Here is a 72,089-nt window from a genome sequence, read left to right as displayed (position 1 = left end):
GGGGTATAAAGACAAATCATATGAAGGCTGTATCTGGACTACAAAGAAATATCTCCTGCCCACAAGGAACTTATAATATTAAATCAAAGTGACAATATCCCTAAGGTGTAACAGACAAGATTATATTTTGTCACATGATATAGGATAACTTATTAAAGTATTAAAGAGGTGTACAACTGTACATCATCAACAGTGTACTTCATGGTATCATTACAAACTGAATGTGAAACGATAAAAGTATTTCATAAGTTGAATAACATGTTATTTTATATATTTTTATTTCAGGTATATAAATAGTACCAACCAAATCAAGACTAATACCAGTTAACAATGGCAATCAGTAATTAATAGTAAAACTAATCATTCTGGACATAGTGGCACACACCTTTATGTAATCAGACATTTCCTGTCCCAACTGCTCAGTCTCAAATAACCAATTCAAAGGCTGAATATGATTTACAAATACTCAATCATTAAATTAACCCATTTCTATTAATCTATGTATTGCCACGTAACTTGTGGCTTTACCTGACCTCTAACATGTCTTGCTTCCTGGGTTGGTACCTGGCATCTCTTCTGATTCTGCCCTCCTTCTTTTCATTCGCCAGTTTTGCTTTCTACCTAACTTCCTGTCCAGCTACTGACCTGTCAGCTTTATTAACCAATGAGAGTAATACATATTCATAGAGTAGAAAAGGATTGTTTCCACAGTATTTCCCCTTTTTGTATAACTAAAAAGGAGCTTTTTTTCATTGTTTTAAAATATACATATTTTTATTTCATCTTACATTCCATTCACAGTTCTCCCCTCACACCTCTCCTTGTGTCCCTCCTCAACTGCCCGCAAGCCTACCCCACAACTACTTTCCTCCCAATAATAAGGGGCTCCCATAAGGAGTCAAACAGTCTGGCACATTAGTTGGGGAAAAACCAAGCCCTTCCCCCCCTGTATTCATGGTGACCATGGTATTCCACCATAAGGAATGGGCTCTAATAAGCTAACTCATGCACACCAGGGATAGATCCTGATCCTACTGCCAGAGGCCCCTCAGATAATCCAAAACTTCACCACTGTCCTCCCATATATGGAAGACCTAGCTTGATTTTCATAGAAGCTCCACAACTGTATATCTAGAATTCATGAGTTTCTAAGGCTTGGTTCAGCTATCTATATATATTTCTCCTTCATGGTTTTGACCTTCCTGTTCATATATTCTCCCTCTTTTCCATCTTGACTGGATAAGCTTATATAGTAAAAGTATATACAAAAAGACATTAAGTAATAATTACCATAGCCCGGCGGTGGTGGCGCACGCCTTTAATCCCAGCACTTCGGGAGGCAGAGGCAGGCGGATCTCTGTGAGTTCGAGACCAGCCTGGTCTACAAGAGCTAGTTCCAGGACAGGCTCCAAAGCCACAGAGAAAGCCCTGTCTCAAAAGACCAAAAAAAAAAATACCATAAACAATATCCAATCCATTTGTATTCATCAAATTAGAGAAAATACTTAAATTTCTCTTTTATCTTAATGAGTCTAAAATTTTGTATCTATTTATCTTTAATCAAAACTAAGGGATACTATAACTATCTAGTCTTCATTCTTTCAACACTTCCAGAAGAGTAAAATGTTACCTAATAGTAGGGACATCTCACTACCTAAACAGTCACCCACTATTAGTCTCTAATGTTGGGGTATCCATCTTTGGCACATAGACCCAGAATATCTGACAGACATTTTTTTAGTAGCAGGAAAATTTTTGGAGGACTGTCATACCTTGTTTGGTATAGTTTGACAGTTGCCTTTCCTGCATCTGTGGTTCAGTTTGACAGTATATTGTCAGCAATTGAGGCAAGGGGCAGTTTCTTTGACCACATGGATAGCTTTTTCCATAAAGAAAAGCAAATTCCATATGGAGTATCTTTGACAGCTATCATCCTCTTTGAAACAATTGGTGCTGTCTCACTGTTGAGAAAAGTCTAAGTTCTTAAAATATTTTAAATGCCATATTCTATAGGTGTTTAAAGTATTTGAAGAGCCTAGTCTGTTTGGATGCTCACCTTCCTAAACCAGGATGGAGGGGTGAGGACCTTGGACTTCCCACAGGGCAGGAAACCCTGACTGTTTTTAGGACTGGAGAGGGAGGGAGGAGGGGGAGGAGGAAGTGGGAGGGAAATGGGAGGAGGGGAGGAGGTGGAAATTTTTAATAAATAAATAAATAATTCGTGGAAAAAAAGATTACCTTTCTATCTGAAATATGTATTTGTATACCTAGTAAATCTAACTAACATGACTACAAGTTTGATTGATATGGGTGACTATTATTATAGATGACTAATTATTAATCAGAATTTCTTAATTTTACCTTAAATTTTTAATTGAGCTGCATAAACACAATACCTTAAACAAGAATAAAAATATGCATGCAGTATACAAAATTAACTTTAAATTTGTATCAATAAACTAAAATCTATACCAATGTAGAATATTTTGAAATTAACTGTTATTTTTTAGATCAAAGTAGATTAAAATAATCTACCATTTCTTCCCCCATAGTTGATATATCATATCACCCTCATACATTTTGCCATCTATGTCTCGGCTAGAGCAGGAAGAGTACTTGTTTACTATCATATTTAAGCTAGCTTATATATCTTCAGCAATGATATAACTATGAATTTTAACTTTGACAAAGAATCCTTATTTATAAATATTTTTCTTTTCACTTTAGAAATCCTAATAGATTATTCTTATAATTATTAAATATATTTATTCATCAAGTAGTTTTGAATGAATAGTCTCAAAAGCAAATGAATGCTGCCTCTTGAGTAACCAGCATGCCCACCAGCCCCATTGAATTGGAATCCCTGTGGGCTGGAAGGGTTCTCAGCACTTATACTGAATTGCTATTGTAGTAATGGTGCCTAAAATTTCTGACAGAAACAGAACATGATAGAGAAGGGAGCTTTTTGCTTCATGGTAGAAAGAAAACTGATATGGGATATAAAGTAATAAGTATTACAGGAAAAAGCCAGCACGAATAGAATTCAGTAGTATGTTTGGAAATTTTGTTGTCTCATGTTTGGTCTGTGCATTTTTTAACCTTACAGGTCTTTTGCTTATAAATAACACTTCCCAATTTTGTGTGTTTGGGGAATCTCTCTCTCTCTCTCTCTCTTCTCTCCTCTCTCTCTCTCTCCTCTCTCCTCCTCTCTCCTCTCTCTCTCTCTCTCTCTCTCTCTCTCCTCTATCTCTCTCCTCTCTCTGTGTGTGTGTGTGTGTGTATGTGTGTGTGTGAATGTGTGTATCTATATGTATTTCTAGTGTTTTTTTCTTTGGCACATTTTTTCAGTTTGTTAGTTTGTTAGGCCATATTCTGTTTTGATATTATTATTATTATTATTATTATTATTATTATTACATGCCTGTTTGCTTTCTAATAGACTTCTCATGAGTCTCTCAGATGTTTTCTGTTGCAAATTTCAATAACATTGGCAAATACACAAAACTGTATTTGTAAATTTTTCCCTATTATTCAACTGTGAAAACAAAGTTGAAATTTTCTACCTTAAGACTGTCTTGCACAACCAAAAGAGACAGGAATAGACAGACAGAAAGAGACATTATAATATACAGTGTTTATTTTGTTTTATATTAGCAAGACAGATTATGCACTATGATAAAGACAAATATGGACCTTCAGATGTATTATATGATTCCCTAAGGAACAGTAATAGATTTCTTTTTGTAGAAATTCATATATTCAGATCAATTATTATAAAGAGAAGTATTTTATGTAATTTACTTTTATGCTATGACAATATATTATACTTATGTTTTATCAAAAATGAAAAGAAACTATTATAGAAATTATCTTTAAATTCATTATAAAAAGAAAATTTGGCACATTAGATTACATAAAACTACAAAATGTCTTATGAACAAGGGAGACAGTAGAGCACAGAGACAGCCTAAGAACAGAAGGGATCCAATTTCATTATTATAGAAAAAATGTGAGAATAAAATGGAGAAATGGCTAGCAGTTTGTGCTAGTACACAAATCACTACAGAATCAGCCATTCAGTTAACATGATGAATCCTTTCATCAGGCTGATACTCTCTGAGTATCTCACTATAGAGAAGGGAGATACTACTTCCTAGATCACAGACAGTAGAAAACATCTAAACACACAGAGTGTAATAGCTCATTAAATAATAAAGTACACGAACAAAGAACTCAGGGATCATAGTAGGCAGATCAGACAGCATTACCAAAGGGGGTTATAGGAGTTTTTATTGAACTGAGATGTAAATGATACTGGAGAATAAATACACTTTCAGAAAGGCATGTATGTCTCTTGATAGTCATGTCATATTCAATATTTCTGAACCTTTCATAAAACATAAAGAAACTAGAGCTGTAGAAACTGAGAACTAAAAATTAAAGAGAAAAAATCTTGTAGAGTCAAAATTGCATAGTGTGAAATGTGTAAGAAATATAAAACTCACATTTATATGTGACATTTATTTAGAAATCATTTGGAAAAAGTCTATGTATGAGTGGTTGGAAGAACCAGCAGAATGCTGTCACCTGAGGCTGGGAAGAACACACATTACTCCTGTTCTGGATTTCACTCATGATAGGCCCTCACAAAATATTTTCCTAAATAACACCATACAGCTCTCAAACAAACCCCTGCTTACAGCTTATTCTGTTCAGCAAACCTAACAGCATTTTGCCTTCTTGATTTAATGACAAATTCATATATTGCAGTTTGGGTCCTTTAGTATCATCAAGGAACTTTTATTATCTACCCTTATACCCAAGATTAAATTATGCCATTATTCTTCTTAATAAAACTGCTTAAAGAAAATATTACTTTGCAGGCCTTCAGAATGGTCAGACATGTGAAGAAACAATACTGATTGATCTTCAAGTAAATGCACCAAAAACTCTAAAGCTCTGGGAGAAATAAAACCAATGTGGTAAACATTGTTTCTGTGACTGATCAAAATTCTGATCAAATTCATTTCCTTTGCCACCCACTTTTGCTGAATCATTTTTAAAGCTATAATTAATGTGGCAACACTTCCTTAATATCTTGACAAAGCTTTTAAAAGGAAATCAAATGTCAGTTGCAAGATGAACTATATTGGAAAAGCAGCATTTCTTGTCACGCTACTTAAAGCAGTTGAAGAATGATATTTCCAAGGAAAGCATGTGTTAAGGTTTGTATGAATTCTATCCTGCAAGGCCTGCAGTGAGAAGTCACTGGAGCCATGTAATTTTCCTCAAGGCATTTTCAGAGTGATTTCAGTGTCTCTGGTCAGTAAGCAACAGGGAAGTCATCAGCAGGGTTCTTCTGAACAGATGCTATCAGAGGAGAACACAGTCCAGTTTTGGATGGTTGTCCGTTTCACAGTAAAGATTCAGTATGCCTGAAATAATGAAAAAAAAAGTACCAGTTAAGAATTTCCACAAATCTTTAAGGTTATTTTCAATAGAGGTGATGAATATATTATAAAATTATATCATAGGGTAGTTGGGGGGAGAGAAGTAGTTTCAGATCACTGCAAAGGTTAAAAATAATGATAAATATTGATCATTCAACAAACATTGACAGTAGAAATGGTTCTTAAGAGAAATCAAAATGGAAGCACTGAAACATGTAAAAGAAAATATGTCATTTCTATTCATTGTAATGTTGATAGAAATGACATATTTTCCTTTACATGTTTAAGTGCTTCCATTTTGATTTATTGCATTCCAAGTAGTGGGTTTATAAAATAAAGATGTAGGCATTCACAGTTATTTAGCGAATTACCTTGTTTCTTTTGGAAAGCCTCCTGATTTGCTTTCAATGGGCTATCCAAAGAGTCAGTGTCAAAAACAATATCAAGGGGTTTCCCCTGGTGCTCTGGAGTGGTTTCACAGTTTCTGTCTTTCTTTGAGTTTTGTGATGTGAAATATGTGTGCTAAGGGTCCTTTTGTTCCTTTTCAGGGTAAGTCCAGTTTCCCCAGCACCATTCATTGAGGAATTCATACACTCCACTGGGTCCTCTTAGTTCCCTTGTGAAACTACTTGATTTAGTTGGTATTTGGTGAATCTATGCCTTTTTGTTATTCTAAATTCCTAATTCATGGTATGACTATACTATTCTTTCCAATCCACCTTTATGAACCCATTTCAACAGGATTTAGGCCACCTCAAAGTTTGCTTTCCTTCTCATTATTGCTTTGGCTGCTGGAACTTTGCTTTTTTGCTTTGCTTGGTTTTGTCTTGAGGTTACTTACAGCTTCTGTCTCAGTAAAGAATGCTTTGAAAGTTTAGTGGGATTTGCCCTACATCTGAATAATACTTTTCACATCTAGAAATAAGTTAAGGCCGGGCGGTGGTGGCGCACGCCTTTAATCCCAGCACTCGGGAGGCAGAGGCAGGCGGATCTCTGAGTTCGAGGCCAGCCTGGTCTACAAGAGCTAGTTCCAGGACAGGCTCTAGAAACTACAGGGAAACTCTGTCTCGAAAAAACAAGAAACAAAAACAAAAAAAAGTTAAAAATATATACAGAAACTTATATAATGGAAACCAGAATGCCTTCTCTTTAAGTAAAAAAAACGCTAGAACTGATAAAATAAAGTTATAAAATTGATGCGTAAATGTCAGTAGCAGTCATGATGGCAAGAGTTCATGGGTGTGGTTTCTGACATTTCTAGGAGACACAACATCACAGCAAACTTGCTGTTGCTTTGGTTCTTATAGACTTTCTGTCCTCTCCTCCTTCATGGTCTATGAACCTTGGGTGCAGGGGTTGTATTGTAGATGCATTTGGTATAACAGGGCTCCATAACTGTATTTTGAATATCGTGGTTTTCTGTAGTGGTCTCCATCTGCTGCAAAGAGAATTTTTCTTAATGAGGAACAAAGGTTAAACTTACATGTGGATGAAAGAACGAATATTTTGAATGTAGTTATGGATTATGCTGAGTTAGCAAAGTGGTGTTTGCAAATTCTCCTCCAAGATCCATGACTTTCCTAGCCTTAGTAGGTAATTGGCTCAGTTTCTGGTACCAGATATGGTTTCCTTCTTGTTGAGTGAGATTTAACTACAATTAGAGAACCACCAAGATAAGCATGCCATTGTTGCACCCCTAGGGTTATTGTGCCATGCTGACCATTATTATAGTTCATAGTCATTACAATTTGGTAGGAATGCTGCTTGCTTCTCCATTTTGGAAGCTTGCATGATGCCTTCTGGTATTATGAAAGCTAGTCTTCAGGGAGGAGGCTTTCAGGTCAAACCTAGATTAGGGCCTTGAAGTCCTGTCTCTGATGTGCATAGTGTCTTCATCAACAGGGACTTAAACTTTCCACCCTTAGTGGGCAACAAAGAGCAATATCAATAAGCTATAATAGCAATAGACATACTAAGATGGAAAAGGGAAAGCTTCCTAGGACCTCAACCCTAAACTAAGAACTACAGGCAGCTAAGGAAATATAAGAGAAAGAGAAAGAATCTTCTTCAGGGAAGATGTATCAATTGGTTACCCAATAACAAGTGGTGAACCCTAAGAGCATTTATATACAAGTAACATTATACAAAGTGTTATATGTCTGTCTGTCTCTCTGTCTCTGTCTCTGTCTCTGTTTCTCTCTCTCTCTCTCTCTCTCTCTCTGTGTGTGTGTGTGTGTGTTTGTGTGTGTGTGTGTGTGTATGTGTGTGTAACGATAATTAAAAATGCTGCAGAAAGATAGTATAGGGTGATACATGGAAGCATTTGGAGGAATAAAATTGAATGTGAAAATTGTATAACACAATCTAAAAAACTAAGCAATTATAAAAGAGTCATTAGGTTTTAGTCCAGGTCACACTTTGATTAGTAGAATTCTAAAGTGCATTCCTAACTGACATACATTTATGTTGTCAAATCAAGGTATAATAAATACCCAAGTTATTTTAGGGTTTTTTTTTGTGGCTACAGGTAAGCAGCAAAATTCCTTTACTAAGGAAATAAATCTTATTGTTTCCTTGTTTGTATGACAAAATAGTCCTTAGTATTTTTACCAAAATAAAACCTGCTTTTATTTCTACACATTCAATTAACTTATATACAAATGAGAATTAGAATAAGGAGTTTATACAATATTTTATGTATTGCTGTAGTGATGAGCTGCAGGCTGCATTCCCACCGCCCTGCTCCCGGCCGCCTGGCTAGCTTATGCCCCAAAATAACAACACACAATCTGTATTCATTTAAACACTACTTGGCCCATTAGCTTCAGCCTCTTACTGGCTAACTCTCACATTTTGATTAACCCATATTTTGTAATGTGTGTAGCACCACAAAGGGTGGCTTACCGGGAAGATTCTAGCCTACGTCCATCTTGGGTCGGAGCTTCATTTCATCTGCCTCACTTCCCTTCTTCCCAGCATTCTACTCCACCCACCTATGTTCTGACCTATCAGGCCAAGCAGTTTCTTTATTAATTAACCAATGAAATCAACAGCTAGATAGAAGACACACCTACATCATATTGATTAAAATGAAACTGCAATTCCATAATCACTATAAAATAAAATTCTTTCCTATTATGTCTTATTAAATGTCTATCCAAAAATTAAAAGTAGAGATACAATATAAACTAGCTATTCTACTCTTTGGCAAATAAAAGACTCATTGTCCTACTACATCAATAAGTGCTCAGCCCTATTATAACATAATATAATAACTGGGAAACCGAAACAAATGAAATGTGTTTCAAGTGATTAATGGATAATAAAAATATAGTACTAATAACAAAGGAATTCTATTCAAATGTAAGGAAAAGTGAGCTCATGAAATTTACAGGTAATTAGGAATAACTGGAAAATAATATACTGATGGAATATTCCAGCGCCAGAAAAGTTACTTGGGGATTCTGGATCCGAACCTTTAGATTTGAGTATATAATATGAAGAAAGTGAAGAAACAATGGAAGTTGATGGGAAATGTAGGGGATGATGGGGAGGAAGAACTCTAGAAAGGCAGATAGTAGGATGCTCTAAAATAGGAAATAGGAAAAAGGGAGTGAACTTTAAATTGAGAAGGGTAAAGAGGGTAATACAGAGGGAGAGGAGGAACTGGGAGCTAATTAACACTGAGGAAGAGATGGAGAGAGGAGCAGGTAAGGAGGAGAGAAAGAGAGGAAGAGGGAGAGAGAATGAGAAAAAGAGAAAAGAGATAATTCCTCAAGTTTCATAGATTATGTAACAAAAGCCCCAGTGCTAGAATTGGAAACTTTCTGAGGGGTAGGGTCTCCTAGAAATATATGTTATTTCCATTGCCCTTGGTTGTCTCTCAAAACTCCAAATTAAGTCTTATTGCTGAAGGCACAACACAGGGCTCAGCAGAAACTGACCTGGGCCTTCTTCCTGAGGATAGGCTCTCCTAATATCTGTAGATTCTGTGCCAGGCACCAAAGAAGAAGAGCAATCAAGAGTTATACTCAAATTTAAAGCCTATGAACCACAATTATGAATAGTCTGACAAAATTTCTAAGTATTTAGTAGTGGTGCTTTTATTTCAGACAAAAGCAACAGCTGTCTAATTGAACATAAGGGAAAAACAGAAGGTAATTCATGGGTGGCATTGTGAATCAAGCCAAATACCTGTGGTTGAAAAGGTCATAAACCCTAATTGTGAACTTACTGATGGCAATGAATTAAATAGATATCATTTCTAACTTTATTCTTTTATAATTTAATAAACTTTAAAAAATGCAAGCAAATAAAAAATATACAAAATTAACCAGATCCAGTGTTTATACTATTAATTGAAAATCTATACAGCTAAAATATGCATTAGGAACAGAAGTTGTGGAGATTAACATTAACTTTACACTTTTAATATTGATTTTTATGCACTTATCCATCAACCAAAATCAATGATTAATCCATGACATATGGAGAACTAGAAAGATCATTGTATCTTTTTCATAGCCTATGCCCATTACCTTATTCATTCCTGCCTCATCCACTGATATATACACTTTCTTTTTCTCCGTTCTTCATGTTATACTGCACACATTTATACATTTGTTTCCATGTATTTATATAATGCTGAATAGACTCCATATGTGTTCATACATGGATTTTTACTGATTTCTTCAGCTTATTTTACCTCATCTGTGGCTGTGATTGCCATTATAAAACTGGTGCATTTCATGATACCCAGAAGCATTTTTTCTGTTGTACTTGGATGTTGTAGCATCTTGGCATCTTCTGAGAAAGATGAGAAAGCTTGCTAAGCACACAATCATCTGCCTCAATTAAATAATTTTATAAACCAAATTGTCCACATTTGTAAAACTGCCAAACTACACCATGAGGCTCTGCTGTCCTTGATCCTCAGGATACTTGTTCTCCTAGCTACAGAAGTGAAGAATGATTTTAGGGAGCCTCAGTGCCTGGAATTAAGGTCATAAACAAATGTATCGTTTGAGAAATACTCTGGGAGTGTCTTGAACTTTTAGACACAGTGGTTCTTTGGGTATTTATTTCTTAGCATCAATTTTTAGTTGCCAATCTCTCCAGTTTTGATCCTCCCAGAAACAGCAGCCACAACAATAATCCTAAATTTGGCAAGAACTTATTGCAATGAGACTGATTTCTCTCAGTGAAACTATACGCTGGCATTACTTACAAACACCTACAGTCAGGTGATGGTGCTCATCAGCTCTCAAAGTGGATTTATGACTGTCATCTTATTTCCATCTTTGAATCTGGGTAAAGTTTGATCAAGTTTATTCTTTATGTAGTTAACATCCTAATGTTGGAAAACAGCTATCATGCCAAGCTTATTCATTCTCAGCAACTGTTTACTCTTATTTCCAAATTACATACATTTTCAGTGTGCCCAACTATTTTATGTAGGTCCACTTTACCCTCTATAACCTAACACAATATAGTGCTTGAGTGCCAATCTGAAGTTAGAATCTAAAATATTTCCAAAGGATTTGTAGCATTAATCATTGAACACAGTATTCCAGCTGTGTCCTACATGAGCTAGCAAGTACTGCTGCAGGATTATTTTACTGCTGTTTCAGCTATCACAGGTGGGAAGACATTTGTATTAGGTGGCATGCAATACACTTAGTTTATACTTACATAGGACATGTAGCCATTTCCTCTATCCAGGGTTTTATACCCTGATCTTGACTCGGAGCCTAATGAATGCATTTGAAAAATTCTGGATATCATAAGGACAGAATAACAAGGTCCTTAACCCGAACTCTCCCAAATTAATGTCTAATTTTTTTAAACCACCAAGTTTAATTTGTACTTCCCATGTAATTATGAATCTGGGATCATCCACTGAAGTATGACTAACCTTATAGATATTATACCCTTAAAAATGGATTCCCCTTGTTCAGAAGCTATCAAATATCAATAGCTCCTCAACTAGGAGTAAAGATAAATTTGAGAGGGTTTATGAGGATGGGATGAATGTAATCAAAATAGATCACATGTGTACATGAAATTCATAAAAGACTAGTAAAATATTATATTTTAAATGAAGAACCAAGAAAGATGAAGAAACATGGATAAATGCAGTAACAATAACTATAAATTGTACCTTGTGAGAGTCCACTCCCAGATAACAGACTCCCAAATAACTCTAGTTGACTGTTTGAAATGTATAGTTTCAGTTTACACAGTACAAAGGGGGCTACTTAAAATTTCATCTGCCTTGAGACCCACGTCAGAGCACTAGACTGAGCTCAAAAAGTTAGTTGATGAGTGGGAGGAAAGAAAGCATGAACAAAGGGTTCAAGACCATGAAGGGTACACCCACTGGAATAGTTTACTTGAGCTAATGTGAGCTTACCAACTCCAGCTGGACCTGGAAAGAAGCAGCATAGGACCAAACTAGTACCTCTGAATGTTGTTGACAGTTGCATGGTTGGGGCAGACTGCAGGGCCGCTGGCAGTGGCACCAGGATTTATCCCTACTGCTTGTACTGGCTTTTGGGGAACCCATTCTCTTTGGATATTTAACTTGCTCAGCCCAGATATAGTAGGGAGGGCCTTGGACCTTTGCCAAAGCAATGTGCCTTACCCTCTTTGAAGATTGGATGGGGTGGGGTAGAAGGGTATATGGAGGGAATGGGAGAAGGGGAGATAATAGGAACTTGAATTGGTATATATAATAAAAAATAGTTTGTTTTATTTTAAAAAACAAAACAAGTAAAAAAAAAATCATCTGCCTCAGGATACGTCATTGAGGATTAAGTCAGCAGAGATTTGTAAAAAGCACACAGAATGATCTGGCTTGTCATAATTGATCAACAGGTATGTGCTAAAATGAGCAAAAAAAATCTATTAGTTAACATTATGATGGAGAAAATCCCAAATAAATCCAACTTTTCTCAACGCATTTCATTAATAAAATACATATCCCTTTTGTATACGTAGAAGCAAAGAGGATTTGGATATAAAAAGTGCATTAAGATTATAGTATTATAAAAACTTATGAATAATATTTACCTTTCTCTATTTTGACAGTGATAACCATGTGCTGTAAAAGTGGCATAAATCTTTGAGTCTTAAGAATTGAATGTGTGTGGTTTTTCAAAAATGTTTCCATTTACAGCTAAGAAGCCTGAAAATGGTGAGATCTCCCCACTATTGAAATTGTATATTTGTCCAATACTAGAGCTCCAGCTATTAACCTAACCATTTATTTGTCAGACCTTTCAGGTATATATATTCATTGACAGGTTATCTATATTAACAGTTCTTATTTGACTCACTTATATAATAGTACTCAGAAAGAAAATTCCTGATAATGTGAATTATATAATCTTGGGTTGGGGGTGACTGCCCATTGTCTGGGAAGACTTTGTAACAAGCAGTGAAAATCATTTCTTATTCTGCAAATTGAAACACAGCTAAGGCTTTACCAATCCTCAGAGCGAATGATGCTCTATGCTGTGCAGAGAATAGAAGATTCCTCATGACCCTAACAGCAGTGATCAGAAGTTGACAGGCAAAGACTAGGCACTGCTTACTGCTCCTCCCTAGCTCACCTTCCCATCTGAAGCCTGGCTAAATTGCCTTTTCATTCATTCCGTCATCATATTTTTTTTTTTTAGTCTTGACTGCTGCTGCTTTATTTGGACAATATTCATAGTCTATCATCTCGTCACTTAAGTATCTGTGTCATATGTTATAACACCCTAGCATGACGGGCAATGTAAAAAGTGTTGGTGGTACTTTATTTAGAAAGTAGATAGTTGAAAATGCATTTCACAAATTTGTTTAGCCGTGACATAGGATGTCCAACACCAGGTAATTTTATTTCTGAAATGCTGTGGGAGTATTTTGGAAAGTCATGCATTTGGATCCATGTAATGAAGAAGGCAGTTTGCGCTCCCCAGAGTGTGTGGTCATCCTCGTTCCACCATTGAAACAGACCAAACAAACGGAGTAAGTGTGGAAGTTTAAGGCGGATCTTAGACTTCACTGTATTTGGACTGGGAGTTACCAGCCTCGGTGCTTCTCGTTCACAGGCTTCAGACTCAACTCAACTATAACAAGCTTCCTGATGTTGTATAGGGCGATGATGAGACTTCTAAACTTCCATAAGATGACACACAATGCTCTGCAATAAATCTCTTCACACACACACTGACATACAACACACTCTCTTTCACACACACACACACACACACACACTCACACAAACACATTTTGGACTTTTACATAATATCATTCTCATGCTGATGAGAATGAAAGTTCTTTCTGCCCTCTGTGAGCAGTTTAAATTCAAGTTATAACTCAAGTACTTTTACATTGAGAATGTTCTCATTGAATTTAAGTAGGCATATGAATGCTCAGATCATTTACTCATTTATAAGTAAGGATATTAGAATTTCTCCTCTCCCTTCAAAACTTTCCCCAATGTGTCTTCACAGCAATTACAGAAATCAAAGTGGCAATAGGATAGTTTTTTGACACGTTCTTGTCCGGAGATTTTGATACAGTCTGATTTTCCAAGGCTTTATCACCACAAATAAATTAAGCTTTATGCTTTGAGAAAGTAAAATTCCTTTAAATTTATTTATCACAGACTTCATTTCCCTTGGTGGAGTTAAGGAGAGAGTTTTGGAAATTTTGTTGTTATTAAGAAACTGAATTAATTATTTGGGTCATGAAAAGTCACAAGGCAAATTTCTATGCTAATGTATTCCTGTTCAATGTCATTCAAAAGTTAAGAATCTTGGTTTAGAAAATAAACATCATAGATTTGAACATGTTCTTAAGTATATCATTTAATATACTATTTATTGTACGATTTGCTAATTGCAAGCTTCTTAGTATTTGTCCTAAATATATGCAAGCATTTTCAAATTTAGAAGTCTTAGGATGAAATTGTGGTCTAAAGGGAAACCATGGAGTCAGTTACTAAACATCAAAGCAAAGTTTCAGGATGGCAAACAAACAAACATATAGAAACCCAGAGAAAATGGCATTTGAAAAGAAATTTGAAAGCATTCAAAGTATCAATTTCTTTCAACCAGAGAATGAATGGAGAAAAGTTAATTTTGAAAATCTTCTATCAAATCCGGAATCATTCTTCTGGGGATACTGAGTACTCTTGTTGTTTCACACAATATTCCTATCTATGTACTCTCATTTCTATACAGATATGTGAATGCATGTGATATACATGTACACGTAAAACTGACATGAATATCAAGTACTTCTTGATACCAGTAATTTTGTGACCCTCCACCCATTTTCTTTTAACTAGCATACAAATGTTTGAATGTGAGAATTTTGTTTACTAATAGATTACTTATTCTTTGTAGAATGATGTACGATGCTTACTGGAGGACATTAAACAACACACACCTGTACATTGTCACTCACAAAAATCCTCAAGAAGACATGTTGTTATAAAGCATCATAACCTTGGTAGCTAATGGATAGGGACATAAGGTTCACTTGTTAGCCTTGCTTCAGTTTACCTGCGTAATTGCTGACCTCTTTGGCACCAAGAGTTCAAACCTTTTAGGTACTCGTTTTTTTATGTGTGTTTTTTCAAGACAAGGTTTTTCTGTAACAGTCCTGGATGTCATGGAACTAGCTCTTGTAGACTAGGCTGATCTTGAACTCACAAAGATCCACAGTCCTCTGACTCCTGAGTGCTGGGTTTAAAGGCATGTGCCACCACTGCCCAGCTCCTTTAGGGGCTCTGAATCACACAGGATTTTAGTTATTTTTTTTTTTTTTGGTTGTTTTTTGTTTTGTTTTGTTTTGTTTTTGTTTGTTTGTTTTTGTTTTTGTTTTTCGAGACAGGGTTTCTCTGTGGCTTTGGAGCCTGTCCTGGAACTAGCTCTTGTAGACCAGGCTGGTCTCGAACTCACAGAGATCCGCCTGCCTCTCACACAGGATTTTAAAGCATATTGAACTGTCTTCCTTCTAATTGAAGACTTCTACAACACTCTATGACTTGAGCAGTGTGTTCTACAAAATTTAAGTGGCTCTTGAAATGTTCAAATCTCTTTGTGTCTCCTTCAAACTTCAGGCTGTTTTGTTCTATCACAATGTCTTCAAAGGGCATTTGTGACATTATTTTTCATTGCCCTATTGACAATATACTAAACTTTACTTGGCGACATGCTGCTTTCAGGAACCACCTGAACATACATCTCACTAAACTACCCCTAGAACATTCTTAAAATTTTGTGAGCTTTCCCCACACCAAGTGAAAAGAGGCCTTGTAGTTTGGAACAGTCTTCAGATGTGTATCCTATCTGGACATCCTTTAAATATTTTATCCCTTTGTTTTGCTACAAAATGATTTCAGTTCTTCTCTAACTCTGAGCTTGTTTGTACTCTTCTGCTTTTGCTGTGACATCTTGACCTTTTTCCAGCAATGGATGCTCTGTTCTGACAATTAATTGCTATGGTTGGTGGCCTTTGGTTAATTGTCTCAATTGCTTTTTGCATTGTATCAACCCAACTGCTGACATGGTCAATATGCATAATGACTATTTCATTTAGAATTAATTTCTGAGTTTGGATCAAAAGCTTGCCAATTACGTTCACTGAATATATTTCACATATGCTATCTCAGCCAATTAATTCACTCTAAGAATTGTTGATTGTATTTATTATAACCATTAAGTATCTACTTATTTGAGATGTTTCATAAATGAGTACTATTGATCAAAAGAATGATGATTCAATTTCCAAAGTAATTTTAAGATAAAACAATATATGCAATGATCAAGACATAATATACTTTTATTTATGTTTTATTTACTGATAATATGCCAAGAGTTTAATTGAAATGAAGATTTTTGTTTTTATCCTGTCTTTGGCTCTACAAGAATCTTCATTTCTTTATTTCCTTTTTATTATGATACAAAGAATCAATATGAAAACCAGGTTTGCTTAAGACTTATAATTCTCCTGCCTCGGTTATTTAAGTACTGACAATATAGGCGTTTACCACCAAGCTGTTACAGCATGTTAAGAATTAGAAAATATGATTTAATAAAGCTTAAAGTTGGTTAGACCGTTCTTGTTCACCCTCCAATGTTCTACTTGAATTTCCATATAAATTTCACAATTGACTATAGTTATAAAAATCTTTCCTGTGATTTGATAAGAATTGTTTTGAATATGTTTATAAATTTGAGAATATTGCCCTATTTATAGTGAATTTTATAATCTCTGAATGTTGTGTGTCTTTCTAGTTATTTACAATATTTAGCTTCCTTGACTTTCTAGGAATCTCTCCAGATTTAACTATCTCTATGTGCCAATGTTAAGGTTACACGTATGTGAAGCCGTGCTTAGTTTCCATTTGTGTGAGTTTTGGGGACTAATGCCCATGTACTCTTGCCTTCAAAGCAAGCATTTTTACCACCTGAGCAATTCCTTTGGATCCTTGACATGATATTTATAACAATAGTCATTCCTAAAATGAATTACTTTCATATTGTTATTGGAAATCAATCAGCTGTGAGAGTCTGAGTTCATTTTTGAGTCCGAATCCCAAATCTATTCCTTAGGCAATTATGCCTATCCCTAAGTCAGGATAAAATAATTTGATTGTAGTGACTTCATAATAAACTTTGAAATCGGGAATGTGAGAAGCTCAATTTTGTCGTGAAGTAAAGGTTGGCTTGATATTTGCAGTATTTGCATTTCTTTATGAATTTTAGACTCAGCTGTCAGTTTCAGAGGTAAAGTGCTAAAAATTTCAATAGGGTCTTTGTTGATTCTTTAGAACAGCTAAAGAAAACAGCACTTCTGACTCACAGGAATGAAGTACCAGACTTTATAGTTACACATTTTTATTTCATTAGCATTAGAGGGTTCTGATGCTCAATCCTTGTCCTCAGTTCACATACATTATGTCACTTTGGTACATTTGCAAATGAGTTGTTTTCTTAATTTCCTTTTCAGTTATTCATTGCTAATGTTTAGAAATATAATTGACTTTTTTGTATTGATCTTTGACCAATGATCTTAGTGAAATGCTTATTAGTTTTAAACATTTTTTGTGGATTATGTGGGTTTTTCACATAAATAATACATCTGTGGACATAGAAAAATAATATATTTTCTTTTAAATAATTCAAAATTTTCCTAATCAGTTACCCAAACTCCAGTTTTCAATATGGTATTAAAGAGAAGTGGTGAAAATATATGGACTGACTATCTTCCTTATCAAAGGGAGAAATCATACTTTGTGTTTTACCATTAAGTGAGAGCTTCTCACAAATAGGTTTAACAGGAAAACTGTTTCCTCCCACTTTTAAGACGTTGCAGTGAAGGCATCAAAGTCTCTTGTGGTACTCTCAGGTTTGACTTCACCACCATTGTGACCTTCTGGAAGAAGAGGAGGGGGAGAATGAGGAGGAGGAGGAGGCGAAGAAGAAGAAGAAGAAGAAGAAGAAGAAGAAGAAGAAGAAGAAGAAGAAGAAGAAGAAGAAGAAGAAGAAGAAGAAGAAGAAGAAGAAGAAGAAGAAGAAGGTCATCTAATTTGTGTTGCCCATATACTTACTGAAGCATGGTCAAACTCCCAGTGGCCAGCCCTTTAAAGAAAACTGAGTCCTTCACCACCCAAAACTTCATCAGAAGCCATCAGTTATTGCAAGGTACATCTTAGTATCTTTATCACAATTTTTTAAGAGTTCTCTTCTAATGATTTCTGTCTAGATTGTTTCTTTTCTTTGGGAGAGGGGGATTGGAGTTAGAGATTGTCACAGAAGCCTTCTATGTCCCTCTTTGTAACCGTGAGTCTATAGTCATGGATGTCACAGCAAAATAATTTTATTGCCCCTTATAGTCAGTGGTAGCATGAATCATGAAAATCCAAATGGTTTCTGGCAAACAGCATGGACGACCCACCTTCATATGGTCCTTGGAGTCTCACCATGTTTCACCAATCTCAGCAAGCGTGGTCTCTGGTGGCAGTACAGAACATGGCCATCAATATGATACCCAGTTGCAGTGCAACCATAGACCCAGACACGTCCCTTGGCATCAAGCGGTATATACTATGTACCTCAGCATTGCCTCAGGAGGCTGAAAAGGCCACTCATATAAACCTGGTCCATGGTGGCAGCAGGGTCCACGAACATCACCATAATTTCAGGCTGCAGCAGCACGGCCCTCGGACATAGAAATAGGCTTTAGTGGTAATGTGGCTGACAGACATCAGCACAGCCCCCTGGCTGCTCTGTATTTGCAGCATATCAATGTCATACTTTTGTCAGTATTTGGACATGATACTCCTTATTGTCAAGAATTTAATGACATTTAGTTAAATGTCTATTTCAAACAGTTCTACCATCTTGACATCCTTAGATACAAACCCTATTAGCTCCTTCTTAATCTAAGTATAAGTAATACAATTTTCCTACTCAATTGCTTGCTTCATAGTTTTGAGGTGCAAAGCAGACATTCAAATTATACTGTATTATTTCTGGAACTCATAATCCTCCTCCAAGAACCAATATTGATTATGTATGTTTATTGTCGCAGTTTTTGCTGCTTTAGTTTATTTTCATAATGGCTTCTTGATTCTGGGAAGAACCGATTATTTTTTGTAACTAACGCTGAAGACTTACTTGTGGTTAGTTCAGTGGTAGGCTAGATATTGAACAAATAAATATTTTTTTATGCTTGAAAACAGGTTCCTTTATTGGAGGAGCCTCCTATGAGTGTGTTGCAGTGGCCTCTCTATATTCTAACAGGTAGTTTGAAACCCTGCTTCTGTTTGTACTAAGACTTAAGGATAATGTGAGTAAGCAAAACCTTCCATGTCTTTCATAAACATATACACAGCCATGGTTACACACATAATTTTCTAGGCTTCCAATAATATTTCAAAACCTTTTAAAATCCATTTTAGACATCTCTTTATCAAATATTTGCTTTTAGTTGATTAAAAGTAAATCTTACTAGTTTCAGTGGAACTGTAGGGGCTGCAAATTTTAGCAGTTTCCTCTTACTGTTCTCAGTGAACACTGCTGGGTAGACTCTGTTTGCACAAAGTGTTTTAAATCATATCAAATAACCCCTGAGAGTGAACATTTAATCAAGCTTCCAGACAGACACAATAGTGACAGCTTTCTGTGGATCAGGCTTTCGTGGCTCCTAAATTCATTCAGCTCCTGTAATGCCTACTAGACAGCTGAGCTTGACAGCTACAGTATTTATAAGGTTGTAGGTTTTCAAGGCATTGAAAAGTAGTGAGCAAACAAAGGGAGTTAAAGCAGCACAAACCTACAGTCTTTTTCTGAATCATTATCTCTCTGATTTTTGCAACATTTGGACCGGCTTATTCTTCATTTTTTAATTGTATTATAAAAATGCTAATTATGGTAGGTTTTCCTAATGCCCTATTTTTTTCAAAGAAGGACTAATTTAAAACATCTTTTTCTTATTTTTTGTGCTTTTGTCTCCAGATTATTTTTGTCTAGAATCATATTCTAATGATATTGTACTTCTATAAAACCTATGTCAACTAATGAAATTGGCTTATTAAATAGAGCCAAATAATTTATTTAAATGTCTCAATATTCTGATCCCCTACCAATCACTTAACTTTTTCTATAAACACTTAAATTATATCCTTCAACTTTTACAATCTGTTATGTTCTTAGACTTACTTCAAATGTTTAAAATTATATATGTTTTCAAAACTAAATGTAAATATGCCTGGAATGCTAGAGAGAGAGAGTATCTATAACAAAAATATTTAATGAATCAGACATGAATAATATCTATAAATAATATCCATTGATAAAATATTATATGGAAATATATCAGTCAATACTTATTGTTTCATGAATCATTTAATTATTATATTAATGAAGTAATACAGAAATTATACATAAATAAATACTAGTCTCTTATAGAGAAATAGCTATTTCTAACTTTTACTATTAAGCAATAGTTCTTAATCTGGTCCTTTGTATATGATAAAAATATATTAAATTACTAAATGATGAAAGAAAATATTGAGACTCAAATGGAAAGTTTCACTAAGCAATTACTGTATATTTAGGTGATGGAGGAGGGTCATCTGTCTATGTGTTACTTTCATTGGTTAATAAAGAAACTGCCTTGGCCCTTTAATAGGACAGAAAATTAGGTAGGCGGAGTAGACAGAACAGAATTGTTGGAGAAAGAAAGCAGAGTTAGGCAGACACCATGCCTCTCCTCTCTGAGAAAGACACAGCTTAAGATCTTTCCTGGTAAGCCACACCTCATGGTGATACACAGATTACTAAATATGGATTAAAGCAAGATGTGAGAATTAGCCAATAAGAGGCTAGAGCTAATGGGCCAAGCAGTGTTTAAAAAGAAAACAATTTGTGTGTTGTTATTTTCAGGCATAAGCTAGCCAGGCGACTGGGAAGCAGCCCTCTGCTCCAACTACATTTAGGCATTTTACTTTATCAAGACACAACTAGGCAATCATTAACACTGAAATAATTTTAGAAAAATAATTTTCTGATATAAGATATTTATCTTTTGAATACAATAGTTAGTGAACCAAATACTTTCACTTTAAAGTATTAAAATTAAAATATTAATTAATATTAACCACAGTCAAAATTGTTGTCAGCTAATAGTCTGTATTCTACAACTTTGAATAAAGTAGTAATTTGATTTTTTATTTGTAAATATGTATAAAGATGACTATGTCAATACAAATTTAAATATGGGAAAATAAAAACATTTGAATTGACAACAATCTATGTCCATATGGCATAACAAAGACTCTTGATTCTGATTTTAAGGATACTGTATTTAATTTATTAATGGAATTGTAGAGGCCCAAAAATGTGAGCTTATTTCCACCTTGTCTGATGGTCAAAGAGTTGGAGGCTGTTCAAAGTGGCTGATGAGCATAGTTGCAAGTCACAACTCAGAATGTAATTATTTAGTTCTTTTGACATTAAGATAACTCATACAAGTAGGTCCATTGAATCCTGACAGATGGTCAGGATACGCAAATGTAGTTCTGCTCCTTCTTTTGTAACTCTGAGGTCACCTGGGGAGTGGCTGCCTTCAGGATATGTGGTCTAGGACAGCTTTACTACCTAAACAACAGAATGATAATGATTTGATATCTCAATGTGTTAAAGCAATTAACTGTTTGAGTTGTCCTTTTTATCATACTAATAAAGTCTTTTGTTACATTCCCCTCCATTTGTATTTGGGTATAAAAACATGGAAAAATAAACATGGGTAATTTCAGTATTCACTGGAATGCCCTCCAAGTACATTCCATGGTTTCTTTTCTGATTATTTTTAAGCATCTTCATATTCTTTACATATATTTCTAAATTCCCATGCCCCTACCCTGATAAGAGGTATTTTTGTTGAGGCTGATCTACAACATATGGCAGCCGAATGTGGCATAGTTACTGACATGGAAAAAAAACTATCTTTTAAAATATTGGACATTTTTCTAAGTTAAGACAGAGTAATTTAAATAATAGAAAGGCTATAGTCTAAAATTTCACCCCCATTTTATTGCAAAATTGGGGTATATAGACTCAATTTTAACTGTAGTAGTGATAAAATAATCTAAGTTAGTGTTTGAGAATGACTAATCTTATCAAGTTGAAATTGTTTAGAGACATTTGCAATGAGAATTATAGCTAAGACCATTCAGCTTCTTTTGACAAATCTCCTTTTGTAAAATTTTGTTTTGAATGCAAAATGAGGGAGGTTAGGCCCTAGTTTCACTTATCTGTCCTCAAGATGGGCATTCTTCAGAAAGTTCTTTACAAAGGCAGTTCTGCAGAAGTATTTGTCTGAGTAGCCAGTTTCCAAATTAGGACAAAAAAAAGTCTCCTGCATTTGTTATTTGTGGATACTAAAATTGAGCAGAGCATACATTGAAGACTAGGTTTCCCATTATTAACTTTTCATTTCTTTCTCTTCATTTCTTGGTAAAATTTGTCATTGTTTGTAACCCAAGACTGGAAGTAGAAATGTTGCTGCAGAACCAATTCTACAAGGTACCCAAACAAGTGAAAAGTTCAGTCAAAACTAATGATGGATGAGCCACAGTGCAAAGATACATAAACTCCACCACAGAGAAAAAAATGTGAATGCAAGCATCATGAAGTGCACCATCCACATTTCCAAAGCAAATGATTATGTGAAATCTACTTTTAAAGCATAACATATTTTAAATGATAGGTCATATTGATAATGATGTATTAACTTGTTAAAATGTCATATATACATATTAAGATTAGATGACTTATATGCCAAGGACTGTTAAGAATTATTTCTGAAATCTCATTGTATGTATATTTCAAAATGACACAACATATACACACTAATACTGTATGTTACAGTGTATATAATAACAGTACTAATTTAAGCAGGTCATGATATTGAGAAGTAGTAAGATATATATGGAACAATTGAAGGAAAGAGAAGGATAAGTGGAAATATGTAAATTTAGTACCTATGTTTAAAATTCTCAAAAATATAAATAAAAGTAATCAAAAAGAAAATAAAGACAATTAAAAACAAGTTCAGAAATCTAACAGGGACAAACTTACCTCGTGTGATCTTGAAATAAGTTACTTTTAGAAATTCCCTGGAAACTAAAACAAAATCTTCAAAGGTTTAATGCCATATCTTTGGATAATAGTGTCTAAAGGGGGCGGTAGTGTTATTTCCTATTTGCTGTAATTTTCTCAGTGGCATGATTTACCACTTCTACACCCATGAGTTCTCTGTCTCTGTTTCCAATGGACCAATGGTTGTAGCTGGCTCAAAGTTTATATGTTGAACTATAGCTGTGATTGGGTTAGTGGTGGAGGGTAGTTGTCTTTAAGAGGTAATGTGGTTCATATACTATCATGAGTCAAGGTATGTTATGGTGAGAGTCCTGTTCTTAATGAAAGCAAGTCAGAATCAAAAGAACAGTTAGACAACAGCTACTAGCAAGAAAAAAATTGATTGGCTACAGTAAGAACCAAATCTTTAGCTTTCTTTTTTATATATAATTTATTTTATTTTATTAATTTTTAAAAAGAAAGCAAACTATCTTTTCTTCATTTTACATAGCAACCACAGATCCTACTCCCTCCCTTCCTCCCATTTTCTCTACCTACACCCCAACCCACCCCCATATACTCCTTAAAAGGGTAAGGGACATTGTTATGCAGAAGGTCCAAGACCTCCCCTATAATATCTAGGCTGAGAAATATCCAAAGAAAATAGTTTCCAAAAAAGTCAGTATAAGCAGTAAGGATAAATCCTGGTGCCACTGCCAGTGGCCTCGAAGTCTTCCCCAGACATACAACTGTCATCCACATTCAGAGAAACTCGTTTGGACCTATGATAGTTCCTTCCCTGTGTAACTAGTGCTGGTAAGCTACCATTAACTCAGGTAAACTGTTTCAGTGGGTGTCCACATAATGGTCTTGACCTCTGCAAACTTATGCAACTACTCTGGAAATCAGTATGGCAGTTTCTCTGAAAACTGGAAATCAACCTACCTCAGAACCCGCAATACCACTCTTGGGTATATGCCCAAAAGATGCTCAATCATACTACAAAGACATTTGTTCAACTATGTTCATAGCAGCATTATTTGTAATAGCCAGAACCTGGAAACAACCTAGATGCCCCTCAACCAAGGAATGGATAAAGAAAATGTGGCATGTTTACACATTGTAGTACTACTCAGCGGTAACAAAAACAATCTTTGGCTTTCTAAATCCACTATTCTGAAAGGTAAATGCTTAGCATTCAAGCCACTAATTTCATGATGATTTAAATAGTAACCATTCTGACTAAAGTGACCATGAATTTACACTGAAGTTGCCAATAATCAGAACACAGCTAAAATGAAAGTTGTATTAAGTTTAAAGCATAGAACTCTAGAACTTTGCTTTCTAACTCCAGGATTTTCAATTTTCAAGATTCTTCTACCCAGAAATGCATGCTGAACTATGGAAATAAAAGGATGTGTGGACTGTGTGTTCTGGATCCACACAAACAGTTGACCGCCTATCACACAATGATATCTCTTAATGATAGAGTCAGTTGAGCCTTCAAACAACTTCAACCCATATCTACTTGCAACTACCTAAAAGTCTTAAAGCAACAAAACACTTATATGAACCCATTAAACTCAAAGAAGGATATGATATCATATCCCAGGAAGGATAGGATAGGGCAGTTATTGGGGAAATTTTGTTACAGAGATGAGATTTGTAACCCATGTATTTTGTCATTGTCATTGGTATGTTAGAACAGTTACCTAATCTCTTTCAAATTTTCTGATTTTATGACAATGGGACTTACTTGTAGAAGCTAACTCACAATCCTGCTGGGATAAAACTCTTAGAAGTCCCACTGTGCCACATCTAATCAGGATATTGCTATAGAATAAACGAGGAAAAGATGATGTGTGTTAGGGTGCCTAGGGAAATCTGCTAGTCAGAGCTGGTGAGATGGTTCAGTAGTTAAGAGCAGGTATTGTTTTTGCAGAGGAACCAAGTTCAAGGCCTAGCACCAATACTGAGTGGATTGGAACCACCTTTAACTACAGTTCCACAAGAATCTCTGGCCTCCATAGGCACCTGCACACACAAACACACACACACACACACACACACACACACACACACACACGCTAAAAATTAAAATGTAAACAAATCTCTAAAAAATAAAATATGATAGTTATGCAATTAATGGAGCTTTAAAAACGAAGCAATTAATACTAGGAAAATGAGTAGAGCACCCAAACACAACACAAGATCTAACATCAGCATGAGCATCATTTTGTAACTGGCTACTCACAAATAGTGAACTACAAAGGCCGTAGGTAGGTTATATGATTTAAAACTGAATGAGCAGCTTGACCAGAAATTTAGAGAATCAAAGATGAAGCAAAGCCAGATGGATCACCCCTTCTGTCTCTAGAAGCCACTTTCTTGATTCGAATATGTTAATTTGAAATGAGGCAATTAAATAAAAGGAAAAGCACAGCTGGGTTTAGTTATCATCTTTTTATAAAGAATCATGTCTTAACCAGCATATAAAATCACAAAGTGGCAATTATGGTTTCTGAAAAGTTAAACTCATTCAAGCAGCAAAGTAAAAATCTAGAAATATTCCTTTAAAGAATGAGAAACTAGAAAAGTATGTGCTGATATATGGCAGGCTATTTTTCCTAACTTAAAATGTACATATGCAAATTAATATGAAAAACCAAAAACACACAAGTCAATAGAAAAAATAGGATGTTAAAAGAACGTTTTCACAAATAGGAAGTGGAAATGAAACATAAGGAAAATTCTTCTCAGTTTATCTTATAAATAAAAATAATATGAAGGGACTTTCATATAATTTCTGCTAGAGCAGCTTTAATTATGAAAACAAACAGCAAATAGTTTCTTCCACTGAGATCACTATACATCCAAAATACATGCCCTACTTTAAACCAGGCTTGTGTTGTCCTGACACTTGGTATATACATCTCATTTACCTTTCTCATCATCTAGTACAAGAAAATTGATCATCAATAAATTATCAATCCCCTTCTAGTGTAAATTTCAGGGTTTGTCCACAGAACTATTAACATACCTTGAAATGAACATCGTTTTTAATTATTTATATAACTTATCAAAATATTAATATGTCATGAAGTATTTTATATTACAGAAATACTACACATGTCTTCCTGGTAGTTTCTCCTTAGGCTTCAATTTTTCAGTAAAATGGAGGAAAAGAGGAAACAGTTGTTTCTTTGAATACACAGTAGATGTTAAAGGCAAGAACTGCCTATAGGACCTTAGATTTAGTCACCAGGCTCCCTCAAAAAGCTTAAATTCCTACTCCAGTTTCCTTGCTGCTGACCTAGACCTCTATAGAGAGCACACTTTGGAGGCATTTCTGGAAGAACTGGCTTTTACAGTTTTGGTTGCTAGAAACTAGGATTCCTGTTTTAAAATGCTCAAAGCATTTTCATTGATTACAACTCTGCATATACTTGTAATTCTTCTAAAATAACTCCTAAAATACTATTAAGTTGGATCTTGCTCATATTTTATCCTCTTATTCCCACTAGGTTTATTTTCTCTAGAACAAACAAATGATCTCTTCGGTCTTAACTATCTAAACAAAGGATTGTTCCAGAAACTTGTATATAATTAAAGAGGTGAAATTTTCATTTATTTTCTTCTTTACTGAAGTGTTCTAGTTTGTGTTCTGTTGCTGTGATAAACAGCTAACCAAAAGAAAGTTGGGTTTGTTTAGTTTGTGCTGTGGGACAATGGTCTTATATTCTATAAAAGTTTGTCAGTTTTACTGGTTTAATAAAACACTAATTGGGTGTGGGACAATGGTCTTCTACCCTCTGTCATCAAATTGCACCCAATGTGGGTCAGCTAAATCCACCTAAAACCTGAGAGAGTTTGGGAAGGAATTCTAGACACACAAAGCACATAGGTAAGTATGGCTTCTTGATAGCAGCATTTTCTCAGGTGGGCCCTGTTTGCTAGAGAAAAGCACACCTCATTTAAGAGAGGCTTCCTGATTCAGCTTTAGTTGCAAAAAAAAACTTGCCGCTCTTTTAAAAGGCCCAACCACCAAACACTTAAATGGTGTTGATGTTTAGCCAATAGCATGATTCTTGGTGGTGGCAGGGACCTTGAAATGCCATAGAGTTGTAGCAATAAACATGGCTCCAGCCAGTACCTCCACCATGAGGCAGACTCTCAGAAAGCTAAGGAATGGGGTGAATCTAGCTATCAAAGCCATGGCTTTAATCCTAGCAACATTGCTTAGCCAATTAAAGACTCATGTGGTCAGAAAAAGAGAGATATACAGTAAAGATAGATTCAGATGAAGAAATCCCCTAAATGGTTTATAGTGTGTTTAAAAATATATAAATACTTGAGAGAAAAAATAAGAATGATAAGGTCCTTTAAAAAGAAGACAGAAAAAGAGCAGTTGGGTGTAGTGACACACACCTTTAATAGCAACTCTTGAGAAGCAGAGGCAGGCAGATCTCTGACTTCAGGGTGTTATAGCATGTACCTTTAATCCCAACACTTGTGAATCAGAGGCAGGCAGATCTCTGCGAGTTCAAGGACATCTTGGTCTGCAGAGTAAGTTCCAGGGCAGACTAAGATACACAGAGAAACCCTGTCTCAAAAATTCAAAAATTAAAAATAAAAGAAATAGAGTTTAAAATAAAGCCATGTAAAGATGGAAAATACACAGAGAATCTGGATACTGTATGTCATTGTGTTGTCTTTGAATTGCTTGATGGTTGAGGAAGGAGCAACAACTGCTAAAAGACATTTGACTATAAAGGCTGATGAATTAATCCAACATATATATTTTGAAAATGCTTTGGCTTTGAAATTTAAGTTAAAGAAGTATTTTACATTTGGGAAGAACTTTTGCTTTTATTTCCACAGGAAATGTGAAGCTGTGGAATCATTGCAAGTTAAGAAAAATCATGTTTAATCAAAAAAGATTCCCTGAAGAGTCCTTGATTGGAGCAGATGGCCCAGGTGATCCAAAATTTCAATAGACCTCTGTTGGAGTTTTCTCTGAGTTCTAGTTTTAATACTGCAGACTGAGATGATCAAACCTCACAGAATATTCCAGTCAGGACTTAATCACAATTCTAAGTTTTCTTTAGGTCCCCATAAGATTAGCACTGCCCCCAATCAGCAAGAAGTATCCTAGAAAACTATGCCCACATTCCCAAAAATGGATTATGGATGCTTGTCTTTGTTTAGAATTACAAGTTATTATGGATATTGGGCAGGATAAAAGCTATAAAAAGGATATTTAATTCAAAGTTCCTTTTTTAAAAAAAGGAGGGGGGAAGTGCTGTGGGACAATGGTCTTGTCACTTGTATTTTAATAAAATTTTGATTGGCCAGTAGCCAGGCAGGAGGTATAGGCTGGGTCACCAGGCAGGAAGTAGAGGCAGAGTGATGAGAACAGGAGAATTCTGGGAAAAGAAAAGGTTCAGTCTGCAATTGTCAACCAGACACAGAGGATACAAGATGAGAATGCCTCACTGATAAAAGGTACCAAACCATGGGGCTAACACAGACAAGAATTATGGGTTAATGTAAGTCATAAGTGTTAAGAAGAAACTTGAGCTGCTAGGCTAACCAGTTTATGTAAGGCTCTGTGTGTTTCTTTGGGACTGAACAGCTGCAGGACTTGGTGGGACAGAAACCTGTCAACAGTCTTATCAAAGAGTAAAGTCAGGGCAGGAAAGGAAGAAAGAATCTGAAAGCAGGAACTGATGCAGAGGGCAAGGCCTGCTCTTCATGACTTACTCAACTTGCTTTCTGATACCACCCAGAAGCATCTGCCCAAGGGTAGCACCACCCACAGTGAAGCAGACCATTCCAAGAAAAGACATGTTCTCAGGCCAGTCCAATGAAGTTGTTTATATTTATAAATTATTTTAATGTATAGAACTAGAACTTTATTTCACTAATCCTAGACTTTATGTTCACATTTAAGATGAGGTCAGGCCTGATGTCTTTTCTGGTAAGAGCTTTATTTTCTCTTGGAATGTATTTTCTATTCTTCCCTTGTGTCATGGATCTCCTCTGCTTTTATGTTCTCAGCATAACTTTGGAAAAGACATTCTTTGTGAGCCACGCATTGGCTTCCAGTACCTGAATGAACTACTCATGCTTTACCTACTATTACAGTTCAGTCCTGAGGACTTCTAGAATAAATTGGAAGAGGTTCTGCTTCACATGTCTCTAAATTTTCTAGAAAACTGGAAAAAAACAAATAAAATATGAAATTAGTATGTTAAACATTATGACTGCCTATACTTAAATTTAAAAGAAAACAATACCTCAAATTCCAATAACATTATACATATATCCACATCAACAGCAGACTTGTAACAATGAGTGGCAGGACAGGCAGAGAGCTATGGAGAAGTGGAAAGGAGAAGCTAGAAAGAGGGCTTAAGGTGACCTAAGACACCTGCTAGACACCTGTTGCTTTCTCTTGTGGTAAAACAAGTTATCCAAAAGCAACTTGTGTAAGAAACTATTTGTTTTTGCAAATGATACCAAAAGAGTTGTAGCAACCGAATTAAATTCATGTTAACTTATTTCCTTTTCAATTCTGCATTTGTTCATCTTTTCTATTTTCACTGAATTTTCTATATCTTGATTTTACATTTTCTCCCCTAATTGTATTTTTATTTCTACATTCACTATTTTAATGCTTTTTTATTTTTAAATTTTCTTTACAACATTTTTATTCATATGTGCGGAAAAACCCTTAGCTTTGTCTTTACCTTTAGGTCTTTATCAAGTAGGATGAGTGGCTTAGAAAATTTGACCTTGATAACTCATATTATAACTCTACTATGTTAAAAATTTTGCTGTAGTACTATTTTAATGATAAATTTATTATTACTATCATTATCCAATATCTGCTTAAATTGACTTACATATTGATAAATACTATTTTTTCGACACTTCTGTTCCTTTGTCTGGGCTCAGGTTAGTCAATATAAAGTAAGTGCACCCAAGGTTTCTGTGAAGCTGTGTTCTGCAGTAGACATCTGCAGCTCTAATGCCCTGGAACACTTCTTGATTTCACTCATCTCTTAACAGTTGCCTGTGCTGTGTAGTTATGGACTGACTTTTCTAACCTTCAGATTTTGATAATGTTCCTACTTCTCCTAGCTTTCAAATTTTCTTGGAGTTATATGCATCTAAATGTTGTTTCCTTTATAACAAATACATGACCCTTTTCTGTTTGTACTTTAAAATAACTTTTTTTGTCATTTTTGAAATTATGTTCTGTCAAATGTGCACATGGATTTCTACTGACCTCTCTGGACATAGTAAGCTCATAGGTCCTGTGGTGGGAGCAGGACTCATTACTAAAACACAGTTTTTACCTATTCCTCTATTCTATTCCAAGAATGAGAAAACCATGTGTTAATATTGCATATTACTTTCTTCACCCATCTCCATGTTCTAGGATGACTTACAATTTGTTGCCTTCAAGAATTTTCCTGTCAATACAGAGTAGTTACCTCAGAGCACTTCCTTCTCTGAGTTTTTGTAGGCTGTGATCTGTAACTCTCTATACATCTTAAAGACCTATAAATCTATACAATCTATAAGTTAGTGAATCAATTTTGATAAGTTTAGAGTGAGAAGGAGTGGAAAATGGCACTCTGTGTTAAGAGACGAAAGGTGGCAGTGAGAAAAAGTAAAAATTGACAAATTTCTATCCTTGCCTCTCTCTAGAGATGTTTTGAGGTAACCACTGCATGTTCATTGCATATTTTAACCCATTAGTATGTAGACAAAATCTTAAATTTTCCCATATACTGCCATGTAAATTTTAATTCATTTTAAACCATTTAAATGTCTGTAGGACTAAAGCTTATGATTTTATGTAATGAATTTTGGCTAGAAGGACTTTTGCAATACTTTGGGAATAATTTTCCAATATTATAAATTTAAAATTATATTTAATTAAATTAAAATTTAATTTAATTTTTTGTTTTTTATTTTTTATATGTTTTTTTTTATATTTAAAAATTTCCATCTTCTCCCCTCCTCCTTCCCCTTCCCTCCCCTCCCCTCCACCTATACACCCCCTTCTCCAGGCCAAGGAGCCATCGGGGTTCCCTACTCTATGTTAAGACCAAGGTCCTCCCAACTCCCCCCAGGTCCAGGAAGGTGACCAACCAAGCTGAGAAGGCTCCCACAGAGCCCGTCCATGCAGAAGAATCAAAGCCCAGCGCCTTTGTCCTTGGCTTCTCAGTCAGCCTCCACCGTTGGCCACATTCAGAGAGTCCGGTTTGGTCTCATGTTCCATCAGTCCCATTCCAACTGGAGTTGGTGGTCTCCCATTAGTTCTGTTCCACCGTCTCCATGAGTGAACGCACCCCTCATGGTCCTGACTTTCTTTCTCATGTTCTTCCTCCTTCTGCTCCTCATCAGGACCTTGGGAGCTCAGTCCGGCGCTCCAATGTGGGGCTCAGTCATTTTCTTCATCTATCGCCAGGTGGAGGTTCTATGGTGATATGCAAGAAATTCATCAGTATGGCTATAGGAACTGGCCTTTTCAGGCTCCCTTTCCTCAGCTGCCCAAGGAACTAGCTGGGGGTGTCTCCCTGGAAACCCAGGAACCCCTCTAGAGTCAAGTCTCTTGACAACCCTCAGATGGCTCCCTAAATTAAGATATATGCTTCCCTGCTCCCATATCCACCCTTCCTGTATCCCAAGCATCCCAAACTTATTTTATTACTTGAATATTCCATATTTTTCTGTAAAATTTATGGAGAGAAGATGAATAAAAAATATCTTTTGTTAAGACACAGTGATGAATATGTATCTATCAGATTTACTATACACTTATTTTCTCTTTCTCTGTTTTTGTTCACTTGATGTGTTTGGGGACAGAAAAGAAATGCCTTTCATAATATTCTTGTTACTCTTCAATTATATGTTCTTTTTATTATATCACCTATTAGAAAGGTATTTGTAAATGCTATATTGTTATGAATCATTCTGCCTTTGTTAAGATAATTTTTGCTTCTTTTTAGTGGTTACTATGTGCTTAATTTTTCTCCTATATCTACCACCAATGTTCTTTAATAGTGCTTTCAGTCTGTAAAATTAAGCTATTCTTTTATTATCAAGTTTAACTAATAATGTCTGACACTCAGCTATTGTATATTGGCTGTACTATTTGTCTTAGCCTCTTCCCCTTTATTTCCCACTTTTCATGGTTTCTTCTTTGTAAGAACATATACAATTCACACTCAATTCTAACACTCTTATTATACCTTTAATCTTTTTTAAATCCTAAATATTTTGTCATCTACCTTTCATTGTAACTATTCCCCCTTTTGTTTTGTTTGTTTTCAACTTTTTCTAAATTGTACAAATGTGTCCTGAATCCTTCCTTCCCACCACCTCTGAGCTTTGTAATTTGAAGAACATCAGGTATGGCTCACATTAGATATTTCCAGTGGGAAAGGACTGGAAAGAAGAGCCATTAAACTGATACTATGCATAAGGATGTGGTGAAGAATTAGCTGACAAGAAGCCCTTCAAGATAGAAATGGTTCTTGTAAACTGAGGTGATATAGTCTATTGTGGTGGGGAAGGTGTTGTGGTAGGAATGAGGCAGTTGGTCACACTTTATCCACACTCTGTAAGCAGTGGCAGATACATGCTGGAGCTCCATTTTCTTTCTCTTTTGCATCCAGTCCAAATCCATAGCCCAGATAATGGTCCACACACACTCAAAATGACTCTCTCCTCCTCAGTTAAACCTTTCTGGAAATACTTAAATGAATCTAAATCCAGTTACACTGACAGTGAAGATTAACACTCACACGGACCTACAGAGATGCGATGACACTAGCTGCAGCTTAAACAAGGGTACGTGCAACCCAAGATGAATACCTAATGTTGGTCCTGACATGCATACCCATACAAATAACATCATTCTAGGCAATTAACCTTTACAAATCCAAGGATGAAGTAAATTGTGCTTTAATGTTTTTTAAACGACACTACTCTGTGCCCTGTAATTACTGGGTACTTAGGCACTCAGAACTGGATTTATTGTGCATCCTCTCAAGCCAAGCGTGGATGCTGTGCAAAGATCCAGCAGGACCAGGAGTCATGACAATCCTGCCCTCCTGAATGGGCAGTCATTAGTTTTGCTTCTTCTGCTGCCTTTCTTTGAATTTTCAAGTTTTCTGTTCTAACAATATTTGTTTATTTTTTGAAACATCTAATGTTATAGCAAGTGTAAAAGTCATCCACTTGACTCACTGTGTTATGTTCAAGCAGAATAATAGTATCAATTTAGGGGGAGGTACCATGTAATACATCAGTCAATAAGAAAAATATCATATTTGAAAAATTAAAATGTCTGACAAGCATATATATGGTGACAACTTGCCTGAATTAGACAATTTAACTAATTACAATCCATTATTGTTTCTCCTCATTTTATTAAGTACAATGTGCCTTTGCTTGGAAAAGGAAGCAGTGGAATATATACTGATCTTAAATGGAATTAGTACAAGGAGTTTGCTTTACATAAAAACATTAATATTCTGCCTGAGATTCAACTCATTTGGTAGAATGCTTGACTAACATTCAGAAAACCCTGTTTGAGTCCCAGCACTGCATAAAATGAACACTACAGAACATGCCTGCAATCCTAGCACTTAGGAGATAGAAACAGCAGGACCAGAAATTCAAAGTCATCAGCTATGGATTGAGTTAGCACTAGTCTGCCAAACAGGAGATCTGTTTTCGAAAAAAAATTAATAAAAGAAAGAGAACAAAAATGTTCAAATTCTTTTTCTATAACTGTGGACAGAATATTTTGCAAACCTGTCTTTCTTGGCTATACTCTATGAAACTGAAACTCTGAGAAAGTCTGAGAACTTGAACTACTCCTTGCTCAGTGTGATAGAACTCAGATGGTGGTAGATTTGTCATTGGGATGTTTATATAAATAATAGAGTTCCTCCTGTCTACGTTAGCCTCAGTGTTTACCCTCAAGCACAGCAGAGCACTTTGATTCTACTTCCAGACATAGGTGGCCAGCCCTCTGTACTGAAGGAGTAACTAGGTCACAGAGACATGGAGGACTGCATCTCCATTCTGTGAAGTGTTTCCCCACAGTTAGTGGCTTTCCAGGATGCTGCACTCTGGGTATGGGTTTGACAGTTGTTCAACCCAGATTGGTGATTGCTTTCCCCTAATTTTTTTCTGCTATGTCAACTTTATAGCTTCCTTAAATTCTCTCCCTTGAGCTTCTTACAACATAGTCATGTCCTAAATAACTAAGAAGTGGAAAGTGTCTACAGGGTGATCTACCAGGCCACTGGAAACAATCAAGATGTGAAATACATTGTGTCAATAATGAGAAATGTGGGAGGGGAGAGGTCAAGGGAAGAGCCAGTCCACCCATACTCCCTGCTTTGAACACCAGAGAATACTCAAGAGTGGAAGAGCAAACTTTAAGTGTCAACCAGTGACTTCTAGCACCCATATGTGCACCCTTCTGATGGGCAAATTCAAGGACAGTACAGGCTATTTAAGAAAATATTCACTGAAAGAAGAAGAGATAGGTTTTGGTGTCTCTGATCCAGTACACGACTCTGGAAACTGTTCATAAATGAGAATCAGGAGATAAAGGGTGTAACATTTGGAGGCAGGAAAATCGATTGGTAATATTCAGAGAAAATGTAATTATTAACTAAATGAGTGGACTAATTAAATCAAAATGCACTGCTTTGTCTGAAATAAATAAATGACGTTATGTCTTGCATTATGCTTCCCTTCTGGATTTTCTAAAACACATCAAAAATAAAAACAGTTTATTACTTCTAAAATACAATCTTGACTTTCATAGTTAAAAAAAAAAAAAAACAAACCAAAGCAGAACACTGACACACAATAAGAAATGCATTTTGATCGGATTTCAGTACAAATGTATGTGCATTCATACTCCTCAAAATAAAGGCCCCACAGAAAAAAACTGACACAGTTATGCAACCTGATGATTTCTATTACATACTTTCTAACCTGCATTTCTGTTATTCTAAGAAATTACCAAAACTGTAATTTTTGCCAACTCTGAAGCACATTCTACATTGACTGTGCCTATGCCACACAGCATGAAAAAGCCTCTACCTAGAACTTTTTCCTTCCTTGAGACACAGAAAACTAAAAGACCAGAGACAGCCCTTGCTGATACACAAATACCTAAATAAATAGAATGGAATTGTAAATATAAAACCTCTATTAAAACAATTAGTGTTTTCACAGATATTGCTTTCCTGCATTTTTATTAAAAGATGAATTTAATGATATTAACTTTCAATTCCTTTTTGGAGAAATTGCAGTGGGCAATAACCCATTATAAATACATTATTTTTATGGCAGGGCAATTATTATCACTGACTGACAAACAGGAGAAAAAAGAGAAGATTAAGTGATATGTTGATGGTGAATTAGCAGAGTAGCAGAGCTAAAATCATAGCCAAGACCACCAACTTTAAGGAATATGCTTTTGTAAGCCTTGATAATATATAAAACAACATAAAATTTAGGTCTGTAATCATTTTAACTTCACAAAAAGTGGAATTAAATACATTTTCTATGAATCCATCACTACCAGTCGCCCACAAAGAAGTCTTTCTCAACTTCCTACAGGAATCTCTGTATCCCGTTAGAAAATCACTCCTCTGTCGCTGGCTATCATATTCTCCTCTGTCTTTGAATTGAATATTGTTCATGTGTGAAATCATACAGAACTTATCCCTTATGATAGGCTCACCTGACTTAACTGGCTTAGCATCCGGCATCAGTAAAATTCATGAATATTGTAGCTAGCCCTTTTTATCTTTTCAGATTTGCCTTTTTTTAACAGACTTAATAACTTCATATATAGCTTTATAAGTAAATACATATACATGAAAACATTTACTCTTTTGATAAATAGTAAGGTTGTTTTTCTTTTGTCTTCTATGCATACTTTTTTGAGCATAGATCTACAGAAGCCCTGTCACTCACTCGAGTCGTCTGGATATATACTCGAAAGCAGAATCAGTGAAGCATATGTCAATTCCATGCTTGATTTTTCAAAAGCAGTTGGATCATTTTACATTCCCACTAGCAATAAACAAAGGTGTCACTTCTTTTTTAGCCATATCAAAGCTTATACTTTTCTGTTTCTGTTCATATTAGCAGTCACCTTAAGGAATGTAGCATAGTGTCTCATTGTAGTTTTGATGGAAATTCTTTTCTGGAGCATCTGACATGCCTGTGCATTCCTTCCTGGAGCTACTTGTACATTATTTGTCATCAGTGTATCATCTTCAGAAGATGCTCAGTCAATTTCTTGCTTCTCTTTTGGATCAGTGAATTTTGTGGTTGCTGAGGTTGAGGACTCCCTTATATTCTAGGTAATGATACTTTATGAAATACATGATGTGAGAATATTTCTTCATTAGGTAAGTTGTCATTTTTTGTTCAATATCCTTTGATACAGAAATATTAATTTAGATAAAATCCACTTTTTCTTTTACAGCCTGTGCCTTAGAACTCAGATATGAGAAAGCTCTCTTAGATCCATTGTTATGAACCTTTTCCTTATGACTTCCCTCAAATCTTCCTTCTGATATTTTTATTCATTTAGATCTTACATTTAGGTCTTTGATCAATTTTTAGCCAATTTTTGCAAATGATGTTATGTAAGGGATCAACCTACTTACTTTTAAGTGAAAATTCAATTTCCACAAATAGCAGCTTTTATAGACTGGTCTTTGTAATTTACTCCATAGATCTATAAATCGTTTTTAACACAATACAACAAAATACTACATTCACTTTGGAGCAATTGTGAAATTAAAAAAAAAACAGAAATTTTCAGTTGTATTCCACTTTCTTAATATTTTTGTCTGATTGAATTTCCTTAAAATTCTATGTAATCTTAGGAAGGTTATCTTTCGTATTTCTTTAAAAAGCAATTCTAGGAATACGATTGGGATTAAATTAAATCTGTAGAAAATGTAGGTAACTGGGACCTTAGAGGAAATTTGAAGCACAGGCTGTGACTGGACAGAGAGGACCAAGAGGTGAGTGAGTGATCACCACCCAGCTGGATACCTCACTCTCTAGACACTTGGTCCTGGGATAAAACTCTGGGCCTCTCCCCCACCTGGCTCAGCTGTTCTAGCCAGCCAACAGGCAAGCTTCATGCAGGTAGTTTGTTCCAATGCTCCTGCCCCATCAATAAGACCCTATAAGCTAGAAGTCCCACTCTGCCCCCAAACTCTTTAACCCCCAACGACCTCAGAGGAACTCTGCAACTGCACAGATTGAACCAAAACTGTGTACCAAGACTGCAGACCAAGAGAGTACAAGAGAGGGGGCCAAGTGAGACCTCAGTGACTCCCTGAGACACAAACAGTGACAGTAAAGAGCAGACCAAGAACAGCTCCCAAAGACACAGAGAGCAACAGCAAGGATTGGACCAAGAGGCAAAGACACTGCCATCACCAATTGGAGGAAGAGATAGGTAGCACAAATGCAAGAATTCATTAAACAACCTAAAAAGCAACATGGGAACACCAGAACACAATGGTAATACCTCAGGAAGATTTGATCATGCTAACCTAGAAGTAAAAGAAAATAATTTCAAATGTAACTTTATGGGGATAATGGAGACCATTAAAGAGGAAATTAAAATTTTCCTTAAAGAAATGGAGGAAAAGACAAACAAAAAATGGAAGAAATCAGTAAATCACTTAAAGAAACCCAAGAAAAAAAGTCAAACAGGTGAAGCAAACAGTTCAAAACTTGTAAAATGAAATAGAGGCAATAAAGAAAACACAAACTGACGAAATTCTGGAAATGGAAAATCTGTGTAAATGAACAGGAGCTACAGATGCAAGCATAACCAACAGAATACAAAGAGATGGAAGAGAGAACCTCAGGTGTTGAAGATACTATAGAGGAAATAGCATTCATCTGTTGAAGAAAATGTTAAATCTTAAAATTTTTAACACAAAATATCTAGTAAATCTGGGAAACCATGAAAAGACCAAACCTAGGAATAATATGGACAGAAGGAGGAGAAGTTCAGCTCAAAGGATGGGAAGTATATTCAACAAAATCACAGAAAAAAACCTTTTTCCAACCTAAAGAAGGATTTCCCTATGAAGGTACAAAACTTTACAAATACTAGCTCTAAAGCAAAGGATAACAAACCTATAGTCCACAAACCCAGAGGGGCTAAGTAACAAAGAGAACCCTGAGAGAAACACATATAGATCCCCTGGAAGGGGAAACAGACAAGATTGCCTAAGGAAATTAAGAGCATGGTGGAAGGGGGGGAGGAGGGGAGAGGGGAAACGGGGAGAAAAGCATGAGGGAATGGGATAGTTAAGATGTGGGGAAGACAGAGATAGAGACCAAGGAAAGAGATATCTCCAATTGAGGAAGCCATCATGGGGCTAACAAAAATCCTGGCACTAGAGAAATTCTCAGGAATCCACAAGGATGGACCCCAGCTAAGACTCCAAGCAATAGTGGAGAGGGTGGCCAATCTAGCCTTGCCTTGTAGTCAGATTGATGACTGTCTTAAATCTCACCATAGAACCTTCATCCAGCAACTGATGGAAGCAGAGGCAGAGAAACACAAATTCCAGACAAAGAGTAGAAGGTGTGAGAATATAAACAAAGAGGTCATGACCATGATGGGACATCTGTTGAAACAGTTTACCTGAGCTAATGGGAGCCCACAAACTCTGGCCAGAAAGGGGAGGAACCATCACAGGATGAAACTAGGCCATCAGAATGTGGGTGAGAGTTGTATGGCTGGGGCAGACTGTGGGATCATTGGCAGTGGGATCAGGATTTATCTCTACTGCTTGTACTGGCTTTTTGGAACCCATTCTTTTTGGAGGTATGCCTTGATCAGCCTAGATATAGTAGGAAGACCTTGGACCTTCCTCAAAGCAATGTTCCTTAACCTCTTGAAGAGTGGATAGGGAGTGGTGAGGGGGTGAAGGTGGAATAAATGGAAGGAAGGGAGGGAGTGGGAACTGGAATTGGTATGATGAAAAAATAATTTTAAAAGAGAAATAAAAAAGAAGAAAAAAACTTCAAAAGTAAAGATAGCAGTAAAATGAAATGATATACAAAAAGAAAATGTGGGTAATATAGATACCTTGTAATGATAAAAAAGTATTCTAATTAACAGGTATAGGATGTATTTCCATTTATTTGCAATTTTTTTGTTTTTTCAACAATGTTTTATGATTTTCAATATTTGTGTACCTGCCTCCTTGTCTATAACAATTCTTATTCCTTTTGATATAACTATAACTGAAATCTTTTATTTCTTTCAGATACAGTTTTATTAAAAACAAACCCATCTCTTCCTAGTTTGTGGGCTACTTTTACTTAATCATGAATATTTTTAAATTTTATCAATTATTTCACTCAAAATATTGAGACTATCATGGTGTGTACTAGTTATATAGTATATAAATTATTTTGTTCTTTTTAAATATAAATTTTAAATATAATAAAATTAATTACTTAAGAATTTAATATATAAAAATAATTTATTTTGATAATATTCACTATTCTATTGTCTTCCTAATGCCTCCCAGAGTCACCACTTCCCCAACCAATCTGAACTTTCTGAGTCCATATCTTGTTTTTGTTTGCTTGTTAGTATAACTCACCAGGCTCAATTTGTGGTGACTATATATTCAAGGTTGTAGAGAAAGCCACTAGTGTGTCATCAACCTACCAGAGGACAAGCCCTTTAAGAAAACTGATGATCTTTCCCCATGAAACCATCAACTGTCAGTAAATCAAGTTGGTCCTAATCAGAGTGGTTCAACTTTTTAACTAGCTTTCATAGTACGGCATAGTTTCATTCACATTGCTGGGAAGAAGAGTCATCAACAAGAAGTCTTATTTTGCTCTTGGTCCTGTGTGTAGATGAAAGCTTCTATCCTGCCCTGTCCCACAGCTGTTCAGTGCCCAAGAAACACAAAGAGGCTCTTCTTAATTATAAACTGACTTATTAGCTCAGGCTTATTATTAACTAGCCCTTAGAAATTAGATTATTCCATAATTTTTCTCTATGTTTAGCCACATAGCTTGGTGCCTTTTTCAGTAATGCAATCTCATCTTGCTTCCTCTGCATCTGGCTTGTGACTGACTCTGTCGTTCCTCTTCCCAGAATTCAGGTTGCCCTTCCTATATTTTCTGCCTGGCTTCTGGCTAATCATCATTTTCGTAAACCAATACGGGTGACAAACCTTTACAGTGTGCAAGAGCATTAGCCTATTGCATTTCCCCTTGTTTTCTTTTCAAAACAAGATATCCAAATCTAATTTCCTTTGTTTAGTTTTTTTCCTGACCATTTATCTATAACAGCTTATAATCAACATTCTAAACAAAGACAAATATCCAGTTTTTGAAAATATGGACATAGTTTTCAAGACTACTTCCTGCTGATTGAGCGTACTGATAATTTTATGGGGGCCAAAGAAAATTTAAGAACTTGGACAAATCCTGGCTGGATTATTATGTGATGCTTGATCATCCCTCAGCCAGCAGTCCTGAAGCTGTTCTGTCTGCAGAATTCAGAAGAAACTACACCAAAGGTGCTCGGAAATGTTGGATCTCCTGGGCCATCTGCTCCCATTGGAGATTTTTCAGGGGTCTTCCTTGATTATACCTCATTTTTCTTAACCTACAATGAATCCACAGCCTCTCATTTCTTGTGGAAACAAAAGCAAAACCTCTTCTATGAAGTAACATAAATTTTGAAGTCAAAGAAATTTCGAAGTATGTAAATTGCATTAATCCAGCAACATTTATAATCAATTGTCTTTTAGCAACTGTTGCTTCTTCCTTGGCAGTCAAAAAAATTCAAAGACAATACAATAGCATACAGTATTCAGATTTTCTGTGTATTTTGCAACTTTACATAGCTTTCTTTCTTACTCTATTTCTTTTTTAAGGACTTTATCTATTCTATTTCTTTCTCTCCTAAGCCTACATATATTCTTGAATACAATATAATTTAGAACTTTTGTTTTTCATCTGAATCTGTCTTTACTGTATATATCTATCTTCTTTTGACCATGTGAGCCATTAATCTGCTAAGTGACATGACTAGGATTAATGTTTGGTAAACTTTAACACTAAAACCACTCCCAAATACATTTTGCCAGAATATTCTAAAATGACAATTTATTTGTTTTACTAGGTATGAGTTGATCTGTATTTTTACATGCACTTTTTAAGTTTTTTAATTTAATTTATTTATTCTCCTCTCATACAGTATATCACAACCATATCCTCCCTTCCTTCCCCTCTTTCCACTGCCCCCCCCCCATTTTCCCTCTTCAGCAAACCCATTGCTTCACTATTTCCCTTCAGAAAATATCAGGCCTCCCTTGATATCAACCAAAGTCGGCATAATAAGATACATTAAGAGTCCCTAGTCAATGGTACCATATATGAAAATTGGCAATAGTGCATCTTTAATGAAATGGTGTATGTGTGAGACACTCCTTTCAGTGCTTGAACTTCATCCTCTATAATCCTCTAATGTATGGAGGGGCATTACCCTGTAGAACCCTATCTTCTTTAATCCTCCAATGTACAGAGGAATATTACCCATGGAACAGGATCCTCTATAATTTTCTGATGTACAGAGGACATTACCCTGTTGCAGTTGAATAAACTGAAAATGGAACTAAAGTAAGTTGTTAAAGTGTATATAGAATTTAGAGCTTCTTGGTTTAGAATGTCAAAATCCTCATGGGTATTCTTTTAATGTAGCATCTGGGACATGTCTACAGGGAATTTTACTTAAATCAGTGACTCATATTAATTTTATTTAGTGGAGGAGTTATTCTGATTCATACAAGTGAAGAGAAAACTATTGTTTTAAAAATGTTTATTCAACAATCACTGTTAGCAATGATATCTTTATTTACCCTTCCTCTCAACATTTGGGTAAGTCATATTGACCATGATTCCTCTTTCTTTATCCCAAGCCAAACTCAATTTTGTAAAGTCTTTATGAAACATTTATATCAAATATTTAGATAAATCCGTAAAAAATCTTGTTAGCAGAGATATTAAACAAAAATACAAAAAAATCCATAAGGTCTTCTTTCTCCCTCCCTTTATATTTGTAAATTGATGTTTGAGAATTTTAATTGATTGTCCAAGATATCACAAGGAGACAAAGGAGATTTCTTTCTTTTTAAACAATTTTAATGTCTTCTTCTCTCATACAATATCGGAATCACAGCCTCCCCTTTCTCCCCTCCTCCCAAGCACTCACACTTCAATTCTACCTCTGATCAACTGCTTCTGTTTTCTTTCAGAAAAGGCCAGGCCTTCCAGGGATATCAACCAAACTTGGCAAAGCAAGATGCATTAAGACTAGGCACATAATCTCATACCAAGGCTGGGTGAGGCAACTCAATAGAAGGAAAAAGGTACCATGAGCAGGCAAAAGAGTCAGACATCTCCACTCTGGCTATAGAAGTCCAACAACAATGCCTAAACGAAAGAACCACAGCATATATGCTGAGCACTCGGTACTTGCTGCAGACCCATACAGGTTTTATGGTTGCTGCTTCCATCTCTTTGAACTCCTATGAGCCCTGCTTACTTGATGACGTGGACTGTTCTCCTGATGTCCTCAATCCCTCCTGCTCCTACAAGCATATCTCTCCCTCTACTGTGGGATACCTGGAGTTCTACCACTATGTTTGGCTGTGTGTCTCTGTATATGCACCCATCAACTGTTGGGGAAAGCCTCTTTGATGAACATTGGGCTAAGCATCTATCCTATGAGTAGAAGAAAATATAATCAGAAATTATATTTCGTTGACTTTTTGTGTAGTTTGGTTTTCATCAGTTATGTTTGGAGTTACCCCAATTCTCTGAGCTTTCCAGCTTCCTGATCTTGGTCATCTAGGCAGTGTGGGACATTGGCTCCTTCTCATGGTGTAGGACTCATGTTAGACCAGTTAGACCAGTGATTGGCCCCTCCCACAAGCTCTGAGCTCCCATTACCCCAGTGCATCTTGCAGGCAGGCACTTGTGAGTCACGGACTTTGTAAAAAAGGGCTGGTGTCCCAGTTCATCACTGGTTATTGATGATAGCTGGTTGGGTCTTAATAGGTTCCAGGAAGTTTCCACTGCGCTGGGTCTCCACATAAACCCTTAAATACCCACTTCTTTCAGTCATCTTTTCTTTTTCCATCTCTCCTTCCATCTCTCCTTCCCGCACACTTTTACCAAGTTAATTTTTATTTTTTATTTAAAATTATCTTTTATCATTTCACATAACAATTCCAGTTTCCACTCCCTCCCCTCCTCCTGTTCCCTTCACCTTTTCCCCCCATCTCACACCCAAACATTCCTCAGAGAAGGTAAGGCTTCCATGGGGAGTCAACACAGTCTAGCACGTTGCTTTGAGGCAGAACCAAGACCCTCCTACTAAATATCTACACTGAGCAAGGTATCCCTCCAAAAGGAATGGGTTGAAAAAACCAGTACAAGCAGTAGGGATAAATGTAGTGGGCCCAAAGTCTGCCCTAGCCTTACAACTGTCACCCACATTCAGAGGGCCTGGTTTGGTCTTATGCTGGTTTCTTCCTCGTCAAGATGGAGATGGTGGGCTCCAATTAGTTCAGGTAAACTGTGTCAGTCGGTGTGCCCATCATGGTCTTGACCTCTTTGCTCTTACCCTCACTCCTCCCACTCTTTAACTAGATTTTGGGATCTTAGCCCAGTTCCCTGCTGTGGATCTCTGCCTCTGCTTTCATCAGTTACTGGATGAAGGTTTTGTAGTGACATTTAAGACAATCATCAATCTTACTACAGGGCAAGACCAATTTGGGCACCCTCTCCACTTTTGCTTAGCATCTTACCTGGAGTCATTCTTGTGGATTTCTGGGAATTTCTCTAGTGCCAGGTTTCTTGGTAGCCCCATAATGACTCCCTTAATTAAGATGGCTCTTTCTGGGGCTGGTGAGATGGTTCAGAGGTTAAGGATATTGGCTGTTCTTTCAGAGGTCCTGGGTTCAATCCCCAGCAACCACATTGTGGCTCACAACCATCTGTAATGAGATCTGGTGCCTTCTTCTGACCTATAAACATACATTCAGACAGACACTGTGTACATAATAAAAAAATCTTTAAAAAAGATATCTCTTTCCTTGCCTTCTGTGTCTGAGGTTTCCCCATCTTGACCATATTGTTCCCTCAAGTTCTCCTTGCCCTCCCCATCTCTCCTATTTCTCTACTTCTGCCCTCCCTTCTTACTGCATCACCATGCTCCTAGTTTTCTCAGGAGTTCTAGCCTATTTCCCCTGCCTAGGATGATCTATATATGTTTCTCTTAGGGTTCCCCTTATTAACTTAGCTTCACTGGGGTCATGGATTATAAGCTTGTTTTCTTTTGCTTTAAAGGTAGTATCCACTTAAGTGTGAGTACATACCATGCTCATCTTTCTGGGTCAGAGTTACCTCACTCAAGATGATATTTTTTCTAGTTCCATCCATTTGCATTCAAATTTCAAGACGTCATTGTTTTTTACTACTGAGTACTCCATTGTATAAATATACTATATTTTCTTAACCATTCTTTGATTGGGGGCATCTAGCACATTTCTAGGTTCTGGCTTTTACAAATAATGCTATTATGAACATAGTTGAACAAATGTCCTGATAGTATGATTGAGCATCCTTTGGGTATATGCCCAAGAGTGGTATTGCTGGGTCTTGAGGTAGGTTAATTCTGAATTTTCTGAGAAACTGTCATACTGATTTCCAAGGTGGTTGTACAAATTTGTGCTCCCACCAGCAATGGAGGAGTGTTTCCTGTATTCCACATCTTCTCCAGCATGAGTTATCTATCACTGGTGTTTTTTTTTTAATCTTAGCCATTCTGACAGGTATAAGATGGTATTTCATAGTCATTTTGATTTATATTTCCCTGATGACTAAGGATATTGAACATTCCCTTAAGTATCTTTTGGCCATTTAAGAATCTTCTGTTGAGAATTCTCTTTTTAGATCAGCACCCCATTTTTAATTGTATTTTAAGTGTATTTTGGTATTTTGATATCTAATTACTTAAATTCTTTATATATTTTGGAGATCAGTCCTTGTCTGATGTGGGGTTGGTGAAGATATTTTCCCATTCAGTAGGCTGCCTTTTTGTCTTATTGACTGTGCCCTTTGCTTTACAGAAGCTTATCAGTTTCAGGAAATCCCATTTATTTCTTCTTACTTCCAGTTCCTGTGCTACTGGTGTTATATTTAGGAAGTGATCTCCTGTGCTCATACATTGAAGGCTACTTCTCTATCTGTTTGCTTTACCTGTTTGATTGTTTTAATTTGGTTTTCTTCAAGAGATTTATTGATTTCTTCTATTCTTTGTTTGTCCTTTCCTCCATTTCTTTAAGGGAATTTTTCATTTCCTTTATAAGTGCCTCTATCTTCTTTATAAAGTTATATTTAAAAGCATTTTCTTGCCGGGCGGTGGTGGTGCACGCCTTTAATCCCAGCACTGGGAAGGCAGAGGCAGACGGATCTCTGTGAGTTCGAGGCCAGCCTGGTCTACAAGAGCTAGTTCCAGGACAGGCTCCAAAGCCACAGAGAAACTCTGTCTCAAAAAACCAAAAAAAAAAAAAAAAAAAAAAAGCATTTTCTTCCGTTTCTTCTAGGTTAGGATGATCTAGTCTTCCTATTGTATAAACACTGTGTTCTGGTGTTACCATGTTGCTTTTTAGGTTATTTAATGAATTCTTGCATTGGCAACTACCCATGTCTTCTTACAGTTGGTGCAGGCAGTATCTTTGCTTCTTGATCCAATCCTTGCAGTTTCTGTCTGTGTCTTAGGGACCTGCTCTTCGTCTACTCTGTGCAGTTGCTGTCTGTGTCTCAGGGAGCTGCTGAGGTTTCTCTTGCCCCACTCTCTTGCTCTCTTGGCCTGCTTTCTGGAATTTTGACATATAGTTTGTTGTTTCTCTCTTTTTAAAATTCATTATCTCTCCCTTTAGATTTTGACAACGATTTGGTCCTATTGTAAGACAGTACATCCTCCTCTTCTTCCTGAATTCTGTATTTTAAATCCTAACTGCTCATCCACCTCTTCTTTCTCCCCCTCTAATTTACCTATACTGAAACAGGTATGATATATATATAAACACAGATTATATGTTTAAATAGTGGTAGAGTTACAAATCTCTGCAAAAAACAGAGAGAAATAATAACAATACCAAAAGAAAAATTTCTATATGTCTGTGAAAAACACATGCCCAATGATATTTTCCATGTTCTATTATTAGTAGATAACATCTAAATTGAGTTTAGTAAGTTTATTTGAAATTAAATGTATTTAATTTCAAAAATCAAATACATGAGTTTTCTAGAAAATAATTGCTCTGTGCTTTTGTAAGATTTATTAGCAAAACGGAATAAAATCAAAATTGGTTAGTTCAAAATTATTAGCAAATCTATTCAAGATTCAAAATATTCACTATGAAGAGACGTTTGGTACAAACACACATGCACAGACAAAGAGAGAGACAAAAATTGTATAACCAAAGAAATTAAAATATCACTATCTACTAATTAATACCACAATTTTAATGTTCGTGTCTTTGAGTGCAAAGCTGTTGGAGGATGTCAGAAGGAGTACCTAAGGAACAACAAAGAGAGAAGACATAATAAGTTACAGACATAATTATTTTAACACTCTGTACCACAGTTTCTTCTAGAAAACATCAAAACAGACAAGAGAAGCTCCTGTGGCCTTCAAGATGAAACCTAGTAGTCTCACTTTTACCTAGGAGTCTTTTAAGATCTACCAACTTAAGATCCACTCTAGCTGCCGCAATTCCTCTCTCCCTAAATCCCATCAGGTGACAAGGTCTAAGCATAAGGACCCTTTTATGATGCTCTGCTTTTCTGGGTTTCTACTGAATTGTTCGTATTTTATCTTCAGAATGTTGTGTAGTAACGCCTTGGTTATTCTGTGCTTTAGTCCCCCCTTAGAGTATTTCTTTGAACTCTAAATCCCCCCGTGTGTGTGTGAGTGTGTGTGTGTGTGTGTGTGTGTGTGTGTGTGTGAGTGTGTGTGTGTGTGAGTGTGTGTGTGTGTGTGTGTGTGTCTGTCTGTCCTCAACTCTTTCATTTCTCATATGAATCCTCCTAAGATGAAAACCATGCCATATTTATTTGTTTTCCCCCCAAACTGAACATAATGAATAATAGATGTTTGATAAATATTGAAGAATAAATCAATTGAGGAATAAATACCATCATGACCTCCGTATGTTCTCAGGCTTCTGAGCAGAAAGGCAAACTGCCTGGCAAAGATTGGGAAAGGGCAAGTGAGTCCGTGTTAAACCCGGAACAGAGCAGCATAGTGAAACATACGAAATCTCACCCTCTTCATTTGAAAACAGAGAGTTATTGCTCAGTGTATTCTTGAAACTGTTCATAGATCTGGGGAACTTGAGGAAAAAGACATAGTTCTTATACTCAATGATCTTGAAATCTAATGGGAAAATAAAATGTTTGAGAAGTTTGAAGAGAGTAGCATAAATTTAGTGTAGGTAAGAGAAAAAAATCAGAAAAAAAATGCTTGGAAGGGTCTTGAAAGGTGCATGAAAGTTAGATAGATAGAAATGGGAAGGAAGCAGGAAAACCAAAAGGGCATCATAAAAGTAAACCAAGCTGTAGTGTTGAAGAAGATAGGTGGGGAAGCAGAGGGAGTAAACATCAGAATGTTTGCGTGCTGCTCTATTTCCCCAGCCCCACTCCATTAGTTCAGAGTCCTAATGCTGCTGTGTGGTATACAGCTTTCTGTCCCTCCAGACTGCGCCCATTCCTTTCCTGAGTACCCTTTGGTTTATTCTTGACTATATTATGCGACATATTTCTAGTAAGTAATCAAATCAATACTACTTTAGCTAAGCTTTGTAAAGGAGCTAAATTTTCCATTTCTTCATACCTTAGTTTTTTATAGAAGTTTTGTCATGATTTTTCTGCTATCTGCTCTCTAGCTGAAACTCATGCATATTTCTAAATTGAAGATCATATTAACCCATTGAAGCTATTTATACTTTGAGCATCCTAAAATCACCCTTTCATATATTAGCAGAAGGATTACTTGGATTAGGAAAAAAATATGCTCCCCCTTTCTTTGCCTGTCTCTCATGTGTCTGTAATGTAAAATGTTACAGAACATTCACCATGTGTTGAATAGAGGGATATATGTGAGTATGGGACTGCAGTCCTCATGGAATCCTTGACATAACTTCACAAATAGATTGTATCTCCAATACAAGATTAATTTCCTCCTTTGTGACACAGAAGACATTTCATTTGAATACATTTTGTTTTTCTCACTCTATATGCTGAATATAAACATCTGATCACTCTATCTACAACTACAGAACTCCATGACACTGTGCAAAAATAAATATGATTTTTTAATAGTTTTTTTTTAAGTTTCTTTAATTTAGAGAAGTTTTTAAAAGTGAATAAATGACTAATGATTAATTTAAATTTAGGGTTTTTTCATGTATGACTATATGCCATTCAGAATTCATTTTCATGAGCCATATGAAAAGTCCTATGCTGAGAAAAACATGAATTATCATTACTAAAATAAATTAGATATGTCCAGCCACTTTCACAATGTCTTTACCCATTTCTCTTCTTCATCAATGAAATCCTTGTTTAAGGAGCAATCACCATGGCCAGAAAGCTTTCTACAACTCTAATAATATATGACATAAACCCGTACATAAAAGTAAATTTTATTCTGGCTCGTGTTTTCAAAAGTTTCAGCCCATGTCCACGTGACCCAGGTGTTTTGGGGCCTGTGGTGAGGAAGAACATCAGTGTGTGACTACAGAACCCAGGAGGGTAATTAAGAAGCAGAAGTATGGAAGTATGAAAATTAAATTATATGCCCTGTGCAGCCAGACGGGAGGAGTAGGAAACATGGAGGACATCACAGAACCAGTCTTTCAGTGGATGACCAACCACAAATATTGAAAAGGGGTAAATTCTGCTCCGTCTTGTTCTTTAAATTCTAGCACTATCAAATGAAGTCATTACTAACAATTATAGTAGATAATAGAAAGCTCGTTAAATATCTGAGAAGGAGAGACAGGCCAGCTATTTGACTTGAATTTTATGTGGAGCCAAAGATAATTTAATTTTCTCAGGGTAGTGTGGTAGCAGGCAAAAAAAAAAGTACAAACAATATACCAGATTATAGTATCTGAGAATGAGGATATAAGAGACGTTAAAGACAATGTCAACAATGGAGCTAAAAGGCTGAGAGAAAGCTTGTCAGATAGGGAAAATCTGAAGGTGATTTGCCCAGGCAGAAGTGAAGTCATTTTAAACAAGCTGCTATCAGCTAATGAGTTAGCCATGTGCAGATGTCAGCAGGTAACCTAGGTTCATAGAGTGGTGGGTCTGGGCTTTACTTTTAACCCTCACACACATAGCTGTTAGAGGAGTTTAGGGCATCACCATTGAAGGGGGAAAATATGGGAAGAAGACCAAACACTAAAGACAGAGAAAGATGAGGAGAACACAGAAATGTCCTTTTTACGGGAAAACCAGCAATCAGAGTCCCACTGCTGGAAGGAGCAGCCTGGTCCCCTGCCTGTCAGTGGGCAGCTGTGGACTCTGCCACAGTAAAAACCATAGCCTAATGGATATTTCTATTTATCAGACTTTCTTAACAAAATCTAGTATATAGTCATCTATCTCTAAAACCACATTTTCTATTTTGAGTTTTGTTGATTTACCTGATACAGGGAAGGTCTCCATGCTATGCAGACAATGAGGCATTTTGGGGGTATTTTCAGAATGCTGACTCTGGACTTTGTATGTAACTTGCTCTGTTCCCTGGGACACTTTAGAAACACCTAATAAATATTTTAAAAGTAAAAGGTTAATTTTATGCTTTCTTTGATTGATATGAGGAAGGAAACCTTAAAAAATTAAACATATTCTTTATATTCTGCCTTTAAATCAACTGGAATGCCTGCCATTCACTCGTCTTCAGGCTGCTTCAGTCTTAGGTCTTTTCTAAAGATACATCTAAAGTAACATGGATTTTACATTATTATTTTTTTCTTTTGTTTTTTGTTTTTTGTTTTTCGAGACAGGGTTTCTCTGTAGCTTTGGAACCTGTCCTGGAACTAGCTCTTGTAGACCAGGCTGGCCTCGAACTCACAGAGATCCGCCTGCCTCTGTCTCCTAAGTGCTGGGATTAAAGGCGTGCACCACCGCCGCCCGGTTTACATTATTATTTTTAACATATTAGAAAGTTCCCTGAATAGACATATTCTACTCACATATCTATCAGTAATAAGCATCAAAATAGGCAAAATACTATAAAAATGGACATGACCTTTAAGTATAATGAAGTTCTCTCTATTTGTAGACAGAAAGATATGCCTTTCTCCAAAATGATATGAATGGGTGTAAGAGTTTTCAGCCTTGTGCCATAATATATAACAATGGCAGAGCCCAGAGTACGTAAGTTTTTCCTAGTCTTAGCAAGTTGGAAAGGCTGCAAAATTGCAACTGACAATGATTGGTGTAATTTTGATACAGTAATCTATTTCATTTATGGCCTTAGTCATGTTTTAATAGGCTTTCATATTAGTGTCCTTGATCCTTTCGGCATTGTAACTAGCTCCCAAGTCATCTCTGACGTTATAGACATTTATTTTCTACGCTGCATCTGTGAATTAACTCCACACACGCCTTCTCAATGGTATGGATAAATGACTGCCTTAAAAAAGTCTTTTCATCTTAACCTTAAGAAATTGCCTTTTGATCTAACTAGAAACTTATTAAAAGTATTTAGTAGAATCGGGTAGCGATTTCTTGCCCCTGCAGAGCATATGTTAAGAGTCCAGAGCTGACCTGGAATCTGTGTGGTTCACGAGACTGGTTACCTGACCTTGCTCAAACAATTTGTACTTGAGATTTTCAAACCACACAAGCAGACATGATAACACTCACAAATCATTGTACATAGTCATTCAAGAGACAACTGCTGAGTCCCGAGGGATGGCTCTGTCATTAACAGTATTTCTTGTTCTTCCAGAGTGCCTTTTTAAAAATCAGTTCCCAACTTCCATATCTGATGGCTCACTCCTTCTCTAGGGAACCTCACTCCCTCTTCTGGCCTTCACAGACACCTGCAAATACATGACATACACCCACATAGACAGACATACTCTAAATAAAAATAAGTACTTTTTTTATGGTAATAATTCACTCAAAGTAAGCTGTCACAAGCCATGTTTTCCTATAGTTACTAGGCAACTTCAGTTCGTGACAATCTATTCATAGTCTGCTTTGGGAAACAGAAAGAAAAAAACCAATCAGTGTAACATATATATTACACACACACGTACACAAAAACTGTTAGCAAGAGTGATGTCTTTCAAAATATTCTACATTCAGGATTCTCTGTCATACTCCAAAGACAAAGCAGAAACTCAAACAAATTCTCACATGGAAAATACACCATGTGCCAATCTTATTAATATCTAAATAGAAAAGCTTAAGCCAGAATACATGTTTTACTTATATATGTATATATTTATATGTGTAAATATTCATATATGTAAATATTAATATATATTATTTGTTAGTTGTGTCTTGTTTGATAACTCAAAAGTATTACCTGTGAGATCATATTAATAAGATGAACGATGTCAGTTTTATCAGCAGTTAACAAAAGCAAAACTCTATATGTACTGCATAATTATTTAACCGTGGATGGCCTTTTCTTGCTAGTCTTTTTCAGTCTGTTTAGTGTCATATTCACATCAGAAGGCTTCTCAGGCAACTTCCAATGTAGTACTTCGAATGGAAAGAGTTCTCACAGGAAAGTTTGTACATCAGTCTGGGACAAGCTGAAAAGAAGCAAAGAACAATAGCAAAAGAAACATGCTGAATATATGTAGACAGTGCCTGAAATAGCAAAGGAAATAAAGTTTCAATAAGGTCAGTAAATGTACTATATAGAAATATGTCTACTTGTAGTTCACAGTTCCTTTCAAAGGAGAATTCAATTTTAGATGGGCAGTGTGTTCCGCCATAGCAGTAACATATTCACAGCTTTTATTTCTAATAAATTTTAAGATGAATGTCTACTTTCTCTTTTGAACTCAATTATTTTCACTAGAGATTGATATTTTGCACACCTACAGCCTGTGGCTTTCAGAGGAGAGAACATAGATTTGCCTTTATATGTGTATGTAGTTTCATAGACAGGGAATCCTTGAACAGTGGTAGATTTTCCTTAGTTTGTTTTACTGCTGTTGCCAGCAGAAAAGTATCCCTCAAAAGGAATAAATATATTTTTTTTTAAATGCCAGCACTGTAAACAGAAAAACTAGTGGCCTCTTACAGTACAGGCTTCTTATTAACTAACATTTACATCTTAAATTAACCCATTTCTATTATTCTGTGTATCGCTACAAGGCTGTGGCTTACCCGGTGAGATTCTGTTTTGGTGTCTTTCTCCTTTATCATAGTATCTCTATGACTCTGCCTACTCTCTATATTTCTTCCAGTCTGGCTATATTTTGTCCTACTATAAACTAAAGCAGCTTCTTTATTAACCAATGGTAATAAAGCATATTCATAGCATACAGAGGAGAATCCCACATCCGAACCTCATTATAGGTAACACTTTTCCCCAACTTCTTATGTCAGCAAGTTGCTTTGATTTATGTATGCAATGTCTGCTCCTTATTTTTTCCCACTTCTGTGTATCTCTGCGTCCTAACCTGATTCTCTTCCCACAAGACAGCCAGCTAGTTACACTCTTTCAGTCAAGTCCTAGCCTTGGAGTAGAAATGCTACCATCACAGCCAACCTGATGCCAGAGCATGGCATGTTCTAGCTCTTGGTGTTTCTTTCACCCATTCTAGCTATCGCGCTGATGAATGCCTTCAGCTGCAGAGAGAAAAATACTTATCCAACAGAGATGTAAGGGAATCCTTCTTTGATTTCCACCCGTCTTACAGTTTGCTTTTCTTCCTCAAACATGTTGCTTCATGACCACAGATAACTGCTGGAGTTCTAGACATTCAAGTCATTATCTCCTTCCAGGGATAAATCTATTTTACCTGTAACTAATTATCCAGTTAAGTTATTGGCATTGTGACTGAAAACACCCTTTTTTTACAAGATTAAAATTATATCTGTATACATTCATGGAAGTTGGTAAATGTAGTGATCATTTTACTGGATTATGTACTTACCAGAGATGATACATAAACATTAAGAGGATAAAATATATGATTAATAATCATTATTTGTGTAAGCACGTGTGCCTTAGTTTTTGAGACATCACTACAGAAATAATTCTCGGGAATAATTTTTCTGTTATTTTTCATTTTATATTCACTATCTGAACTTCTTAGGCAAAAGCCTGCTTTATTAAAAGTATGTGTACATACATTATGTTTTGTTAGTGCTTTTTATATCAGCGTTTGTACAAAATCCATTAATTTAACTTGTTTATTAGTTTATGAACTATAGAAGTTTATAAGCTAATAGGCCAAACAATGTTGTAATTAATATAGTTTCTTGTGAATATTCGGGTCAGAGCAGTCAGGAATGAAAGAGCAACTTCTGTTTACAAGGCTCTAAGTATAGAGGGTTTAAAGAGGCTCGTAGTAGTAATATTCAAAACACAATCATTGGTTTCGGTTCTGCAAGTCCAGAAATAAAGCTAAGCAAGCTTTTTTCCCTTGTATGGTTTAATTTCTTCCTAATATTAATCATATGCAATATTGATTGCATCAAGCACCAACCTTCAAGCAATAAGCATTATTTACTAACTTGGAGAGAGTCAAATTGATTAACACCTTTGACATTTGAAGATTACAAAACTTGCCTAAAGTCACCAAAAATGGGCACTCAAGGGTCTTATTAACACCTTTTTGCTTAGTCCACTGGGGACTGGCTGGTCTATTTTTGTCAAAATTTTAAAAGAAATAAATCATTCATATCCTAATTATGGAAAGTTATTAGTTCAGCTAGTTATTAAAATTCACAATTGAATGAAAAGTAAAAGGAGATTGTAGGAATTTAGGGGAATTAAGTGAAGACATAGTTAACATATACAAGTAAAGCAAAAGCACGAAAACTAAGAATGAACTTAAAAATGACATATTATCTGAGAGAATTCAGAAAACACTATATGACAAGAAACTCCTGAGAGGCTCTTCTCTGTTCATCCTTACAAAGCAAAGGCTGGATCCTTTGACATTCTGTAAAATACCGCAAGCTTCCAGGTTGCATTCTTTAAGTAATTAAGACTGTTGTAAATAAAATATAAATCCTAGCAGCAGACATATGCATTGGGAAGCCCCATTTTCAGGGATATTGCCAGTGTTTGTTTTCCCCTAGAAACGTGGCAAGGAAAATCAGTTTCTAGTCCCCAGCCTTTTATCGATTTTTTTGTTCTACATATAAACTTTCCTGTTAAGTACTCTCCCGAATGGCAAGGGTTCAGCAAAGGGGACCACGATGTAATATATCTCTTTACAAAAGCCTTCTTTAGAGTTTTGTACACTACATTCCGAGAACAATACTATTCTCCTAGTCAGTACACATTGCTCTCCTTTCAGTACTTTTAACAAAGGAATATAGGCATATTAAATGTAAGTTTGGTGTCATGTCAAGGATATAGACTGCCTCCCAAAGTTTGTGTGCTAGAGACTAGGTTACCAAAGTATTAAGAATGTACTGGGAACTGATAGAAACTTTAACAGGTGAGCCCTGGTGAAAATAATGGTAATGTCACTGGAGAAATTACCTATAATTATAATTAATGTAACTTTTTATATAAGACGAAGCTCGGCCCAAAGATATCTTTCTGGTCACCTGTCTGCCATGTAACTCCTTCCGTTTTGAATACTTGATACCATCATAATGCTACCTGCATGCTGGGTTCCACCAAAAGTGCCTTTACCAGATAGGTTCCAGAGTGGTGAACTAGGTAAATCCCTATCCTTAAAGTATCAAACCTAGATGATACCCCACGAATAGTGGAGTAGAATTCCAAGAGGAATCTAACTTACAGTCAATTAATTGGAAGATGAAGATTCAAACAACCTTTGATGGCATCTGTCAATCTGAAATGATCTGTAGGTTGGTATCATGTACCTTCATCTGATTGTTTTAGTTGCTGCTTTCAATAGGTAATCTCAGGAAATGGAGAGGGAGCTCTGTGTTTAAGACCTGGCACTACTCTTGTTAGAAGATGCAAGTTCAGTTCCCAGCACCCATGTCAGTTGGCCCGTATGCACCCATAACTTCAATTTGAAAGGTATCTATTATCTTTGGCCTACTCAAGCACCTGCACTTGCATGCATATACTCACATATACATCATAAAATAATTAAATGTATTTTAGAATAATGTCATTTTATAATAAGTACTAAATTATAAAGCAGTGTTTAATGACTTAGGGGAAATAAAGCACATGTAGTTTGTGAAGGGCGTATGTATATGGTTTTCTCTTCAAAAATATTTATCCGACATTTAAACCACAGGAAAGTATAGGGGAACTCAAAGTTTATAGTAAGCTTTTCTCTGGATAGTTGATTTCCATGATATACAATACATTATTTAACATGTACAGTGTTGTTCATCTACTGTACCTGAGAGTTGTATTACATTTTAAGCTAAGAAATCAAGTTTCTCATTAGTAAAATCAGCATTTAAGTTAAATAGAAAGTCTGTGTGTATAGAGATACTGTCTCTGGGAGGCACCAAGATGTTGGTGGAGGAGAACAGACCCAATGGTGACAACATAGGTCTACCAGGTGAATGAGTTTTGTTTTCTTCTTGGTCTTTTGTCTTTGAAGACAGGCAACATTGAAGAAATGATATAATTTTATTATAATTATAAAAAGAAACAATTCTTAAATATGACTTTAAATTGATTTAGAGGGACATTAAAGGTTTATTCTTCCTAACTTTTGACTTACTATAATAATATACAGTGCCTTCTGAGGTACAAGTGGCAGAGGGAGACATCTTGGCTCCTACCCAGATGCCTCTAAGGAAAAATTCCTATTAATCACATTTAGGTAGGCTGATGAAAAGCTTTAGCCATAAAAAAAATCCTTTTTCTTTTTCTTTTATTTTCTCAAGTTTAAATGCATGTTTTACTTTTTTATCATTCCTTTTTGGTTCCCCCTATCTATTATCAGATATTTTTATTATAATTTAAACTTTCCTTTGGACAGCTGGTCTCTCAGTATTGAAGGAGTACCTTGTACTAAAAAGTCTTTGCCATGATTTTTAAATTTCTTGAAGAGGTAAACGGTTGAAAATTTTAAAAAGCACTGGAAATCAAGGGCAAGTCCTGTCAGGAAGAAGGTGCCAGGTAGCTTCTCTTGAAAAGTCTCCATTTTTCCCAAGGATTCATTCACAAAGCTGAGTTAGTAGCCAAACACGTTTACAAGGGAAGACACTAATGTGTTTTTCTTCCCAGCAGAGTTCTAGATCCACCTCACCTTGAGCTGAATTACTGTTACTGTCTGATTGTGGCCAATGTTACTTGGTGGATTGCAGTGGAGATAGAATAGAAAGGCGAATGAGAGATAGAAATGTTTAAAGTAAGACTTGCGAACAGATTTTAAATATTCTTTTTGTAACCAACACATAATCACATGTATCTGAAATATTTCCATAAAGGAACTGTCAACTACTTGAACACTTTAAGACGGCCGTGTTTCTTTGAGATATGTTATTCAATAATAATAAAATGTTTTATTAGCTAAATAAATATAGAACTTCATAATTAAATATAATACAATTGAAATTATATGCAAACATGCCTTCTTAACTCAGAACTACCTAAAATTTGACATAAAGGAAAAATTATTGTGGAAAACAAATTATATATTTGTCAGTTGAGATACATATGGTTAACTGATGAATTATTCTATCTTTTCTGAAATGTACTGGCTTTATAATAGCATTCTTAGTAAATTAGCTTTAAATTAATTTCAATGCCCTTTACTTTTGAGAAGGTATCAAATGAGTATGATGCTGTTTCAATTTGGGTTATTAGTTTAAAATCTTGATGTATGTGTTGGTTTAAAAGTGTCCCCACATCTTTCTGGCTACATGAAATAAACAGTATTCTAAGGGCAAAAAAAAATATGGACAAACAGCCTTCAGATCCCCTGAGAATTGTTAACTCATACACATTATAAAATTAGGCAATAATTCAAACTGCCTTTTTTTCTGGCCTCCTAGGATCTCCCACAGAGACCCAAGTTATTTGGTCTTTCAAAATAGCACAGCACAAAGCAGAGCATGAAATGCATTTGGACCACTGTGCACAAGAGCAGCAGTGAGCCAGCAGTCAGCCACAGCGCTCCATTCCAACGGCCACAGATCATTCTGCTCAATACCAAGAGAAAATTTTCCTGTCCAGTTATATAAAGTAAATATTCTCCTCCCAGAAAATAGGGCAGTTCCCCAGAGATCTGCTTTAATCCTTATGGTCACTGGTGAACTCGGGGCATCCCTGTTTCATACTCTTTCTGGTAACCTGTCAGAGATAACACTTAAGAGAAGTACTCAGAGAAAGGTAGATGTGCTCAGTGAACAACTCAGGCCTGAAGGCAAAGCAAGTTGTTGGAAAACCATGTTCAGAAGAGGTTGAGTCCAGTAATAATGGGCCAAGTTCAAGGAAGGAAAACATAGATACAGATATTCTCAAATTCAGCTTAGCAGCAACCTGTGGTTTGGCTTCCACTACTCTTTTACATGATGCACGGGTATCTCTGCTCTCAGGGTTTGAATCGCTATATATGCCATTTCCAGTGGTTCGAGGTTATTTGTTCCTCACCACAGGTAGATTGCTTTTTATTTTGTAGCCATTGTTCTCTGTATTTAACTCTTTTCATTTTCCTTATACATAGTAAACACAATAGCACTTTATAGATTGTATTTTAATTACAAACAGTTCTCTTTTCCTCCCTTCAACCCTTCCTACTCTCCTCGAAAATATATGGCTACTTTTTATCATCAATTTATATTGTGTGTGTGTGTGTGTGTGTGCTCAAATATAACCTGTTGAGTTGAGTACATACAATGTTATTTGTAGGTGATATTTACTCTAAATCCCCTACTGAGATGTTTGTAATCTCAGTGTGACCATTTCAACTCTGTCAAGTCTTTTAGTTCTCATTTGTGAAGACTTGTGCAGTGACTTTTTGCATTTCAAATGAAATATTGTCCTTTGACCTTTGTATGGGACTTTATTGAGATATCTACTGAGGGTTTAGACTAACATCACTTTCTTCAACAAATCTCTAGAGGCATGACCAAACAAGAGCATCTTGCTGTTAAAGAGATTACTAGGTAGGTTAGTGAATTCCATCCACTCCTCTGGTAGCATTAATTCAAAAGACAACCCAGAATGCAAGTGGGCATCCAGTGCTGTAGGATTTTAAGATGGTCTTCTCAGTACTACTCAAAGTAACAAGAGGCTGTGTGTTTGAAAGGAGACTTGAGCCCATCTTGCCAAAGGAGTAAAGCTTGCAGGAATCTATGAAGAGCCTGTGTTTAGACTACCCACCATATCTCCATTATAACTGTTTGCTTCTTTCTTACTTGTATGATGCAGTCATTGAAGAAGAAGCCTGAATTGTTTCTCATGATTATTACTGTCATGTCACATTTGTATCATGTCTGAATTCTCCTCAATTTTCGTGCCAGGATAGCCTAGCATTTTGTTTCCATATGGGGAATTTGTTGATTGCACCAATCTGCCAAAAGTAGAAGTTACCAGTGTTTTAAAATTTTTAATGTTTTCATTGTGTTCTCCCAAGGACTATGTTTGTAACTAAGTATTTGTAAAGGGTTTGATACAGAGTGTGACTAGATTAATTTTACTGAGCAGAGCAAATAATTTATACGACATTTTTTAGGGGACTTCCATGGAGGAGAGAACTAACTTCTGAAAGTTGCCTTCTCACTTGTGTGTGAATGTATATCTCTCTGTGTGTATTTGTGTGTGTTGTGTGCCTGTGTGCATCTGTCTGTGTCTTTGTGTATTTTATACCTTGTATCTTTGTTTCTCTTACATATGTGTATGTATCTGTATGTGTCTGTGTGTATGTTTCTGTGTGTGTCTGTTGTGTCATGTGTTATATGTGTGTTCATGTCTGTATGGCACATCTGTGTATGTCTCTCTGTGTGTTTCTGTGTGTGTGTTTCTGTCAGTTGTATGAGTGTGTATTGTTTTTGTATGTGTGTGCTTGTGTGAGTACAAGTTGACTAAGGTTTCTGTCCCACCCAGTTCTGCAGTCATTCAGTCCCAAGAAATACACAGAGGTCTACATTAATTATAAATTAGTTGGCCTATTAACTCAGTCTTCTTATTAACTCTTACATTCTACATTAACCCATAATTCTTATCTGTGTTAGCCATGTGGCCTGGTACATTTTATCATCAAGGCATTCTCATCTTGATTCCTCTGTGTCTGGGTGACGGCTGCAGACTGAGGCTTTCCAGAATTCTCCTGTTCTGGTTGCCCCACCTATACTTCCTACCCAGTTGCCTGACTATACTTCTTACCAGGCAACTGGCCAGTCAGCATTTTATTAAAGCAATACAACTGACAATCTTCACAGGGTACAAGATCATTGTGTCACAGCAAGTATGTGTGTCCACACACATACGTTCATAGGCATATGCAGATAAAATATGAATAAAGTATAAAATATCATAGATCCAGAGGTAGTGGATCACTTCCAGGAAACATTTTCTGGAAACAACAGGGCTTATGTGTATATGAGTTCACAGAAATTGTGACAGCATGCTCATGCTAGATCAAATCCCAAAGATAGAGTAGGGCAAGAGGACACCAAGTTCCACTCCTAGACAAGAAGCTAGTTGCAAATAATAGCTACTAGAAAAGGAAAAAATCATCCTCTTCAATGAAGTGGCACTGAACATGTCAACCACACTCTGGGTTCAGCCCCATGATTAAGGGTAGCAGCCTATACAATTTTTATTCCATTTTTGCTAGTTTCTTTCTTTGAAGAGAGAGATAGAACAATGAGTTGGGTGGATAGGAGGGTAGGGAAGACCTAGGGAAGTTGGGAAAGTTGAGGGAGGAGGAAAGAATATGATCAAAGTATATTACACAGAGTTTTCTTTCAAATAAAAATTATTATTAATTTACTAAAATTTATGTGTTATAAAACTAACCCTTCCTTATACTTTGCCTTAAATATCAGCAAATGCAATAAGTTAGTAGCCAGGTAAATGAGAAACCTGAGTAACTAATTCTCCTTTCTAATGAAAGGCAGACAAAGGTTTCCAGATGTCTGCTTCTCTGTCTGTGTTATGCAATGTATATCACACATCACTCCAAGACTTTGAATAGATAATTATTTTAATTTTTTCTATGACATCAACATTTTATTTCCTCAGATATATTTGAAATAAGACATGAGACACTTAACCAGTTATTTATTATTAGTCTTTAATATTCCCTATGGGGCACTATAAAATAAAGATAAAGACAACTGCTTCATATATAAAAGAGGGAGCACACCAATCAAATATACATTTTCCCCTCCACTGACTTGAATCATTTCAGTGTCAAACAAACCTTTACAGCAGTCTCAGCTGATAAATACCCATCTTGATCAAGCATGAAATAAAACTTTAAGGAAAAGAAACTCAATAAAATACTACTGTCAAGAAATATTTTTATTCTCATATCCCTTAATGGGAATAGCTATGCTACAATAAAAATAATAAATACTTCTCAAAGGCTTTGAAAATAAATTTATGCTAAATCCCTGAGCAATGGCTCAATGTTTCATAGTAGCATTGACCTAATTACTTCAGTTAGAAAATTCTGTAACTATATTGAACTCCATGTATCTGAATGTCATAAAACCTTATCCGTTATTTCTCCTGTGTAGAATCAAAGTAGAGATAAGACAAAGAACCCTTACTGTCCTAAACCAAATACATACAGGCTTTAATTAACTATAAGAATCAGTCAAGTTGACTTAAACTATGGTCTTCATTTGTGGCATTTTTATATCAATGAATTATTAAAACTGTCTTTGTAAAATATTTGAGAAAAAAACAAAGAAGATAATTTTTAAAAAGAGAGATAGATAACTTATGCAGAATATGTGTGATGGTTAATGGATCATTCAGGCATTTCAATGAGGCAGAACCAAAACTACAACTCATTGGTTTAAAAAGTCATTTGCCTCTTTGCTGGTGGAAGCATGGAAGATGGAAGCTATAAAAAAAAGCAAGTCAAATGTGGGAGATATAACCAAGAAAATGACTAGTGATACTGTGACCCTTTTCAGTTTATGAACCATTTACACAACATGTTATTGAAGTCATGCACTGTGGTCCCCAAGGAAGGCTCAGGAGAGGCATCAGAACACTTTGTACAGATGAGGTAACTCATGCGGCAAATCTCTTTTCTCAAGATCAAAACACTTATAAGCAGCAGAATCAGAGGTGGAGATCAGGTCACCTTGTTGTTCTCATTCCAAATGATGGGATCCTGGATTGTGACTGATAAAATAACTTGTGCCAGCATAACATAAGAAGATATGACTTTACAGCACATTTATAATGTATATTATATATATACATGCATGAATACATTTATATTTGCATATATACAAAGCATATGATCAGCTAAATAATTGACTAATGCAACAAAAATGTAGACTAATGTGAAATGATTAACCTCTACATTTCTTTGTTCAGATCACAACACAGATATTTCATAGGGTTCTGGACCTCTGCTCTTGAAAATTTCTGAGTCAGTATCCCTACAAGACAACAGACTTAAACAGAAGTCTAGTAGGAAATTGAAAACACACGTCTTTAGGTATCATTTGATTCCCATAGGCCCTCCACTCTCTACTGTCTATTCCCCATATATACATATTAACACATTATTTTTTTTATTTCTTCACACTTGGCAGAAATATATATTTACCATTATAAAGACTCTTTTTCAATAGGAGTGCCTAGATGGTGAAGAGACAAGCTATATTGCTTGATACACAATTAAGTGGTAGTGTAATCCAAGAAAGAAAGGGCATGACTATTTTTTTAGAAATATGTTCTTTCGTTGTTCAGCTGAAGCCATCCTTCTCGAAGCCTCTGACCTTTCCAACAGAGCTCAGTGCTGTTGGCTCAAGCTCCAGTACTCTTCCCAGGCAGGGTTACTTTCCCTACTTATGAATATTATAAGACTTTAGGGAAGTCATCACTGCAGGCCTTGGCACAAAAGGTTTTCAGTTAATACTTATCAATCGGTACTTCTATTTCCTTTTCAATATTTGAAAAAGAAAACTATATTATATGACTGAGGATTAAACCAAAAAAAAAAAAATCACAGCTGAAGCAGAGATGAAAATGTCTTCCTAGAGGCAGGAGTGAGAGAGATAACCAAGGTTTGCTACAATAGCCTTTGGCAGGGACCAAAGTCCCAGTTAACCCTGGATACGGAGTCTTTTTGGAAGACCTTTGAGATGGCCGCAGTCCCTCTTGCCAAAACCGTATGCATGCTTGTGTGGGAAGAGGTCGTCGTGCACAGGGCACCACAAAAAGGTTTGGGGAGGTCTGCAGGTAGAACGTAATTTTACTTCTGTAATCTAACATTTTGGCTGGTGAAAGGCAATAGGAAGGGGCAGTGTGGGGACTGAGTGTGGTTCTGGGAACTCTTGCTGAGGTTTCCAGCATGTTCCCAAATGACTGACTCTGTCAGAGCCTCTACCACACACAAACCTTCCTCAGGTTCATGACCAACAACAGAACCCACATGCCCTTTTGTGAGAGATACACACTGTACCCGTTAAAGCACCCAGGAATCTGGGGACATTGAATCAAATCACATGAATAAATAATAGAGGTAAATGCTTAAAATGATATTAGAGAAAATCATCTTAGGTTATTTTGGTTTTAACTTTTCATCTTTTCATTAAGGCTTCAACCCTTTCCTTCCCACTTTTTTGTCTGTTTTGCTTCATGTGTTCACAATTGTGGCTCCTCTTTTCCCCAACTACTGTTTGCCAACAGATGCATCTGTATCCCTTTAGAGGATTTTGTACTCTTAATATTGTTGCTTTTGCCTCTCGGCAGTTTTTAGATTTATTTCAAATTAAACTGAGTTATGGAGAGTGAACAATACCTGAAACATTTGTCTGACAATTGAACACAAAGCTTCTGCCCAGAAATCACCCAGACACAAGAGTAGAAAATTTACACCATAGAGTGCCACAAGGTTTTTTTGTTTGTTTACTTGCTTGTTTCGGTTTTTTTGTTTGTTTGCTTTGCTTTTGTTTTTCTTTTCTAGACAGGGTTTCTTTGTAGATTTGGAGCCTGTCCTGGAACTTTTTCCGTAGACCAGGCTGGCCTCAAACTCACAGGGTTTGCCTGTCTCTTTATCCCTCCTGAGTGCTGGGATTAAAGGCCTGCACCACCACCACCTGTCATATTACACATTTCTAAAGAACACTCAAATATTACAAACTCAGTTATGGAACAAGGCTTTTCAAAGTTAGGCAATGCAAGATCCCAGGAAAAGACTCCATTTGTTCATACACTAATACTACTGCTAACACTGGGTCATGATTAGTCCATTTGGGAATGCCATACAGAAGGTGTTAAGCTGCACGTTTTCTCAAGAACAGAACTTTATTTGGATAATGGTTCTAGGAACTGAGAAGACTGAGATGAATAGACTATCTAATGAAAGCCCGCTTTGTTTCTTTTAAAATTTTGTTTGTATTTTAATAGTCTCTCTCTTCTCTCCATCCCTTCCTCCCTCCCTTTTTCCTTCCCTCCCTCCCTCCGTCTCTCCCCTCCCCTCTTTCTTTGTGTGTGTGTGTGTGTGTGTGTGTGTGTGTGTGTGTGTGTGTGTGCTGTACATCGTGTATTTGGGGAATGGGGCATATGCCTACTATGGCACATGTAGAGGCCAGAGGAAAGTCTTCATTGTTGAAGTCTGTTCTAGGTATCAAACTCGGGGTGCTTGCCTGGCATGTCTATCAGCTGAAGATGGAACAATCAACCCACAACAAAAGTACAAGTAGAACAGAGAAGGAATGGGAAGAAAAGAGGAACAGGAAGAAGAGGAAAGAGAGGGGTGCAGAGAATAATGGAATGAGAGGAGGGCAGGAATCAACTCCTATGATAACAAACCCACTCCTTACATGGTGTCATTAATCTATGGTACAGTTGTCTCTCTTAATACAGTCACAATGGTAATTAAGTTTCTGACATATGCTTTTGTTATTCCAACCACAGTATTGTTTTTGTATGTCTAGGTAAGGCTTAAGGAAAACTAATCCCTTTCAAATGCCTAGATCCCCCAAGCCTTTAAAAAGTGACTTCTAAAAACTTATTTAAAATTTGTTACTGAGAACAAATGTTGTTCAAGATGTTGAATTTACTTCCACCTAGATAACAAAATAAATCTCTAATCCTACTTAAGTGTAAACTGGTGACAAGAACTATATGAAACTATAAAGGGATCAATAGAAAATAACCCTTGTCACTACAAAGTAAAGAGTCAAAAACATATTGACATATATTCTTTCATAATACATCTGTCTTTATTGATCTTTTCCTAGGTTCAAAGACCAGTTTTCCCAGGGAACTGATAGAAAGCAAGGATTCTTTCCTTTGTATGCTGTGTAATGAAACTAGCAAACAATACCTAGTTTATGCCTGTATTACAGCACGTGTCTACAGATATGGTGCCTTCAAGAATGTGCCCATTTATTCTTTAGTATGCTTCCGTTTCCATGAGAAAGGGAAGATCATTCCTCCTATCATAGCCGATGGCTTTCTGAACAATCAAATCTTAAGTGATATGTGCAAATGAGACACAAATGTCATCCTGAAAGAAGCAAGTATATCACCCGTACATGCTAAGTAATTAACTGTAGTCTGATGTGACTGCAATGCCTAAGGGGCACTGAATTCCTGAATGGTGCATGTGCAGAGACTGAACACCTTATAGCCTTGCCTTAATTCTGTCAGCTGTTATGTCACTTCTTCCTGTAGAGGTGTAAACAACACCTATCATTCTAGATAGGACACTAACAAGGTATCCTAAAAACAACTCCCCTAGCTGAATTTAATAAATTAGTTTTCTATGGTTGCTTAAGGATCTGTGAGTGATAGACTGCTCACAGGAACACGTGTGGCCTCATCACTGAGAAGCCACATTAGTATGGGTGACAATTCACAGATGTATACCTAGAGCAGCTTCATACCTATATTATTAGTGGCTACTACTAATCTGCTGATAAGAATTTTCCTTCCCCAGAAATTATTATTGTTATTATAAGGTTGGGGGGAGCTTTGCAGATCTCATAACTTTTGGAAAGTTCCTCAGACTTGCAGATAACAGTTTGTAGTGATGAGCTGAGGGCAGGCCTGCTTTTTGTCCCGCCCGGTTCCTGGCTGCCTGGCTAACTTATGCCCCAAAATAACAACACAAATAGTATTCATTTAAACACTGCTTGGCCCATTAGCTTCAGCCTCTTACTGGCTAACTCTCACATTTTGATTAACCCATATTTAGTAATGTGTGTAGCACCACGAGGGGTGGCTTACCGGGAAGATTCTAGCCTACGTCCATCTTGGGTGGGGGCTTCATTGCATCTGACTCACTTCCCTTCTTCCCAGCATTCTGTCTGTCTACTCCACCCACCTATGTCCTAACCTATCAGGCCAAGCAGTTTTCTTTATTAATTAACCAATGAAATCAACAGATTGATAGAAGACACACCTACATCAACAGTTGCTTCCCTTGTTTTATGAGCAACCCTTTCTCCTTTCAGGAAAGACTACTCCAATTAAAAGGAAACTGCTATTCAACAACCTAAGATCACTCAAGCTAAGCTCTGCAATATCACACATGAGGCTCCTTCCTTCTCTTCTCTCTCTCTTTCTCTCTCTCTCTCTCTCTCTCACACACACACACATACACATACACATACACATGTGCATGCATGTAGTTATTTGCTGGAGCTGTTCTTGTTTTTCTGCATAACTACTAAATTTAGTCTAGGAACAGTCTGCAAAAATTTTCTTTCTTCCCTATAAACTACTTCCTTCGAAACTAATTAGCCATAGATTGTCAGTCAGTATTAGGCTATTAGGAGACTGCCATTCTATTGCTGTAATGAATCATTCTAGACAATCCAAGTGATGAAAGGAACCTGTTATGCATTCATTTTCTATTGATTTAGGGACAATTTTCAGATCTAATTTTAAATCTATCAATTTTCCACCTTCAAATCAATATCATTCAATGCTTCATCCCACTCCCAATTATGCTTCTGTTCTTAGAGTGTTCATTTCTCTTGGGTATGGATGGTGGGATAAATTATCCTAATAGTGCTATCTGTGTTGAAGCTAATGACCTGTCTGAAAGAATTACCTCTCTAGTTAACAATTTGAGAAATGCAGGTTGCAAAGCAGAAGGTAGGAGAATTTTTACTAGAATGACATTAGGTGGACTGGTACAAAGAAATACTTTTTTTGAGTGGTTGATGTGTTTTGTTTTTAAGATTTGTTAATCTCATGCTATTTGAACATTGATTTTAGTGGACATTAAGAATGAGGCTCAGTACGTTCAATTAATACTTGGCTTGGAAGAGAAAAAAGCTCACAAAGAACAGAGTTTCAAGTAATGCCAATAAAACATATCAGCAACTCATAAATTCTATACAAAACAAAGTTATATTTGCTTTGATACAGAAGATAAAGTAATTTGGAAATAACCCATGGTTCAGGTACACTGATTTTTTAAGTCATATAATCAAATAACTGCATGAAGGATTTTTGCATATTTCAAGTCTGACCCAAATATTCTGTGTTGTTTCTGAGACCCTTTTTAACTAGAATTCAGGTAAAGACTCAAAAGTCAACTTCAAGCATCAGCATTTAGAAAAATACTCCTATTTTCATCCTTATTTTTTTCTGCCAAGTAAGCTAATTTTATTGCCTGAGAATAAAATTGTAGGAATATATAAATACTGTGAAAATTATAGACTTATCTTTCATGATGTGAGAAATTTTCAAAGTGAAAAATAAAACCATACTTTTAAACCCACAAAAATATCTTAAAATCATCTTTTCAATTAACTTAATAGAAAAACATCTAGAAGTACTCACAAAGTATCATTTTAACAATAGGCAAAAAACATACCAGACGTTAGAATTGAACATGTAACAGAAACTTGATATAACATTCGGGTAAATGAATGTAAGCTTTATTTTCTTAAATTTCAGGTTGTTTTGGTATAAAGACAGTGCTTTTATACTGAAAATTCAAAAATACTAAAGTATGTTGATTATGAGTTCATTGTCTCTTAGATGCAATTTTTCCTCTGATTTGAACACCTCAAACTCACCGAGAATGCAGTGATCAAGTTCACTAGTAATGAATACTAAGGAATATGGAAAGAGTAGATTGTTCCTATTGTTCTACTGACTTGGTGTCCAGCCTGTGTGTTGCTAGCTGATCAGTGTTCCAGACACTTTGAAGTTCTTCTATAGTTCACAATCAAAGTTCACATACAAATGTACTTCACAAACAAAACATCTGGAAAAGTTCAACCATTCCCCAGAGATGTTCCTGTCTTTCATGTTTATCAAGCAATCTATGAATGCCAAAATATGTTCTCATAAGCAAATTTAAACTTTCAATTGTCTTCATGGCCTTGAGCTACATATATCCCCCAATGTACCCATCTTTTGCAAACTTTGACTTGAAACTTAGCATTTTCAGAAATATGCCCATCTTTAAAGTACATTCATATACATGTATATATTCATATTCATATATATATATACATATACATCTTTCCTATATATGTAAATCAGCTAATAAACAACTGTTAATTTGAGGAAGGAATTGTTTGAGAAAAAAATTCCAGTGATTTGCTGAACTGTCAGACATCATAAATCTTTACTAATTTCATATCCGTATTTTGGGGGGCTTCCACTTAAGAAGAGGTGAATAATTGCATCTGGTTATAGTGAAACATCCAGTGGAGGTCCTCCTATAGGATGTTGCCCAAGAAACGTTGGCACATTCATGACCTTGGTACTTGCACTGGCAATGACATTTCAATAGCCTACTAATCTCAGAAATCATACAGTTCCCCACTGACCCACCCACTGCAACATTGACTAGATTTATATTTCCCTCTACATGCTCTAGGGTATCTTATAAATAGGGTCCAATATTGTGTAAGGTCACACATAGCACACGTGTGAGACATAAATTTACTGGGAAACTCTTTGCATTTGTTGAGTGCTAATTGATAAAGGAAGAAACGGATGCCTTTGTCTCAGACTCAAGTAGGTCCTCCAAATTCCCTGTCCTGAGTCAGGTCAGACTCTGGCTCTGTAACCAGAACAAAAGGAGGCCAACAAACAGCTAATGGTACAAAAGATCCCACGTAGCCAAATACATTCTGGGAAGAGAACAAATCTGAGGTATTACACTATGTAATTTAAAGTTATGTTACAGAGCAGCAGTTAAGCAAGGCAGCACAGGTATAGCTTCTGTTATTACTAGGAGACAAACCTCACCACAAAATAATTGACATAATGCTGGTTCTTACAACCTTTCAAAAAGTCTCACCCGCATCACTGCTCAAAATCGAGATGAACAACAATAACACCAATGAACATGCCAAACTGGACCAGGCAAAGCCCATAATGTCTCAATCATACACAAACATCAGTAGGCAACTGAGGAAAATTAGGAGCAAGAGAGGTGACCTTCCCAATGGAGGAACACACCAATTGGCTGTCCAGTGCCAGTCATTTCTAGGAAAACAAACATACAAGTAACATCATATTGACTGAGCAGGTTATATTTAGAAATATGCATGTATATACTTATATGCATACATATACATATGCATATACACATATAGACATACACAAACATAACTTATGTGTGTGTATGTGTGTATGTGATAACAATTACTGTAAAAAGAGGCCATGAATTTGAAGGAGATCATGGAGGGGTATATAAGAGGGTTTCCAAGGAGGAAAGGGAAGACGGAAATACAGTAATTTATAATTTCAAAATTAAAACAACAATTAAAAAAGGAAAGGCAGCTTGAGACTGGCACCAAAACAGATAATGCATACAGGACTGAACAGAATGGGAACATTGACTATAAATGCATAACATCTCCCACCCGATTTTAAATAAAAAAGATAAAAACTTGCACTGGAGGAAAGATAGCCTTTTCAATGCATGCTCCAGACACAACTGGGAGGAAAAGGAGAAAATGGATGTGAAAGAGGATAACATGGGGTGAATAAGACCACAGACCATGATGCAATTTAGAGTAAACAGACTTTATGCAATCCATCACTATGCACAACAAATGCACAGCAATGAAATTAATAAAAATTACATATGTGTGTATATGCATATTCTATTTGTTTTTATTACTTCGTTTTGTCATCGTTTGCTTCAGGCCTTTAACAACATAACTTTTGAAACGTAACCAGTAATGGTGTGAGGTGTTCTGATGACAAAATGATTGAAACTAGTATCACCCAAGAAAACAAAGAAGATTAAAAATAATATGACAAAGAAAAATGCATTGAAACAGTAGAAAGTTTTAATTAACATATTATTAAAATAAATGCCTTTGTGAAAACACATATCAAACTTCTGAAAGTAAAACTATATTGGGAAACTCAAATTGCTGAACTGAACCCACAAGGTAATACAAATTTTTAATGATCCAAAGTAATCCATCTGAAAAGTTGAAACTAACATCCAATTAATAAAAATATGTCATCCTGCTTCTATTCATGTTGTAGGAAAAGAAACTAGCACCATTCTTCAACTCTGCTACTTTTTGATACATACAAAAATGTCTCAGATTTTACTACATTGTGCTTTTCAAACCCATAATTGCATATTGTTTGCTAACATTTTATTTTAATAAACTTTAATAAACTTCAAAATTTGAAAAAAAAGTATTAGTCAGATTGTTTTTGTGACTTGTCCCTTCTTAATTAAATTGTAAATGATGCATTTTGGGGGGTTTTGTTTTCTTGGTTTTTAGAGACAGGGTTTCTCTGTAGCTGTGGAGCCTGTTCTGGAACTAGATCTTATAGCCCAGGCTGGCCTAGAACTCACAGAGATCCACCTGCCTCTGCCTCCTGAGTGCTAAGATTAAAGGCGTGCGCCACCACCACCCAGCAATGCTTTATTTTTAATTCAGTACAGACAGACACACAAACACACACATGGACACGCACACACACACACACACACACACAGACAGAGACAGAGAGACAGAGAAACAGAGAGAGAGAGACAGACAGACAGACACACACACACACACTGCAAGACTATAGAAACACAGTTAAGTTTGTATTATAGTGTTCATCATGCAATCTTGGTGAACTCAATCCTTTAGTAATTTTCTTAAAGTCATGACTTTCTATGGAGAACACCAGGTTTTTTACAGGTAAAGGACATTTTATTTATTCCTTTCCAGTATTTATGCCACTTACTTTCTTGATATTTGCACTTGTCCAAACCTCGGTACTGGGTTGAATTCATGATTTTAGAAACAAATAATTCCATCTTTGTTATATTATTGAAGCTGCTTTTGGTCAAGTTGAAGAGTCCCCTTCTTTCATATTTTATAAGTTTTTGTAGTAAATAAATGTTGAATTAAGTGAAATACTGATTGTAAATAAAATTATATAACCTTGTGAATATTTGATATTTAGCTTATTAATATGTGCTTACATGCTATTCAAATATAGAAGTAACTTGAATTTTTAGAATACCTGAAAAATATTTTAGTTATCTTACCTATTGTTAAATTGTATTTCCTAAAATCCCTTAAGGGCTTTTAGATCTAACTATTGAAAGATAGTTAGTCTTTATTTTTCAATACTGTATTTGTTTGGTTTTAAAATCTGTGCAATGTTGGCCTCTTAAAATTTATTTTAAGATGTTTCTTTCTGTTATATTTTAGGAAGAAATTATGCAGAAATCCTTCCATAAACTTTAATTCTGCAAATAAAATAAATATTTCCATCATGGGTGTTTTGAAATCAAGAATTCAATAACTTTCATAGCTAAAGAATTATTTAAACTATGTATATTTATACCTTGTGACTTGTGACAGTGTGTATGTCTTGAGGAACTGTTGTGTTATTTTCTAAATTGTCTTATTATGTGTGCAGTTTCTTGTCAGAGTCCCCTCCTAGTAGCTTGAAGTCTGCAAACCCCGCGGAGTGACTTCTGCTTCTTTTCTAATATTGAAGAACTGTGTCTTCTGTCTAGCCTTTTCTAGTGTCTCAAGATACCTGTTTATTTTATTGTATTTGCAAAGAATGAGATTGTTTCACTGGATTTATATACGTCTTGTTTCCGTTTTATTTCTGCTTTTAATTAAATTGCTTTTATTAATTAAATTCTGCTTTTATTAAATTGTTCCAGCCAGAAAAACTAAGCTTTTGCCATTAAAGCTTAAGCTTTTTAGAAATATTTTCTTCTAATTTCTACATATTTTTCTATTTTAGTATTCTAAAACCTCCTCTTAGCAATGTCTACCAGTGTAACACAAATTTAACATTGCATGTGCCTTTTCACTCAGATCTATGTATCTGAAATTAAAACATTGAGTGACCCTCGAGGACTATATTCTGCTGCTATAAAACCAGTGATAAATGTCCATCAGATTCTATTGTTTGATGGTGGTAAACTGTTTTTATTCGAGTTTTATATCTTATTTTTTTGTACACCACACACCCCTACACAATTATACTGGTGTGATTTTACTGCCTAGTAGCCTTTCAGTTGCCTTG

The sequence above is a fragment of the Arvicola amphibius genome, chromosome 3 (assembly GCF_903992535.2).
Source record: "Arvicola amphibius chromosome 3, mArvAmp1.2, whole genome shotgun sequence".
NCBI lineage: Eukaryota > Metazoa > Chordata > Mammalia > Rodentia > Cricetidae > Arvicola > Arvicola amphibius.
This window is presented reverse-complemented; position numbering follows the sequence as displayed.